The sequence below is a fragment of the Tenrec ecaudatus genome, chromosome 9 (genome assembly GCF_050624435.1).
Source record: "Tenrec ecaudatus isolate mTenEca1 chromosome 9, mTenEca1.hap1, whole genome shotgun sequence".
Lineage (NCBI taxonomy): Eukaryota > Metazoa > Chordata > Mammalia > Afrosoricida > Tenrecidae > Tenrec > Tenrec ecaudatus.
The window spans coordinates 95,868,599-95,940,687 of record NC_134538.1 but is presented as its reverse complement, the minus strand read 5'-3'; the positions used below and the strand labels follow the sequence as shown (position 1 = coordinate 95,940,687).

General features: G+C 39.9%; 1 protein-coding gene, 1 non-coding gene and 3 pseudogenes across 3 annotated transcripts; 4 read left to right on the top strand and 1 right to left on the bottom strand.

Annotated features, from left to right (window-relative positions):
- LOC142456053 (uncharacterized) overlaps nt 1-14,819 on the top strand; it is a 17,204-nt pseudogene extending 2,385 nt beyond the window's left edge.
- Nucleotides 14,820-18,466: 3,647 nt separating this feature from the next.
- LOC142456453 (translocon-associated protein subunit gamma pseudogene) lies at nt 18,467-19,144 on the bottom strand (annotated as a pseudogene).
- Nucleotides 19,145-30,258: 11,114 nt separating this feature from the next.
- Nucleotides 30,259-34,713, top strand: LOC142456052 (uncharacterized; annotated as a pseudogene).
- An 8,112-nt stretch (nt 34,714-42,825) lies between these two features.
- Nucleotides 42,826-52,073, top strand: LOC142456452 (large ribosomal subunit protein eL39). 2 transcript variants are annotated; one of them, XM_075557599.1, is made up of 2 exons: nt 42,826-43,323; nt 51,298-52,073. In XM_075557599.1, exon 1 carries the CDS (start codon nt 43,135-43,137, stop codon nt 43,288-43,290), a length of 156 nt encoding a protein of 51 aa, XP_075413714.1. In that variant the 5' UTR covers nt 42,826-43,134; the 3' UTR covers nt 43,291-43,323; nt 51,298-52,073. The 2 variants fall into 2 exon arrangements, with proteins under 2 accessions (XP_075413714.1, XP_075413713.1); XM_075557598.1 differs by lacking the exon at nt 51,298-52,073 and adding an exon at nt 43,424-43,908.
- Nucleotides 52,074-55,260: 3,187 nt separating this feature from the next.
- TRNAN-GUU (transfer RNA asparagine (anticodon GUU)) lies at nt 55,261-55,334 on the top strand. The gene has a single exon. It is a non-coding gene; the product is annotated as a tRNA-Asn (tRNA).
- Nucleotides 55,335-72,089: the final 16,755 nt, after the last annotated feature.

The window sequence follows — 72,089 nt, the reverse complement described above, 5'->3', positions numbered from 1 at the left end:
GGTTCATTTTTAGTAAAAAAAAATTTTTTTTAGTTTTTTTTAAATCATTTTATTGGGGACTCATACAACTCTTATCACAATCCATATATACATTCATTGTGTCAAGCATATTTATACCTTTGTTGCCATCATAATTCTCAAAACATTTTCTTTCTACTTGAACCCTTGGTAGCAGCTCATTTTCCCCCCACCCTTCCTCCCTCCCTCACCCATGATAATTTATAAATGATAACTTTTTCCATGTCTTACCCTGTCCAATGTCTCCCTGAACCCACATTTCTGTTGTCTGTCCCCCAGGGAGGAGGTTATATGTAGATCATTGTGATTGGTTCCCTCTTTCTCTCCCACCTTCCCCTTACTCTCCTGGTATTGTTACTCTCATTATTGGTCCTGAAGGGTTTATCTGTCCCTGATTTCCTGGGTTTCCAGTTCTTATCTGTACCACTGTGCATCCGCTGGTCTAGCTGGATTTGTAAGGTAAAATTGAGATCATGATATTGGAGGGAGGAAGCATTAAAGAACTAAAAGGAAGCTGTATGTTTCATCGGTGCTATACTGCACTCTGACTGGCTCGTCTGCTCCCTGTGACCCTTCTGTAAGGGGATGTCCAGTTGCCTACAGATGGGCTCTGATCTCCACTCTGCACTCCCTATCATTCACAATGGTATGATTTTTTGTTCTGGGTCTTTAATGCCTGATACCTGATCCCATAGACAACTCATGATCACACAGGCTGGTGTGCTTCTTCCATGTGGGCTTTGTTGTTTTTCAGATAGATGGCTGCTTGTTTATCTTCAAACCTCTAAGACCCCAGCCACTATATCTTTTGATAGCTGGGCACCATCAGCTTTCTTCATGACATTTGCTTATGCACCAGCTTTGTCTTCAGTGATCGTGCAGGGAAGGTGAGCATCATGGAATACCAGGTAAATAGAACAAAGTGTTCTTGCATTGAGGGAGTGCTTGAGTAGAGACCCAATGTTCATCTGCTACCTTAATACTAAACCTATAAATATATACACAAAAACCTATTTCCCTATCGTCATATACAAATATATTTACATATGTGCATGCCTGTATTTAGACCTCTATAAATGCCCTTTGGCTCCTATTTCTTTCCTCTATTTCCTTTTACTTTCCTCTTGTCCCACTATCATGTTCGGCCTTCATTTGGGAGTTCAGTTTTTAACAAATAGTAGACATAAGCACATTATAGATGCGTATGCTGTGAATATTTTTTCCAGGTCTTTCTCTTAATATTGTCTTTTGATTTAAAATATATTTTCTTGTATATGAAACATGTTTATCATTTTCATGGTTAATGGTTTATGTGCCTAAGAAATATTTTATTAACTTTAGATTAAAAATATTAATTCTTCTGTGCTTTCTTCCAGAAATTTATGGCTTACATGTTTACTGTTAGTGCTGTTTGATTGTCTGGTAAAGAGAAAAGGATTGAGATTCTCATACATATGCACATCGAATAATATATTTCAAGAGATTCAATAATTATTTCCTTTCACCATTGACTTGCTTTGATGTCTTGGTTAAAATGCCACCAACTAATTCTGTACTCTAAATTTGTTTTTACTGGTCTATGTTTTATTAATGGATTATTACCATACTTACATAGATGTTGTAGAAAATCTTCCTATTTTGATCTATTTTGAATCTATTGACTATTTTAAAAGTACTTTGCAGTTTTATATAAATGTTAAAATCCATTTTTGAACTGATCAATGTCAGTTGGGGGGATAGTTATGTCGGAATTGAAGGAAAATATCATTATGAGGACAAATATCATCTCACAGGGTAGTTATAATCCAAAAATATGATGTATCTTCCAGTTTGTTAAATTTCAAAGGGAAAATGAAGGATGCCCTTTTCCTTGGGTGTTTCTTGAAAGCGTAAATGGTACCTCTCTTGATAGTCCTGCAATTATCTCGGGAAGCAAGCTTGAGCTTCTTCTTTTACTCATTGCCTCATCTCTGTGATCAGTCCACAAACAAGTTGTCTAAATAAACAGGCCCAAAGAAGATGAGACAATGTCTTATCACCCTCACTTCTAATAAGCATCCTGGCTGGACTTCTCACAAGACAGAAATTTGTTCTGGCAGCCCATGGTACTTTCAATATTCTTAACCAACGTTATAATTCAAGTGCATCAGTTCTTCTCCATTTTACTTATCATTGTCCAACTTTCACCTGCATAGGAGGTGACTGAAAATACCATGGCTTGGGTCAGGCGCACGTTAGTCCTCAAAGTGATAGATGTGCAATGTAATGCTTTAAAGAGGTCTTTCTCAGCAGATTTGTATAATGCAATACATCATTTTATTTCTTGTCTACTGTTTCCGTGGTATTGATTGTGTATCCAAACAAAATGAAATCCTTGACAATGCCTGCCTTCGCTCCATTTATCATGATGTCTGTTGTAAGGATTTTGGTTTTCTTTATATTGAGTTGTAATCCATAATGAAGGCTGTAGTCTTTGATCTTCAGCAGTAAATTCTTCAAATCTTCTTGGCTTTCAGCAAGCAACTCTTGTATTATCTTCAGATCAAAGGTTGTTGATCAAACTTACTCCAATCCTGATGCCGTTTCCTTCACCAAGCCCAATGACTCAGGCTAGTTTCACAGCATACAGATTAAATAGGTGTGGTGACAGGATACAGCCCCAATGCACTTCTTTCCTGTATCTCCATGTTCTGTTTAAATGGCTGCCTAAGATTTTGTCTCATGTGCTTTGGATATGTAATTAGGTGGGATCACGCCCTTGGGAAAGAGCTCGTGCCTGAAAAAACGGAAGACTAATGAAAAAGGTGAATTGATACAATGACTGCAACAATGGGCAGACACATGACAACGAGTGTGAGGATGGTGCAGGTGTGGGTAGTTCTGTTCTTTTATACAAATGGTGGTAAGTGTTGAAACCTACTCAATGACATTTAACCACAAATCTTATGAAATTCCTCTTCAATGCATTCATAAGAAGTCTAGCAAACAATGACTATATTTAAACTGTACAATGTGTAATTTGAAGATGTGTTGAATCTACGTCCCATAACAGTAGTAGGTTCAATGTTTGTTCCACAGATTTCTATCTTCATCATGTCTGTTCTTCACCTTAAAAATGGGGAATTAGCATAGAGTTGAGTTTCGTTATTTTACCCTTTCTAAGACCTGCTACTTTCTAATAATAGTTTGGACGATTATTTTAAATAAAAAATAATAAATAAATAAATGTCTTCCCCTTGATTTATGTAATGGTTACACAGTATGAGGTAGTTCGTTTATTGTGCCAACCTGGCTGATAAACACATGTGGGGTGAATTGAAGGATGGAGAGAGAAATGGCTCAGTGAGCCTCACCTTCAAGTTCTTGGGTCTCTTGCTTGGTGGTGGTCGGACCAGGGTGCAGCTGTCTTATCCAGTTCCATGCTTCAGCTGCCAAGGCTCAAGACATCCCTGAGGAGAAGCCACATGGACCTACTCCAATGCAGCCCTGAGTGCTGGAACAGTGGTATGGAGACCCCTGCCAGCGCTGAGATATTTACACACTCACTGATTCGGCTTTCCTCCTGCAGTCCACATCATTGCGTGTGTTGCGTGAGATAGAGGTGGATTTTGTGGGTTGGTGTTGGATATATGGGTTAATGTTGGACTTGTGGACTTGGGCAGCACTGGGTTGGGATGTTTCTTGATGCGCACTTATCCTTATACATGAGTTTCTGTGGATTTGTTTCTCTAAAGTACCCAGACTATCACACAGTACAATTAAGTGATATGGAAATCCTATTCATCATAATGTGATCCACAATTTGCTATAATCCGCACCATAGAATGACTTTGTACAGTCAGTAAAACAGATGCACATCTTTCTGCAGTGATAGTGGGCTCTGTTTTTAGTCAAGATCCACCTACCCTCAGCAATAATATTTCTCATTCCATATCCTTTTCTGAAAACACCAATTTAAATTCTAGACGTACCCTGTTGATGTATTGCTGCTACCACTTTTTAATTATATTCAGCAAACTTTGTGTGTCCTATTAATGATATTGTTCAATAATGTCCACGATCTGCTGGGTCGCCATTTTTTGAAGTGGCACACATATGCGTTGCTTCTAGTTGGCTGACCAGGTAACTGTCGGACAGTCGTGTTAGTTCTACACCTTTCTTAACTTAGACTAGTGAGTGCTTCCAGTGCTGCGTCACTTCTTGGAAACATTTCTCTTAGTATTATTCTATCAATTGCTGGAGACTTGTTTGTGCTAATGCAGGTTGGACTTTTTCCTCCAATGCTATCTGCTTCCTTCCAAGGGCTCAAATAGAAAGTAAATGTTTAGAAAATGATGATGGCAACAGATGTACAAATATGCTTGATACAATTGATGTATATAATGTTATAAGAGCTAAAAGAGCCCCCAATAAAATGATTTTAAAAATACTATTGGTTCTTGATCATATAATATTTCTTGAAATGGGTAAATGCCAAGCAATTTTTCAACATAGTGACTCTGAGATATATATATATGTTTATTAGGGTTACCAGGATTGTTGGAAGAAAGGGAAACTTACTACTTATTCTTCTATCTTCTTTTAATTCTTCCTGCATCATTCAATATTTTGTCCATGGAATCCTTTAGTATTGCAATTTGATGCTTGAATGTTTTCTTCAGCTTGAGATATATTGAGTTAATGATTGAGATATATTGAGTGTACCCTTTCCTTTTGGTTTTCAAACTCTACGACTTTGCACATTTCATTATAAATCCTAACTTTTGTCTTCTCAAGATGCCTTTTGAAATTTTCTGTTCACCGCTCATATATTTTCACATAGAGCTACTCTGTGTTCAAGAGCAAGTTTCAGAGTCTCTTATGACATCCACTTTGGTCTTTCTTTCTTGCCTTTTTAATGACCTTTATTTTTCTTCATGTATGGTGTTTTTTATGTGTGATGTTCTTCATACCACATCTAGTCTTGTTTTTGGTCATTAGTGTTGAATGTATTAAATTTGTTCTTGAGAAGTCCCTAAATTCATCTGGGATATACTAAGCATTGTATTTTGGCTCTTATAAATTTGTGTTTAATTTTTTTCCATTTCAACCTGAACTTTCATATGAGCAAGTTCAACAGCAATAACATACAAAATGTGCACATTAGAAGAGGAAGTTGACTTCTGAGTCTAATTTTCCTAAACTTGAAATTAAAATACCAATTCAACAGAAATATCCCAATTGGTTAAGTTCTATTTTTTTTAAGTATTCAAAGTGCATTTTACTATTCCAGAGAGTAATTTGAGGTCTTCAAACATTGCCTTGGGTTCCCATTGCTATGTTAACAAATGACCACAAACATACTGTTGACAGTGTGAGTTGCCGTTGAGTTGTGGTGGAGTGAAATTTCTTAATCGGACTCTTCTACACAAGTCTCCACAACTCGCCTTCAGTGACGGGATGGGGCTGTGCAAATGGGCTATGTGCAACCCTATTCGACAGGATTCGTCAACTGTCATCACTGTTTCCCTAGCAATGAAGCACTGGGGGAGTGGGGGAGCACATTTTTGATGGCCCATGTTTGAAGTGGCAGTAGAGCAAGAGAGAAACCCCAAGGCTCTTGAAAGAGCATGCTCAAGCGCCGTCTGAAGTGGTGGCGGCTACTGAGCCCAGCTGCAGCACAGACTGTGTCACCAAGATTCCAAAGAGCAGCACTGAGACTATGGGGCACCTTTTTATCTGGCTCAAGACTTTAGAACAGTGGGACGGAGTGACAAATGGGTTGTCTTCCTGGCTCATGGACGCTAGGGATCATGTGGCTGAGAGACGAAAAAACAGAGAGATACTTGGCTACCACATGGCTGGGAGGCTGAGAACCAGAGACCCTTGACAGCTGGCAGAGGAGATGAATGACAACACCCTACTGCATGCTGATTCTGACTGGTGGAACCCTATCAACTTAACCCTGATAAATCCCCTTAATTGTGAGTGTTACCACTGAGTTATGTGTGTCACTGTAACAAATTATGGAACCCAGATGTACAGTGGTGTGGGTTGAATGGCTTGTGTCAGAATAGTAAGGATGGAGCTACCGTGGAAGCTTGTCTGACCCCTGTCTCATGGCAATAGGAAAGGCAAAAGAGGCCACATATGGCCCACCATTGTCACTCATTGCATGTGTTCATTCAGGCTCATGGTTCCCCCCGCCCCCTGGCACCCCCACTGCGAAGACGAGCAGAATGGAGCAGAAAACTCCAATAGAGTTTTCAGGCTTTAATTTTTCAGAGGATCACGAGTCCTTCCAAGGTGCCTCAGAGTGAGTTGAAACACTCTATTTGGGGGCTAGAGGTCAAGCTCTTAAAGTTTGTGCTGCCCAGGCAATTCAGTAGAAATTGGGCGAGTTATAAAAAATATATAAATACCTTATTGTGTTATAGTTATGGAAGTCAGATGTACAAAATCAATTTCACTGCGCTCAAATTAACTTGTCAGAATCTTTCTGGAGACTCTGGAACAAGGATTTGTTTCTCTGCTTTGTCACCTTCCAGAGATCTTTTCACATTCCTTGGCTCCTAGCTTCTTTCACTTTTAAAGCCAACAGCATTGCATCTTCTCTTTGAATTCTGCATAGGGCTTTGCATTTCTCCCTGAGGCTGATGTGTCTGCCTTCTTTTATGAGGTCCAGTGTCACTGTCCTGGCCCATCGAGATAAACCAGGAAACCCGACACGTCTGAAGATCTTTAACGTCCGCACAGTGGCAAAGTGCCTTCATCATTATCGATTGTAACCTTTTCACAGGGTCCAGGGATTAGGATACTTACACATACTGGGAGGATCATGACCCCGTCTATCTCCAATAGATATAGGAAAGCGCTGACAAACAGCTAGCACAGACGCAGCAGTAAAAATTGCATTTATCAGGAGGAAAAAAAATATCCATAGCTGCCATGAACGCATTGTTTTCAACGGCAGGATGAGAGCATTGTATTACATGGTTGCAGTAGTCTCTCATTTGAATGTGAGAAAAATACTTTTCAAAGACTGATAATTACTTTTGAAAGTTTTATATTATTTTATACACTAAAAAGAACTCTAAAATACTAATATTAATAAAGAGCATAACTTGTTTCTATTTAACATTTTCCATAATGTGGTTTTACAAAGACCTAAAGCAGAGGAGCTACAACCACCAAGAATGAAGGGTCAAGGGCTGAACACATCCTTTGAACCCAGCATCAGTGCACTGGCACCTATCAAGTCCCAGGGGAAGGTAGATTCCGAGTCAAATGAAGAGCACCAAGGAATACAAGGTTGGAAGGAGATAGAGACCTTTCTACAGAGCTGACACAGAGAGAAAGCCTTACCCTACGGTTAGTACTCTGAATTCTGACTCCTAGACACAAGTATCAAGCAACACCGTTTAATGTGAAATAAATTCCTTTCAAATTAGTGTGTCTGGCTGGTAAATAGTGTGTGTATTTGTTCCCACTGCTTATATTTCAAAGGCTTCAATTACGAAATTTCTATTTTATCTTTCCTTTTTTCTAATGACTATCTTTGAATGTTCTATGTAGATGCTTCTCATCTGGTTTTGTTTATATGATTTGTGTTCATTCCATTCTAGATCATAAAGTATTTAAGCTTTGTAATTATAGCGGAAAAGATATCATTAGTAAAAGTCTGTAACTATAGGAGAAATATTTGATAATATTTAAAAAGCAGTATCACTATTTAGGATATTAGCTGTTAAATTTGCAAAATCACCTAATAAATATTAATGAATTTAGATTTTCTCCTTGCTTGCCTCAAGCTGCCAACTTAATTCAATTCGAAGTGACCCAGATATTTTAGAAGATATAAACTCTTTTAAATTATTCTAATGAGATATAATTTACATACCATAAAATCTACTTGTTTCAAGTGTAAATAAATTATTTGGGGTATGTTTACAGTTTGTATAAACATTACCACGATCTGATTTTAGAATATCCCCATCACTCTAAAGAAAACTTCATGCCAACTTACTTTAAATCCCCATTCCAATCTTCAATCATACCAGCAAATAATCTATTTCCAGTCTAAATATTTGCCTTTGGATAGTTCACACTAATAGCATAAAATGCATGTATTGTTTTGTGACTGGCTTCTCTCACTCTTTGAAGTAATTCAGGTTGTATGTATAACAGTATTATATTTCTTTTTATTGCCAAATAACATTCCATTGTGCTCATAAGTCACATTTTACTTATCCATTCATTGCTTGATAGGAATTTTATTTTACTCTATTTTGATTTGTTTTCTACTTTGGGACCATTGTGAATAATGATGCTTTGAACATTTGAGGCTAAGTTTTTAATTTTTTTAAATTGCATTTTTGTTTATTTCTCTAGGTTATACACCAAGGAGAGAAGTTGCTTGGTCATGAATCAAGTTTATGTTTATCTTTTAAAGAAACTGTCATACAATTTTTCAAACAAATTTATTTTAAGAGGAGAAGAAAATTGTGCTATCATATGTGACTTCCACCTTGCATTTATTTTCCTCCAAAGTCAAAAATCTCTCAGAAATGGTTTGATAATTAAATGGATTCATTTGTTTGCTTTTATGATTTAAGTTTGGATCCTTCTTTGCAATAAATTTATAATACCTTTAACTATGATATAAAAACAGCGCAACCAGCCTGACAAATGTCAAGGAATTCCACTTGGTACCAATGAAGTTAAATCATGTAAAACCTCATAAAATGTGCTGTTAGTATAAATCTGGAGTGGAAAATTGTGAAGAGAATCGCAAGACCTCTAAGAGTCTCTTAAATTATCATAAGTATTGCAAGTAAAAGTATACTGCTTATGATGTTTTCTTTTTAAAAATCATTTATTGGTGACTCTTACAGCTCTGGTCACAACCCACACATACATTCATTGTGTCTAGCACATTTGTAAATTGTTGACATCATTTTCAAAAATTTTATTTCTACTTGAGCCCTAGATATCAGCTCATTTCCTCCTCCCCCTCCCACCCTTCCTCTCTCACGAACCCTTGATAATTTATAAATTATTATTTTTTCCTGTCTTACACTGACTGATGTCCCCCTTCACCCACTTTCTGTGTCGGTCCCCCAGGGAGGGGGTTATATGTCAATCATTGTGATTGGTTCCCCCTTTATCTACTCACCTTCCCCTTACCCTCCTGGTATAACTTCTCTCATTATTTGTTCTGAGGGGTTGTTTATGAATGTAATACTTAAGATTTATTGTGCCAACCTGGCCAATGATCACATGTGGGATTAATTGAAGGTTGAGGAGATAAATGGGCCTGGTGATCCTCGCCTTTATTTTTCTCTTTCCCCTGATTAATTGTTTATTATATAAGCTCATTTACTAAAAGTACTATCTAGTTTGCACATATGTAGCCTCAGAAAAAACAAGGGAGATGTGAGGTGTTTGTAATTTCCCCAGTGATACGCAAGCGAAACCATTCACGAAATGTCTAAAAAAGCAAAAGCAAACAACAACAAAACAATAAAACAAAATACTAACTTGCTTGATAATAACTAAGAAAATGAGGATGAAAATAATATAGCCTTCAAAAATATGTATATTTGAAAATAGTCTATCTTTGCTCTTTTTGCCTTTCTGTCTATAATTTGGCTAACCGTAGGGTTACTTACAATAATGATAATCACCTGTAAACACTAAAGGATAAGGACCCAATGCCAAGATGATGAAACACACAACTTTCCTCCAGTTCCTAAAAGCTTCCTCTCCCCACCCACCCACACACCATCATGATCTCAACTCTACCCAACAAATCCGGCTAGACCAGAGGATGTACACTGGTACAGATAGGAACTGGAAACACAGGGAATCCAGGACGGATGATCCCTTCAGGACCAGTGGCGAGAGTGGCAACACCTGGAAGGTAGAGGGAGGGTGGGTTGGAAATAGGGGACTGATTACAGGGATCTCCATGTGACCTCCTCCCTTGGGCACAGACAACAGAAAAGTGGGTGAAGGGAGATGTTGGGGAGTGCAAGATATGACAAAATAACTAATTATAAATTATCCAGAGTTCATGAGGGAGTGGGGAGGAAGGAGGAAAATGCAGAGCTGATGCCAAGGGCTTATGTAGAGAGCAAATGTTCCAAGAATGACGAGGGCAACGAATATACAAATGTGCTCTACACAGTTGATGTATGTATGGATTGTGATAAGAGTTGTATGAGCCCCATTTTATTTTTTATTAAAAAAAATAAATGACAGCTCTCTAACCATGCCTTTAACACCATTTATGTCCCCCACCCCCACCCCTGCTCCAACTACGTCCACACAACTCTGCTTGCCTGAGACTATCAATACAAATTTTGAAATAATCCACCTAGGGAATGACAACCCCAGCACTTTTGTCCTGACTACCCAGCAACTGACAATGTACACACATCATCCAACCCAGAGCAGTGGCCAAAGAACTCACTTCACCAGCAACGCCATCTATAGCCTTAGCTGACCGGCAGCACTAGAAAGTAGAGAGCCATGCTTACACACCCAGCCATCACCCCGCTCACACATGCCCCACCTACTGGGATAAACCAAAAAACAGGATGCAGAAACAAACATACAATAAATGCATATAATAATATGCCTGCAGACAACAAAGGAGAACTTGGCTCCCCATTTAGAAGAAGCTGCCGAAAACCTTACCCAGGCATTGAAGCATTTTCACATACTAAAAGCCTGAAAATGGAAACAGAACATTGTCAGAGATACTGCTGACAAATGGTCCCTCACGTCCATCTGAGGACACTAGAAATGTTCCTAAAGAGGAGCTGATTGCTGGGGGGGAGATGACCCTGATGAGGTGTGTCTGGGAAAGCCTATGGGAAGGGCGTCTCTAAGATCTTCGTTTGCTGATGGGGCATGACTCAAGCAAAGAGAAACAGCTACAAAAACCAAGTAACTGGAACTAAGAATCTGTGAGATATGAATCTAGAAAAGTGGTCAAAAATGAAACAGAACACATGAAGATCAATATCCTAGGCACTATGAGCTGAAATGGTCTGGTATTAGACCTTTGAACCAGAAAATCATATTATTTGCTATGCCAGGAAGAACGAAATCAAGAGAAATGACTTGACATTCGTTGTCAGATCTTGCTAAATCCATTATGAAGTACAATGTGATTTGTGATCAGATTATATCTATCTGCCTTCAAGGAAATTTAATCAATCCAACTATTATTCAAATTTATGCACCAACCGCAAAAGTTAGTGGTGAAAAAATTGAAGATTTTTACCAACAACTTCAGATGGAAATTGATCAAACATGCAATTAAGATGCATTGATAGTTATTGGTGATTGGAATGCAAAAACTGGAAACAAAGAGAAAGGAACGGTAGTTGGAAATATGGGCTTGGTGATAAAGTTCATTTTTATCCAGAGAAACCTAGAGATTTTATGATAGAATTCTGCAAAACAGATGACTTGCTCACTACAAATGCATGTTTTCAACAACACAAAAGGCGACTATACACACAGACTTCCCCAGATGGACTAAGAGAAATAAATTAACTACATCTGTGGGAAGACAGGATGGAGAAGTTCAATATCAGCCACTAAAATCAGACCAGGGACCAGCCTTAGAACAGACCACCTATTGTTCCAGATATGTGAAGAAAATTAAAACAAGTCCACATGTTGCCAAAATACGACCTTGAGTCTATCTCACCTGAATTTCTAAAGCATCTCAAGAACAGATCTGACACATTTGACACTAATGGCAGAAGACCGATGAGCTGTGGGGTGACTTCCAGGGCATGATTCATAAAGAAAGCGAAAGGTCATTAAAAAGACAGGAAAGAAAGAAAAGATCAAAGTGGATGACAGAAGAGACTTTGAAACTTGCTCTTAATCATGGAGTAGCTAAAGCAATGGACAAAAAAATGAAGTCAAGTAACTGAATAGAAAATTTAAAAGGGCATCTCAAGAAGACAAAGACAAATATTATAACAAAAATGTGCCAAAACCTAGACTTAGAAAACCCAAAGGGAAGAACACACTCAGCATATCTGAAACTGAGAGAACTCAAGAAAAATTCAAGCATCAAATTACAGTTTTGAAAGATTCTGTAAGCAAAATATGAAATGATGCAAAAGCATCAAGTGATGATTGAATGAAAACAGGGTGTGTTAGTTACTTAATCTGTTGTCAATTTGAGGATGAAGAGTGAAAGGGTGGAGTTTAGCCTGCCAATCAGGCAGCAGCTTGATCACCTTTTTGGGAGGCACAAAGATAAGCCCCACCTAGTGCTTTGGAGTAATCAGGATATGTGCATTTCAAGAGACCTGCCTAGGGGATTGTTGACCAATTGAAGAAAAAAAAAAAACGGAACCCTGGATTTTTGAAGTTGAAGTCGTTTTTGTCAGAAGCTTGAAAAAATCTGGAACCATGAAGAAAAGATCTGCAGATTAAATCTACCAGTCACTCTGTAGGAGAAAGATGCATCAGTCTGCTTCCTTAAAGATTACAGTCTTACAAACCTTATGAGGCACTTCTACTCTATCCCATAGGGTCATTCTGAGTTGGAATGGGGAGAGGAGATTTTGAACGGTGAGCTCTTATCTTATGAACTTTTGATATGTTATCAGGAAAGGCAAGTCCCTGGAGAAGGAATAATCATGCCTGATAAAGGGGGGTAGGAGGGGGAGAGGGTGAAGCTCATCAAGGAGAGATGAGGTTATGTGTTCCTGTTCCGGTAAAAGTAAAGATTTACAGCCCTGGAAACCCTGCATAGGGTTGATATGAATTGGAATTGACTCAGTGATCATGGTTTTTTTGCTTTACATTTTCCATCTTTAGGCAAGTAGTTGGCCACATAGCTCTCACTCAGAGTAGCTGATGGGTTCAAGGCAACAACCTTTCACTTTTAGACGTAAGTGTAACCTCTATGCTACTAGGGATCCTTAATATTTAGCACGATGCTTGTCAAAAATATAAAAATTTACACAGAGCGTGTGTTAGTCTGAGAGACAAATCCACAGAAATTCATGTATATGAGAGTTTTATATAAAATAAAGGGTCAGTGTACATTAAGAAAGCATCCCAACCCAGTGCTGCCCATGCCCATAAATCCGACATTAGCTCATATGTCCAACACCAATCTATAAAATCCTCCTCAATCCAACAAAACACATGCAATGACGCCGACTGCAGGAGGAAAGCCAAATCAGTGAGCTTGTAAACATCTCAGTGCTGGCAGGGTTCTCCACATGGCTGCTCAAGCACCCAGGGCTGCATCTTTGCAGGAATAGAAAGCCGCATCTATCTCTGTGGAGCAGTTGGTAGTTTCAAACTGCTGACTTTGTGGTTAGAAGCCCAACTTGTAACTCATTACACCACCAGGGCATCTTTTATTGGCAAACACAAATAATTCAATAATTTAAAAGCCACTAAAATATAAGAAAATCTAAAAGTTCAGAGTTTTTCATCATTGCCACTGAAATCCTCATACAGCTTTTCAGTGTTTTTTTGTATCCAAGGCAGCTTCAACTTGTACTTAAGCTATTTTTCAGTAATCCAGTAGGGGCCACACTCGACTCATGTTTCTAGGAAGGCCAGCGTGCGTGAGTAGAAACTGCTTTGTTCGCTCAGGCAACAGAGAGGGCTTGGTGAATGTGATGTAGCAATTTTTTAAGTCTCCTTTTATTTATTTGTTTATTTTTAATCAACCATTTTCCTTCATTTTCTCTATTTAGGTAACTTGAGCTACTCAAACAGTCCTGAAGGATCTGGACAGCATCCCCCTACAAGTGTATTCACAGCAGACAGGTGGTGAGTGGTTCGGGCCCTCCACCAGGGCCCATTCCCCCTATTCCCACTGAGCCCAAGAGGATCGCTGCTCTGCCTCCTCCTGACAGACATCGACTTGCCCTGGCAATGTTGTGCTTTCCAGAAATGAGGCATAAAAAACAACAACAATAAGGACCCTGTGCATGACAGTCTTATGTGCAGTTTTCCCAACTTTCAAAGGTCCTATCATCAAAGTCCAGCCTGACATTAATGAACCAAGAGTCACTTGGCGAATGCAGATATATGAAACCCCTGAGTTGCCGATCCCCGAAGTTCCCGATGATACACAACATAGACTTGGGTTGTAGTACACAACGATGAGCATTCTCATTGCACTGTTCAAGGACGCCATGGACAACAAACAGTCAGATGAGGATGGTCGAAAACGGGTTCAAAGCATTCAAGGCAGCAGTCAATGTAGACATGGACTACGTTCCTTATCCTGCTATTAATGTGTCTGCCTTTGTCATCTACCCGTCTCTTCAGCACTGGTGTCATCCAGTCTTGTGTAGAATCTTAAGTTCCAGATTCACAGGTCCAGCCAAACCGATGATGGGGCAAGTCCATATGGTGGCTCGGTGGGCACAGATGACTACTCTCAAGACTGTGAACAAGTTCATTTGTGAGTGTGATTTTCGCCTCATCTTAATTCCAGAAGTAAGAAAAGAAATTCCCAAGTTCAGAGTAGCCTATCAGCGACTTCATGAAGAAACCGGAAGAATGGTTTCCTACGCCAAGGCAATCAGAAGCCCAGAAGATGACCATGGCAGCATTCCTAAACCAGGTGTCCGCAGCCCCGTACCACGCCGCAGAGACAACACCAACAACATGGAACTATGGAGAAGGGAAACACATTAAGGGAGGGCTCCCTGAGAGCGCACTCGAGTGCTTTTGAGCGCACACTCTCTCTGCAACCTGGTGAGCTGATGAACCAAGAGTCCCCAACAGATGCACAGTCACTCACGGAAGATGGTTAATGAGTTTTTGTGAGGTTCAAAGCTGTGTTAATGTGTATATATACATTATATATATATAATTGTATCCTTCAATATTTTGAGATGCAGTAACACAAAAGGGCTGGTTATGGTGAGATGGAGCTTGTGAATATGTCATCTCTAAGGGCTTCACAGGCAGTCTTTGATGGAATTATAAAGAAACTCTTCAAGTGGTAACACGAGCAAACCCTGACAACATTCCAAGTACAAGATCCAGTCACAAAAGGCCACCTGTTTGAATGTTTGTGTTCATATACAGAATAAACATCTATTAAAGGTTGATTTGGAGAGTAGGGATGGAATAATGGAGAAGTAGGTAAGAGTGTAGGTATATATTTGCAGGAATGAATGTGTTCTGAAATTGGTGGTTGTACATGTGAACGTACTAAAGACATTGTATTATGTACTTCAAATAGGAAGTGAACTACCTCGATAGAAGTGTTTTAAAAACATGAATAAACACTAGGTATTAACCTTGCATTTCTGTTCTATTAAACACAAAGCACTTATCAAAGTTACCATAATAGTAGCTTACGGTCTACTTAAGGAAGGAGTACCATGCTACTCTATAGAAGCAAAAAGAGGGTTATGGGATCTACTAAACCTGGAAGCATTCTTATGAATATTGGCGGGTTGGGGGAGTTTCTAGTAAACATCTTACATATTTTTATAAGTATTTTTGTGAAGCCCTGTTAAATCTGTGAACAACACAATTCAGGGATCAATGATAAGATAATATTTTGGTTTTAATATTTAGCAAATTGTGGGTTAGGGAATGCTTACTCCCCATTTTTAGAAAGTGAACTTCCCTTCTGTAAAATAAAGTCAACAAGATGATGGAAGTACAAAGTCATATCGTGAACAGCAATAAGTGTTTTGCACACATTATCCCTCCAAGGTGAAAACAGTTGTACAAGGACAGGCAATTTGGAAGAACGTGTCACCTTTGAGTATTCATATATATATATATATATATATATATATATATATATATATATATATATATATATATACATATATATATATCCCAAATGTTCCTTATCTATGGAACATTACTAAGTTTAATAGCATATGAGACCCCTGGCTACTCCAGACATGCTTCCACTCTCTTTGCCTATTCTCACACCAACTATTCCTCCCATGACACGTTGCTTTTCTGTTGGGTTTGATAATTCATTGTTATGGCCAGTTAGAATTCACAGACGAAACTCCAATTATGGCTTTTTTAAAAGGAAATAAGTTACCAAAAGTAAGAATCAGTAAACAGTAAGGATATAGTCCATTGGTCCAAAACAGTGCTTTTTCTTAGCCTGCAGTTAAGTGCTTCTCTATGATCTCAGCCATGTGGCTCCTTGGGCCAGTTTGCCAACCTCTGATCTGTCTCAGTCATATAGTCTAGGCCAGCGATTCTTAACCTGTGGGTCACGACCCCTTTGGGGGGGGGTCAAACGACCCTTTCACAGGGGTTACCCAATTCTTAACAGTAGCAAAATTACAGTTATGAAGTAGCAACAAAAACAATTTATGGTTGTGGGGTCACCACAACATGAGGAACTGTATTAAAGGGCCACGGCATTAGGAAGGTTGAGAGCCACTGCTCTAGGCACGGTTCCTCTGCTCTCTGTCATGGTCTCCTTGTCCGCCCCCATTCTGGGTGTGCTTCCTTTATTGAGGTCTTAGCCTCCACCACTGTAAGCAGAAATCATGAACGTGATCGCTGGTAGCTCTTCCTCGATGGTCCTGGAAATGCTCTCTGCTCCTTCTTCTGAAATAGCTTCCTTATGTCCAGGAGAATGGTAACCCAAACTAATAGTTCCCTTGATTAGTGTTTCGCATACCTTGTTGACACGATCCTCAATCTTTTCGTGGGAGTTACAGGATTGCCATGAGTTAGAATCAACCCAAGGACAGTCCGTTTGAGTAAGAAGAGCCATATGAAGAGATTTCACTTCACCACAAAACATTTCAATTACAGGATCAAATATGGGAGAAATTCCAAATATTTTAATAACATATCTTATCAACAACGCCTTGGAAAAAGGTCCATATCAAAACTGATAAAACAATTTGTGGTCAGGAGAGATTTATACAGCATTGTCTTAAACCAGTAAAATCATTAGTGACTGACCCTGAAACATAGCTTTAGCTTGCCTTTGACATCGCTGCTTCTCAGAACTGTCTACAGATAAATAGATGATGATTAAAAAGATGACTATGGAGTCAGCTTAAATGAAATGCAAAGAGTTTTCATTGACAGAGATGAGCTGGAGAAGATATCTCATTTCAGAGCCAAAGGACGACTCTGGGCCATTGAGGAAGAAAACATTTTCGTACTACATTTGGAGCAGGAACTTAAAGTAACAATGTCATAACTGATTGAAAGACAATCAGAGAAATCAAAAGTGGAATATCTGAGATTTGGCAGAAATAGGCGGGTAACACATAAATAGGATTAAGTGATAAACTAAAATAATTCACTGCCATCAAATTGATTCTGACTTTGATTCTGGTTTCTGTAGATTTGTTTCTCTAATTTACCTAGACTAACAGACCCTCCCCTCCTGACCAGCTTAAAACTCGCTTTCCACCATAGATAAGTACGGCTTCTCAGGTCCCCTTTGGGGGTGCCGTGGGTCTCACCCAGTAGTTCAGGACTCCGGTTTCTCTCTCACTCTTTGCTCTCCACTCCCTCCTGGACAGTGCAACTTTGCTGACTCCTTGCTGGAGTCTGTGAATCCCTCCCGGGAAGCGCAGAATAAATTTCCCCTTTCTCTCTGGCCTGGCCTTGGTTTACCTTTGCAGCAAACTTAATAGTGTCCAGAACCTGGGAACATGGGAGTACATTCTAAAATCAGTCACCATCAGGGGAGGTGATTGCCATCAGGGGAGGGAGAATAAGCAGATCAATTAGCCAACTTTTTGAGATGGGAGGAAGGAGAAGGCAAGTTACTTAGCAGCTGACAAAAATTGTTTCTTTTGCTCGTCTGTCTCAGCATAATAATTGAGATTTGCAAAAAATAATCTCTTCTTTAATTATCATTTGTAGACTGAAATTTGTCTCTCATTTCTTTTCTTCTAAGTAATGTAATTTGTGAAAAACACCAAAATTTAGTGTTTCAGGTTATGCTTCATAAAGACAACTAAGAGCAAATGGCCTGAGTATGTCACTCTAACACCTCGAATAGAGAAATTTGGATTCCAGAAAAATTTAAATGGTTTTGTATATTATTTTTTTATCTTAAACTATTTCATCATCCTGGCCTACGATTCATAGCAAGCCAGACAAAGAGGAAGGGTGACCAAGTTTTGGTTCATTAAAATATAGTCACCTAGAAAATCAACTGGTAATTGGAAGACCAGCGTTGTAGATGTCTTTACCCACATGCGGTGCAATGAATTACTCTAGCTGGGTCTTCTAACCAAAGTCTTTCAGACTCCCACCAAACAATTGGCTGGCACCATGCAGATTAAGTATCTTTCTTTCTTGTTGAGTTTGGGTAAGAGAATGTGGAGGGGAGATACTGAGGAGGATTGCATGATTTAGTTGTGAGTGCTTCTTTTTTTTTTTTTCCTTTCAAATCATTTAATGTCAACAATTTGTCAAAAAGGGTCAATACACAGGGAGTTACATTTCGCTGGGTTTTGCAAACTCTCCCAGTCCAGCCCACAGTAACACCTGTGCCTGCTTCTCCATTCACCGTAGGCCACCCATCGAGAGCAAGCCGGGGAGACCTGGGGGACCTACTTGGAGCCAGTGGACAGCAGGGCGATGAGTCCCGATGAAGCACTGATGGACAAGATGTAGCTCACAGTGGGGTTGAAGTTCTTCAGGATGAAGAAGGAGGCAACGATGAGCAGGAACAGGAACAGCGTGTTGTTATAGAAGATAGAAAAGGTGGTCGCTTCATAATCAGCAACTTCATTCTTCTTCCACAGGATTCTTTCGTCTTTCTCCTTCCGGGACATCTTCCTGTTGTCCGCCTCAGAGAGCTTCCGAGTCACCTCTTTGGAAACGGCGTCCTCCCTCTTCTGTGCCACTTTGTGCTTGAGAACAAATTTTACATTCTTGTACCCAAAGGCTACCAGATAAGTGCTTACGAGGGTCATCACACTATATAGAACAGCAGACTGGATAAGGTCCATATGCCATATCCGCCAGTACAGCCAGATGGGGATGGCTGACACGATGAAGGCGTTCCCGAAGAAAAGCGCGGAGGACTTCGCCGACAGGTTTCGGCTGAAATCCTGCAGGAGCAGATCCTCCTCACACGACTGCTGGGAGGCGCCCTTGGGAGCCATGGCGGCGCGGGAGCGGAGTGTGAGTGCTTCTTAAAAGAGTTAGCTGTAGTTATAAAAACCTCAAACTCTAATGTGGAGAGTGTGCAATTTTGCCATCCTACCAGGTATAAAATGAGCCACCTCAGAAGCGGGAAGTGAGCTCACGACCATCAAGAAAAAGAGGAGCCAAGGGTGGAGTCTGTCTTTGGACGCTGAGACCTTTGTACTTGGCACAGAAAGCTGGGGAAAGAAAGAAGTGGCAGAGGTGCGGCAGCAGCAAAACCAATAGACAGAACTTGAGACCAGAACAGTGGGATTCCCAGAGCAAAAGCTGAGTGGCCCTGGCAAGATGCTTGCTTTTTCAGTGGGACGCCTCCAGGCACTTCACTAGTAAACTACATTTCCTGACCCCTGGAGGAGAGCTGAATGCCTTAGGGCTGAACCTGATGAGGGTAGGCATCTACTTTAGGCATTTATCAACAGTATCCAAAGTGCTTCCTAACATTGTCAACACAGAGCAGGCCCACAGGTCCTTGTGGCTGAGAGGTCAAGGACCAGAGAAAAGTCTGCCTGTGGCCATGGCTAGTTAGATGTTATCCTAAGCAAAGAACTTTGTCCTGGACATTTCGGATATTGAATTAGTTAAACAAACAACAACAACAACAAAACCATAGCTGTCATTAATGCATTAGTTTCAAAGGGGAGATTAGAGAATTGTACTATATGATTGTAATAGGTTCATTTAACATCAAATTTGAACATTTAAATGTGGAAAAGTTGCCCAATTCTATAGAATATTTTTCAGAAGGCTGAGAAAACACTTTTCAAATGTTTTTTCTGTCATTCTTATATAACAAAAGCAACTTTTTAAACTAGTTACTTTAATAGAGTATTGCTTGTTTCAATTTAGTATTTCCCACAATGTGATTTGAAAATGAGATTTGAATATTAATGCCCATTTGAATGAAGCTAAACAACAGTTTATATTTTTCCTTTGAGCAGTCATCTCTGTATATAAAGTAACACTGTTTAATGTAAAATATACAGTATGAAATGCCTTTGAATTGAGGCTCCTAGCTGTTAAGCAATTTATGTTCTGTCTCTGTAGTGTATATTTCAAAACCTTTAATCATGAAATGTCTATTTGTTTTTCCTGTTTATCTCGTGGCTATATTTAACTGTCCTATTTAGAATCTTCTAGAAGCTTTAAATAAAATGTTGTAGCAGGTGGTAAAGTTATGTGACATACCTAGTTCTGTGTATATGATTTCCATTACTATTTCTTTCTAAATCACAAAACAGTTGAGCCATGTAATTATACCGAGTAAAGTAGAACTAAAGTCTATAACTATAGAGGGATATTTTATAAGATTTAAACAGTAGTATCCCTTCATAACTTAGGAAATGACTTGTGAAACTTATAAAACAGTCTGAAAAATGTCAGTGAATTTAGTTTTCCTCCTTCCTGGTCACAAGCAGCCATCCTAAATGAATTGAAGTGATCCTATATTTTAGAAGCTACAAACTTAAAAAAACAGCTTTATTACTATATAATTTACATATAACAAAATTTACCAATTTTAAGTTTATAATGCAGTGAATTTTGGTACATTTACAAGGTAGTACAAATAAGACCACAGTCTAATTTGAGATCAAGTCTATCATCATAAAAAAGAAAAAAACTCATGCCAACTTATACTCATTCCCTATTATAATTTCCAGCTAACAGCCAACCTATTTTCAGTCTCTAAATACTTGTCTTTGGATGGCTCATGTAACTAAAATGATAAATATGTATTTAGTTTAGGCTGAGGTTCCTAGTGGGACAAAACAAATGAAACAGATATATGGAGACTTGTTGGCACAGTGGTTACAAGCTGGGATGCTGACTAATAGGTCAGCAGTTCAAAACCACCAGCAGCTCTCCAGAGAAAGATGAGGCTTTCTCCTGTCAAAGAGTTTCTGTCTCAGAAACCCACACAGGTAGCACTACATTGTCCTATAGGGTCACTACGAGTTGGAATTGGGTAACTGAGAGTGGGTTTGGTTTTAGGTTTAGATACACATATATACATGCACATTTATTTTATGGAAATGTTTCATGAAGTTCCAGGAGTTAGTAAATCCAAAAATCTGTAGGCCATGGGGAAAGGTGGTGGCTACTTTCCCAAGAACTGGAGCTAGAGGTTGACGAGTTGAGTATAAGACTAAGAGCAAGTGTACTTTGCCAGAATGTCTTTAGACTTTGGATGTAGGCCATGTCCTAAGTACAGTACCCTTAAACACCCTTACATCAAATCACAAAATAGAGAATAATTACATCTTGTATTTTAAAAGTAATGGGAGAAGGGAAGGAAGAAAACACAAATATTTGAGTTACTTACATAAAGTTTTCAAAAATGCTACAAAATCATAGACTACTTTATGAAATGAAAATATCTCAATGTTAAGCTGTGGTTATTCAACATATTGTTCACCTAGACTGATACACCTCTCTAGCTCTTCCCAGAAGAAAACTGCACTCTTCAATTTATATAATATACATCAGAAGGGCAGTGAGGCATTACCAAAGAACTCAATTAATGTTCCTTTTAATATTTGGGGGTGGGGGGCAAGTCTGAAAGGACAAGAATAAGACTGTAAGATGGATCAGGTAAGATTTCCAAGTGAAATTCTTTTTTTCTTTCTTAAGTCATTTTATTGGGGGCTGTACAACTCATCATAATCCATAAATCCATCCATTGTGTCAAGCACATTTTTACATTTGTTGCCATCATCATTCTCAAAACATTTTCTTTCTACTTGAGCCATTGGTATCAGCTACCTCGTTTTTCCCCCTCCCTCCCCCTTCCTCTCTCCTTCACGAACTCTTGATAATTTACAAATTATTATTATTTTTTCATGTTTGACACTGTCTGATGGCTCCCTTCATCTACTTTCCTATTGCCCCAAGTGTAATTCTTATAAGACAATCCTTACTATCTTCAAAGAATGAGCAGGTGCATTGTTATGGTGGGAAAAACATTTCTCAATCCAATTTTGCTGGCCTTTTTCTAAACTTCTCATGAAAGCAATTTTCTTAAAACTATTTCATAATAAACCCTTGTCTATTTTGTACCCTTTGAGAAAATCTATCAAAATTACCACTTGGAAATTCAGAAAATACACTGGCCATAGTGTCATCTCTACACTCTCTATGGAGTCACTGCCATCGAGCCAATTCTGCCTCCTAGTGACCCTAAGTACAGAGGAGAACTGCCTCTGTCGGTTTCCAAAGCTGTAAATGTTTAGGGGAGGAGAAATTTCCTCTTTCTCAACTCTTTAGAGGTAGACTAAATTTGAAGGAGCATATGTTAAGAAATAAAGTTTGTTTTTAAAACTTTTTATCTTAATTCCATTTATCCACAAACTTTTAAAAGTCCTCTTATAAATATATGTAGGATTTCTAAAAGGTCAAGGCAAATTTTGAATATCTGTGTGTGTGTGTATATATATATACACAAATATAAGTAAACATTATTGCTACTACTATTGGTTTATTCCACACAAATGTGTTTAAACATATCTCTGGAATCAGCCAAAGGCTACATACAAGTGTTCTCAGTAGTATATTTGTCTTGGTCTCAGTAGGACTCCTTAAAAACAATTTTTTTAAAGGTTCCTTTAAAACAGTGACTTGCTTTTGAGGGGCTTTGCTAGACCAATTCAATTCAATGTAGAGATGACACTTATGGCCATTGTATAACTGTGAAAAATTAGATGTGAATTGAAGATTTTTTAAGAGTAGGAGAAAAAAAGAAGTTGGAAGGAGCCAAATAAAGACTGTAAGCTGGATGCCTAATGATTTCTTATAGAAACTCTCATAAAATTGCCCTTATTTCAATGAGAGGAATGAGCAAGACCATTGTCATGGTGGGGAAGGACTCTCTGATGAAACTCTGAATGGCTTTAGTTAACTTTCTCAAAACACTCTCATAAAAAGTAGGTGTTTTCATTGTTTGCACCCTTCAGAAAGTCAACAAGCAAGAGGCCTTGAGTATCATATAGAAACTGTTGCCATGACCATTACTCTGTGCTTTTTATATCAAGATCATGCAGGAAGAGTCATATTTCATCTCCTGTTATGAGTTTTCCAGGAAATGTTTCAGGATCTTGATTCCTCTTGTTTAAAATTTTCAGTGAAAACTCTGTTCTAGTCTGTAAATGATCTGGGCCAACAGTTTGGGCACCTGTCAAGCAGAAAGTTTGCTAAATTTAAATTTCCATCAGAATTGTGTGAGTAGATCCAATTGCGATGCCTGTGGCACTGGCTATTGTTTCTGTTGTTAATTGTTGGTTCTCTTCAATGAGGACATGAACAAGATTGATTTTTTCTCTCACAAATGGAAGTGGACAGTCTTCTACTAAAGGCTTCATCTTTAACATCATCTTATCCCTTCTTTAAACAAATTATCTATTTATAAACCACTAATTTATTTGAAGCCTTCTTCCCATAAACTTTTATAAAGCATCAAGGATGCTTTATAACAGAATAAAAAACTGCCCAGTCCTGCACCATCCTCATACTTGTTCCTGTACTTGAGCCCATATTGTGGCAGCCACTGTGTCAATCCATCTCCATGAGGGCTTTCTCCTTTCACTACTTTTCTACTATAGCGAGCATGATGGCCTTCTCTAGGAACTAGTTTCTCCTGACAACATGTCAAGGTATGTAAGATGAAGTCGCACCATACTTCCCTCTAAGGGGCACCATTTGTCAGTCAGTTTGCTTTTCTATAATGGCTTGTGTGATGCTGGAAGCTATGTCACTGGTATTTCAAATGCCAGCAGAGTCACCCAAAGTGAACAGATGTCAGCAGAACTATCAGTCTAGGAACAGACTATGAAGAAAGAATAAGCTGCCCCTTTGGAGGAAGTAGCCCCTGAAACCTTATGCATTGCTTTGAAAGACTGTCAGATATTGAAGGCCTAATCAAGATAAGCAGAACTCTGCAGGAGATAGAGCTGGAGGATGGCCCCTCGGGTTGGAGGTCACTCAAAATGTGACTGAGAAGAAGCTTCTTTCTCAAATTAGATTCAACCATGGTGACATGAATGGCGGGAAGCCTGCAGCATCTTCATTTACTGATTGGGCACGACTCAAGAGGAGCAGAAACAGCTGCAAAAATCTACTACTAATCAGAACTTGGAATAAACAAAATATGAATCTATGAAAATTAGAAGTCATCAAAAATTAAATGGAATGCATAAATATTGATATCCCAGGTGTCAGTAAGGTGAAATGGACTGGAATTTTTGAATTAGAAAATCATAGGGTTTACTATTCTGGGACAAACATAATCAAGAGGAATGACATTGCATTCACTATCCAAAAGGATATTTCAAGATTTATCTTGAAATACAATATTGTCTGTGATAGAATTTTGTCTATCGGCCTTCAAGGAAATCCAATCAACACAATTACTCTTCAAATTTATGTACCAACCACAAAAGTTAGTAATTCACAAACTAAAGAATGCTACCAACATCTTCAGTCTGAAATTGATCAGACATGCAATCAAGATGCATTGATAAGTATTGGCATTTGGAATATGAACATTGGGAAAAAAGAGCAAGGAATGGTTGGAAAACATGGTCTTGGTGATAGAAACTAAGCTGAAAATCACATGATAGAATTTTATAAGACCAATGACTTGTTCATAGAAAATACTATTTTTCTTTTTTATCACTTCACCACAATCATCTCTTCTCACTATATCACTTATTTTCATATTCTTACAATGTATTAAAAAACTTTCTTAACTTTGCAAGACAGATATTATATTGAGAACTCAACAACATACCTTCTCCAGATTGAAGCCACAGAATCTAATTGACTACACCTGTGGGAAGAAAGGATGAAGAAACTTAATAGCAGCAGCTAAACCCAGGCCAGGGGTGACCACGGAACAGACCGTCAATTGCTGATAGGTAAATTCAGATTGAAACTGAAGAAAATTAAACCAAGTCCACAAGAGCCAAAACTATGACCTTGAATCTATCCCAGCTGAATTTTGAGCCTATCTCAAGAACAGATTTGCTGCATTGAACACTAATGATGGGGGAGAGCTGATGGTCTGTGGGAGGATATCAAGAACATCATTCACGAAAAAAGCAAAAGGTCACTCAAAAGACAGGAGAAAGGAAAGATTTACAAATTATTTACTATACATTTGATTTTTTTTTCTTGCTTCAATGTTAACTGAATTCATGTTGCTCAGCTTGGGGCTCTTTCAAAGTGCTGTCTTGTCCTCACGATGCCTCAAACTAGATTCTGTTCAGACACACAACAAGCTGAGTATATTTTTGTGTAAAACAGCTAAAATCTACACACAACTTTCTCAGAGTACCCATTTTTGTACATACATACACATATGTATGCATGCATGCATGTGAAAGAACATTAGAAAGTCTGTGTAGCATGTAATGAAAAGATAATGGCATGTTTTTCACAGCTCTTTTGAAGCCTACACACACACTTCCTTACACATATAAAAAAGAAGGAAAGTATAGCTCATGTTTCTGCAACTGACCGTGTGACTGTAGTTCTTCTTTACAGCTAACATTCTGCTATCCATTGTGCCTTTCCTGCACTCTCAGCAAATACTTTGGGCATGATTCTTAGCTTGGTGGGATGACGCAAACTTGTGTTCCTGAGGGCTTTGGTCATTAGTAGTCATGTCAGAATAGGTAGCTGTTGTTTTTTCCATGGACCTTAATCACATAGCATAGCAGTATTAAGAGGGAGCCCTGGTGGGATAGTCGTTACACATTAGGCTGCGATCCTCAAAATTAGCAGGTCTTACCCACCAGCCGCTCCTCCGGAGAAAGATCGGGCTTTTTATTCCCAGAAAGAGGCACAGTCTTGGAAACTCACAGGGAGTTATACTCTCTCGTTGGTTTACTATGAGTTGGTGTTGAATTGATGGCATTAAGTTTGTTTTTTTAACTTAAGGGATTTCCAGTATTCCAAATACATTCACTTTTACACCATTTCACAATATCAATCCAATTTCCCCTCGATAATCAGGATCCATCACAGCAGCCAGTACAGTGATTCCTTTCTTTGTTCTCTGACCTAGAAGAGTGAGGAGCCCAATGTGGCCATGTGGCATTCTTAAGTTCCAAATCGGTGGGATTGGTTGTTTCTCCAAGGTGGAAGAATTCTTCATCTTGAAACCAAGATCTCTAGTTCCACAAAACATAAAGCTGTGGGGACAGGAAACAAAAAGTTTGCAAGTGGGTCAATTAGGTGTAACAGTAAGTGGACCACTCCCACTTCCACCCCTTCATTCTTGGTCCTGAGATTTCTGGCTAAGAGAGAAAATGCTAGCTGTTTATATTGGACTCTTACTTAGAGCATACACAGCTCCCAGGAAAGCATTGTCTTAATCCTGCAAAGTATTGTTATCTAGGTCACTCTTTGTCCAGATTAAAAAAGTGATAGAAATGTAAAGACATATGGAAATAATTAGTTCAATGGACTAATGAAGGCTGCAATCGTAAGTTCCATTATCTGAGACCTAGAACTAGATGGTACCTGGCTATTACTATTAACAGCTCTGGCAAGAATCACATCAGAAATTTCTGGATAGAGTGGGAGAAAAATTTAGAACTAAACTCAAAATCATAGATGAGACACGGCTTCCTGGTGGAATAAAGATTAATAGACTCTCTAAGACTATGGCCTTTAGCCACCCTTCAGGTCTAGAATGAACTCACCCTTGTGTTAGAAAAGCCAACTGCTTAACGTCAAACGGGCAGCATGTACCCATTACTAAGTTCAGATGATTAGGAAAGGAAGAGTTAAAACAGGAAATGCATGAAGTAAGTAGAATAAGGAAGTGTGGCAATTTCATAATCTGTCAACTTGCATAGGGGTGAGTATTGCCTGTCAATCAGATGATACCCTCTGAGGCCTCTGTGTGGGCATGGCCTTCTCTTGGGGATTCTGAGAACTCCTCTCTTCCTCCCTGGAGGTGGGACACACTCTCTCTGCTACACATTCCTGTTGGCAAGCCACATGGAGCCAAGCTTATGGATCCAGAGCCCTGGAGCTGGAGAAGCCAAGTAAAGACTCACGCCAGCGCTGAGATGCTTCCACTGCCACTGGAACCTCAAGTCTTTCCACCCACTGGCCTGTGATCTTCCTGCATTCAGCATCATTGCATGGCTTCGTGAGTCTGACGCAGAATTTATAGACTGGTATCTATGGGCTAATAATATCAGACTCATGGACTTGATCTGAACAGGGCTGGGGTGTTTTTTCCATATACAATTGCTTTTTTATATAAAGTTCTCTCTTTCACATGAGTGTCTCTGAATTTGCATCTCTAGTCAACCAGGACTAACACAGGGAGGGTATTTTGGGGGGGACTGCAATGGATCAGTTAAAACAAAATGTGTATTAATTTCTGAATGTAAATTTGATTATTTTGTAAACCACCTATGGGGGAAGAGCCAGCCCCCACAACTAATCATGAGTTCAGTAAGCATAATTATACGGCTAAGATACATATATAAATCTTATTAAAAAGTCATAAAGAAATGGAAGAGAGAGTCAAATAAAGAAGTCAGACACATTTCATGGTAGCATGCTCACCTCCTGGATGGCCATGATCTTACCAGCCAGGTCTTCTCACAGCGTGGGCCGAGGTCAGGAGGGTGAGGTTATTGCTAACCAAGGCTTATATCTACTTAGGGGGCGTGATTACAGGTAACAATACACGTCACAAGAAGGGGCTGTACATTAGGCAACACAAACAATAGGAGGGGGATATACAATGGGCATAGGCGTAACAGGAAGGGGATGAGCTAGGGGTGTACACATGATAGGAAGGGGAGGGACTAGAGGTATACATGTGACAAGAAGGGCAGACACTAGATTCATGATGGTGGCCTAACCTTGGTCATCCTTGAGTGGGCTTGACTTCCCAGGGCTCTCCTTCAGGGAAACAACTTACTACTATCCTTATCAGAAGGGAGTAAACCCTACTTAGGGTGGGATAGACTATACAGTCTGATTGCTCTAGATGGCTGATAACCCTTAGGGAGAATAACCCCTGACCTACTTTTGTTGACCTCCAATTGAATAGTCATTTACCATGTGTAGCAAGCAGCTAAGTTTGACATCTATTTAGGGGAGACCACTTGGGAGAAATCTGTGTTTCCCACAACCACCTAGTTCACAACAACAACAACAACAAAAAAAACCATTGTTATCCCACTGGTGCTATAATTTTGTTTTTAGAAGGCCAGTCCACCATTCTACCAATCCAACTTCTTCAGGATCATGGGGACCATGGTAAGGCTAGTGAATTCATGAATATGGACCCATTGCAATACTTTATTTGGAACAATGCTGTGTGGATAGTTCACAAGGCATTCTGTAAGTCCTAAGATGGTAGTTTAGGCAGATACACTGTATGCAGGGAAGGCAAATGTATACTCAGTATGTCTATCCCAATAAAAACAAAGTTCTAGCCTTTGTATGATGGAAACAGCCCAATATAATATAATTCATCATAGTGCCGGTGAATCACCACTCTGAATGATATCACCTCTGGGACTCAACGTTGGTCACATCTGTTGGCTGATTGGGCACACAGAAGAGGCAATAGCCAAGTTAGCCTCAGTAAGTAGAAGTACACATTGCTGAGGCCATTCATAGTTTCCATCCCTGCCATGCTGGCCGCTTTGTTCATAAACCCACTGGCAATGACATGAGTGACTGAGGAAAGAGGATTACTGTGTTTCACAGATATGTCATTCTCTCCCCTTGGTTGTTTAAATACATAGGGAGCTATCTGTAAAGTAGACCTGATTTTTCTAAGTCAATTGATCATAACAGAACTCCCGAAGAAGTCATAGGTACAGATTGGGAGAGGGACAGTCATGTGATAGGAGTGACATTTGGGCCACCTTTTCCTGTAACTTTTTGTGTGTTGGGTCCCACGTTGAGGCTGATCATATATATATATATATATATATATATATGGTTTATTAATGTAATCTTCAGATACTATGAGGCTTTAAAAATTCGTGGAAAAATGGAATTCAAAGATAAACTAGTTCCAGGAGGAGACCAGCTAGTCAGGGTGCAGTATAGCGCCGATGAAACATAAAAGTTTCCTCTAGTTCTTTAATGCTTCCTCCCTCCAACCATCATGATTCCAATTCTACCTTACAAATCCAGCTAGACCAGAGGAGATACACTGGTACAGATAAAGCTGGAAACACAGGGAATCCAGGACAGGTTAACCCCTCAGGACCAATAATGAGAGTAGCATACCAGGAGGGTAAGGGGAAGATGGGGTAGAAAGGGGAAACAGATCACAAGGATCTACATATAACCCCCTCCCTGGAGGATGAAAAACAGAAAAGTGGGTGAAGGGAGAAGGCAGTGTAAGACATCACAAAATAATAATAATTTATAAATTTATCAAGGATTTGTGAGGGAGGGTGGGGGAGTAAGGGGAAAATGAGAAGCTGATACCAAGGGCTCAAGTACAAAGATGTTTTCGAAATGATAATGGCAACATATGTACAAATGTACTTGACACGATGGATGGATGCATTGTGATAAGAGTTGTATGACCCCCCAGTAAAATGATTAAAAAAGGAAAAAGATAAGGCAGTTTTTACAAGAACTCTATGAAACTCCCTGATAGGGAAGAGAGCCAGCATGAGCCAAACCATCAGGAATCCTGTTTCCTTTTGCTACTGAGATGCTAGGTCATGAGATGTAACTTTTTGTCTGCCACCCTTATACCTGAGATGGGTGTCAGGGACCCTTCTCAGGGGGAGCCCCAGGTGGCTGCTTGGCAGACTGCATGCATGCTGTCCTCTTTAACAAGAGAAAGGGACCGATTAGGAAAGAAAGGAGGAGGGACTCTTCTTAAACATTTTCAGCATTCCAGGATCCCTGGGGTCCCTAATGGGTTTGTGTAGCCCAAGTTCAAACCCATCAGCCTCTCGGTGGGAGGCAGATAGGGCTTTGGCTTCAGGAGATTTACCGCCTCAGAAACCCATGGGGGGCATTTTCCATCCTTAACGGTTTCAGCATTAGAGTGGAGACCATACTTGTCTGTAATATGTATGCATTATGCGTGTCCGTCGAAAAGAAGCTGTGAATGGCAGGAAAGTACTCACTACAACTACAGCGCTCCTTGGTTCCGAAAAGACCGTGAGTCCAGCGCGTGCGTTCTGCGCAGGCGCACACTGCACCCGCGGACGTTTGCGCAGGCGCAGTCCTTCCAGCACTTCCCGCCCTTCAGCCTGCGGCCTAATTCCCCAGAGCGACCCTGGACTCGAAACCCTTAATGGACCCAAGGCGGCGCGGTGGGGATTGAAGAAAGGGGCCACGCCACCTGCCTCGGGGACTCGGGCTCGGCGGTGTCAGACAGGACCCTTAGCCCTGAAGCGCCCCTCTGGATGGCTACTTACTTTGTTAGGTAGCTAGCATCAGGGATGGGAAAGTCCATTAACGCATGCCCAGGAGAGCCAGCATAGGACAAAATGGATTTTCCCGCTGGTGGGCTCGGATGGGCGTTACACCTGGAGCAGCCCGCCTGGGCCAGGTGATTGCAATTAAACCAATGGGATCGACCTGCTGTCATTCACCACGCCTTCCCCGGGAATCCTTGAAAAGACAGGAACCAGGAGGGAGAGGGGGCTTGTCTTGTCTTGTCTGGTCTTCTTCGTGGGAGGAGAGGGATCCTTGAGTGACCCGAAGCAGTCTCTGCCAGGCCAGATGGTCAAAGGAATCCTATGGGTGCGCGTAAAACCTGAAGCTTCTTTAAACTCTCATTAAATTCACTTGGATCACGAGCCCGGCTTCGGCGTGAAATCTTTCTCATGCGGAGCCTAGGACCGAGGCTGAAATGTAGTCCCGGAGAGAGACCTAACAATTTCTTTTTTAAAACTTGAGGAGGCCGTGCACTAGTTTTATTAAGGACGCTCCGAAAGGCTCTGGTTCCCGGTACTTAAATCCATTCAGAACCAAGTCAGTGTTTTGCGCAGGCAGTCTCGAACTTTGTATTTCAACTTCTTTTCCCAGTCTGAATTTGAGATTCGCGTTTATTTTCAGAACATGAAAAGACTATAGTGAAAATATAGAGCATAGGGAAGAAATGAAGGGGTCTGTCATGATTTATGTAATCTGCGAGCTTCCAAGAAAGAACATGAGCCCCAAACTGGGAATCCAAGAAAAATAAACCCCCCCAGGAGTAACAAGAGGATTAGGGGAGGGGGGAAATTGATCACAAGGGTCAACCTATAACCCCCCCTCCCAGGGGGACGAACAGTCGAAAAGTCGGTGGGGGGCGATGGAGGACAATTTAAGATATGAAAATAGTCATCTATAACTTATCAAGGGTTCGAGAGAGAGGGTGGATAGGGGAGGGAGGGGGGAGAAATGGGGAGCTGATATCAGGGACTCAAGTGGGAAGAGAATGCTTTGAAAATGATGATGGTAGCATATGTGCAAATGAGCTTGACACACTGGATGAGTATATGGATTATGATAAGAGATGTAAGAGCCTCCAATAAAAGTATTTAAAAACAAAAAGAGGGGTGTGAGTAAGAGTAATGGAGAAGAGCGACTGTAGCCTCTACCCATGTAAAATGTCCTTTAAGATGTAAGTACTGACACTATGTATATATTGTGATTAGAGCTGTATGAGCCACCAATAAAATGATTAAAAATATATTTATAGCCTCAGAAACCCAAAGGGGTAAGAGTTGTCCTTTGTCCTCCAGTTGGAATGAGTTGGTATAGACTTGCTGGCAGAGTGGGATTGGAGAGAGATTTTTATTATATTAGATGCATACTATCTCGAGTGAAAACTTTTAGTACTATGTGGGATCTATAGAGGGAATGGTATCAGTTCCTTTGCTAAATTTTATTCTAGCTGCTCTAGTAGCGACAAGTGAAAATTATGACGTTCCTTGTGTCCTCATTGGCTGGTTGGCTAACGTTGATATGTGATTCTGAGACATGAATAGACAGGGTCATAGTATACTGTTTATAAAAGCCATTGGGTGCACAGATATTTAATATGGCTATGTCTTCTTTTGCAAGTGCTCTTTAATCATGTAGTTCCCTTTTTCTTATGCTGATTTTTGCATTGAAGAACACTGTATCAGAAATTACAATTTCCATTCTTGCTTCCTCTTTTTTTTGAAAATTGTTATCTTTGTATTTTCCATCATTTAATTTTTAGTATATATTTAAACATTAGTGGGTGATGTCTAAAATTTTCTCATCTGTTTTGTTTCTCTCTGTCTCTTGCCTAATATGCATTTACATTCAGTGTAATTATCAATTATTTACATTTAGTGTTACTGTCATTTTGCAGTGTTTTTCTGAGTGTGGTTTTCTGTTTTTCTTTTTTTGACCCCAGGACGTTAACAATATTGGTTAGATCTATAAATTTTGAGTGCAAAGTAACTTAGAAAAATTTCATATATTCCCAATTAGGGCATCTTTATTGGTGAATGTAAACTTAACTAAACTCACTGCCACCCTGTCAGTTTTGACTCATCAAAACCCTACAGGACAGAGTAGAACTTCCCCTGTGGATTTCTGAAACTGGAAATCCTTTTAGGAGTAGAAAGTCTCATCTCTTTGTGTGAAGCAGTTGGTAGTTTCAAACTGCTGACTTTGTGGTTAGAAGCCCAATATGTAGCCCATTACACCACCAGGCATCTTTTATTGGCAAACATAAATAATTAAATATTTCAAAAGACACTAAGATATAAAAAAAAGCTAAAAGTCCAGAATTTTCTATCAATCATTGAATTCTTCATACAGCCTTTCAGGGGTTTTGTGTACTTGAAGATACCTTCAACATGTACTCAAATAAGCCAGTAGGGACCACACTCTACTCATGTTCTAAGAAAGCCAGCGTGAGTGAGTAGGAACTACTTTGTTTGCTCAGGCAACAGAAAGGGCTTGGTGAATGTCAGTAGCAAAATTTTTAGTCTTATTGCATATATTTACTATAAACCATTTGATTCCCTTTTCTCTATTTATGTAATCTGAGCTACTCAAACCGCCCTAACACATCTGCAGAGCATCCCCCTACAAGTGTATTCACAGCAGACAGATGTGACTATTTCCACTGAGCCCAAGAGGATCGCTGCTCTGTCTCCTCCTGACAGACATTGACTTGCCCTGGCAATGTTGTGCTCTCCAGAAATGAGGCATAAAAAACCTGTAAGGATGACAGTCTTATCTGCAATTTTCCCAACTTTCAAAGGTCAGGCATTTGTCAGGCAGAAGGGGAAGTTAGCAGGGGAGGTAGCTGAGGAGAATAGCTGGTGAAACATTCAAGGACTTTAGGAGAGGCCAGGCCCTCTTCCCCTCTCCTTCTCCCCTTCTCCCCCCTCCTTCTCCCCTTCATGGCCTTCAGACCCGGGTGCAGAAGACTAGCCATTACAAATAACTATAAGCTGCTGCTTAGCTCTAGACCTGCAGACAACAAAGTTACAGTGGAAAATTCCCCAGTTACTCCCTACCCCCAGACCAGGCTATAAAACTCCAGCTCTCGCCTGGACAGTGTGACTTCCCAGGGACCCCAACTGGGGGCCCATGGACCTCACCCGGGAGCTCAGGATGCTCCTGTCCCTTTCCCTGCTCTCCCCAACCCGGGAGGCACAATTTCTCTGGCCCTGATTTAGGGGCCTGTGGATTTTGCCCATAATCTCTGAAATAAACTGAAACTATTTTCTACCCTTGCCTTCATTCTTTCCTACGTCAAATCAACCTCACACTCTTATCAAGGTCAAGCCTGTCATTAATGAACCAAGAGTTACTTGGCGAATGCAGACATGAAACCCCTGAGTTGCCGATCCCCGAAGTTCCCAATGATACACAACATAGACTTGGGTTGTAGTACGCAACGATGAGCATTCTCATTGCACTGTTCAAGGATCCAGCAACAACAGTCAGATGAGGATGGTCGAAAACGGATTCAAAGCATTCAAGGCAGCAGTCAATGTAGACATGGACTACGTTCCTTATCCTGCTATTAATGTGTCTGCCTTTGTCATCTACCTGTCTTCTCAGCACTGGTGTCGAGTCTTGTGTAGAATCATAAGTTCCAGATTCACAGGTCCAGCCGAACCGATGATGGGGCAAGTCCATATGGTATCTCAGTGGTTACAGATGACGACTCTCAAGACTGTGAACAAGTTCATTTGTGAGTGCGATTTGCGCCTGATCTTAATTCCAGAAGTAAGAAAAGAAATTCCCAAGTTCAGAGTAGCCTATCAGCGACTTCATGAAAAAACAGAAGCATGATTTCCGTATGCCAAGGCAATCAGAAGCCCAGAAGATGACTATGACAGCATTCCCAAACCAGGTATCCGCAGCCCCGTACCACGCCACAGAGACAACACCAACAATGTGGAACTATGGAGAAGGGAAACACATTAAGGGAGGACTCCCGGAGAGCGCACTCGAGTGCTTTTGAGCGCACACTCTCTCCGCATCCCCGGTGAGCTGATGAACCAAGAGTCCCCAACAGCTGCACAGTCACCCACGGAAGATGGTTAATGAGTTTTTGTTTAAAAAAACTACAAAACACCCAACTCAGAGACTCCACCTCACAAACATACAAACAAGAAACAAACTCAAGAAAGAATTAAAACTGTAGGAAGTAATTTCATCACCACTGATTACATCTATCCAAAGCTTACATCCATCAACACATTTAGAAAAGAAGTGATTGGGAGGACAGGGTAGAACAAAGGGAAAAAATAGTATTCTGAATGGCTGTCATATGAAGAGGAGATGTAACAGAAATGGAAACCAATGCTGTGGGTTATAGCTCAGCAAAGAGCTTCTTAAAACTATGTGTTTGAGAGTAACCATGAAGATAAGAAATTTCCCTTATAAAAACCGGAATGAAGAAGAGTTAACATTTTAAGAGAGGCACAGTAAAGGCAATGAGTTTTTGTTTAATTATTCCATTAACTTTCCTGATTTAAATAGTACAGCAGTATATTCAAAGTTGAATTAATGTAAATGTTTTAAAAATTGAATCATAATATCCAACTCTTTAATCATAATATCCAACTCTATCTCATTACTGTCAAGGCGATTCTGACTCATAGCAACCCGATAGGATGATAGGATGGGGTAGAAGAGCTGTGTATTTCTGAGACAATCCTTTTTCTTATGGGAGTAGAAAGCCTCATCTCTCTCCCACAGAATGAACAGCTGACCATGGTGGTTAGCATTTAAATACCCAAAGTCTATGCTCCCAGGGTTCCTAATAGAAGAAGGCTCCAAACGGAATGGTCACAGTGAGGTGGAACATGTCATCTCTAAGGGCGTCGTGGGTGCTTCTGGGGATTGCAAGGAAATTTCTTGCAGCAAGAAACCTGAGCAAACCTTGAAAATATGCTAAGTGCAGGAAGACCACCTATTCTATAACTTTTATTAACATCCAGAATCAGCACAATTAAGTGTTTAGTGGTTGATGAGGACAGTGGGGGATGGGATAGGGGAGTTAAGAGTAGGTTATTTTTCAGGTAATATGTTCTAAAATTAATTGCACAATTGAACATTAAAAGCCATTCAATTGTATGGTTGTAAACTATCTTGATAAAGCTGTTATAAGAAATGAACATTTGCCACCCACCTTGTGGCAAGTGTTGTTCTGTTAAGTACAAGGAAGTTCGAACTTCACTGCAAAAGGAGCTGAGCGCCTACCGGAGTAGCTCTCACTGCCATTGAGTTAGTGTTGACTCATTGAGACCCCTGTGCCTTTCCAAGACTGTTAACTAACTGTTACTTGGGGGAGCAACCCTGTCTCTCTCCCGAGGAGCTGCTAGTGGTTTTGAACTGCCAACACATAAGCACTACACGGCCAGGGCTCCGTTACTGAAATAGTGTGCTAAACCAAACCACCGTAACTGCTCTTGAGTCAATTCTGACTCAACGTAGAACTGGCCTTGTTGGTTTCTGAAACTTTACGGGAGAATTTCTATCTCAGAGCAAGCTGGTGGCTTCAAACTGCTGCTTTAGCGGTTCACAGCCCAATGTGTAACCACTGTGCCACCAGTCCTCCACTGAGGGAGTACAGCGCTATTATATGTAAGCAAAAGGGGTGTGCAATCTAGTAAACACGGAAGCACCTTGTGGACATTGTTGGGGTTTTTTCGTAGAATATTTTGTCTAATTAATCTCCAGGTGGTATGTGTATGTCATTTGAAAAGTTCCTTGTGACTACTGTTAAGATTAAACAACATAAGGAAAGCCTGGCTTGATACCATGTTTAGGTATATTTTGGGAACTGGCCTCAGAAATCAGGTTTTAATCATCACATTTTAGGTACTGCAGTCAGTACCAATGACTTCCCCTAACTCATGCTCTGTGGATTCACTAAGTTCCCCACATTCAAAATGGGACATGTTTTCACCGTGCCCTGCAGCACAGGTGTGAGGGCCACTTCTACCTGCTTGGAGACTTGATTAGAGGTATGAATGCCTTCATTAATTACTTTTCCTTTACAGAAATTATAAAATGTAAAACATGTCTTGTGTTTTGCTTTCAAGTTTTTCACGGGAAATATTTAATTCACAGCATCAATGAGTTTCCAAAATAAAACATAATTCATAACAAACCTCTATTTCCTGGTTATTGTTCATCCTTTATCTTTAAAATCACCTACAGTTTCTGATAGACTGTGATTTGGCTGAAAGTGTACAGAGCAAAATGGTTTTCCATTCCATAGTAGGTTTTGTGACAATTGCAATGTCCACCCTTTCCACTTTGCTGTGTTATATCCAATCCTTCCCCGCCCCCCCCCTTCCTACCTCTGAGCTGTATCCGGAGCCAAATGCTGCCCCTTGGTCTATCTTCCTAGTGTTACTTCACAGGCCTGTCTATTGTTTGGCTGAAAGTTGAACCACAGGGATGGCTTAAGGAATGACTTTAAGATCCAGCTTTAGTCTCGTAAGGCTTGTAGAATAAAATGCCACCCTGGATCGTTTCTGCTTCACCTCTTGGAGCCAGGCATTTGAAATCAGGTGCTGGGTTTGTTGAAAGCTCTGCAAGACAGTGTTCCAGGCCTTTCTCCGTGATCCTGGTGATGACCAAGGCTGGATTGTGGCTCCAACCTCTGTCTTCATGTGTCTCTCTTCAGAGTCTGTCTCTGTGTGTCCTTTGATAAACGCACTATTCAAACGACCCCTTGATGAATGATAAATTCAAAGGCCCTATTTTAAAACAGAGCCACGTTTACAGTTACACGGGTTAGGCCTTGACCATATATTTTTTAGAGGATATAATTCAATCCCTAATTCAATTGGTCTCACGTTTCCTGTGAGACCAATAGGCCCAAGGTTACGCTGGCTGTAATTCACCTTTTCCATTTCCCACAATGGACCTCATAACCCTTCCTACACACAATGAACAGACAACATTTAAAGAACACTGGCTTATAAAACCTACTCCCTAGGACTGGTCCCACTGATGGTCTATTATTGTGTCAAGCACTTGTGCTAGAGGTAGAACACTTAAGAGTAATAAGCGTGTCCAGAGGCAGATGACTCTAATATTAGCTCCCATAAGTTATTTATTAGATTACTTATATTAAATATGAGTTAAATGGGTGAAAATTCTTTTTTATATTTACTTATAAATTGTTTAAAAAGCAAACGAGCAAGTTATTTTGCAGGTAGATATTTTTGTTTTTTGAAAAGCTACTATATGTTTTTCCTCACAACTTTTTTCAAGCCTTCTTGAGATGTAGAAAAATATAACATTAATTCTTGTGGTTTCTGTGTTACCCTTTCAAAGTCTCTTGGCCTTCTGACCATTAACAGTGTTCTCAGTTCCTCTCTTTGGCCTATTCATTATTTTCACTGAATATATTAAAAGGGGGGGGGGACTTGAAAAAGTTCCTGAAAAAGTTCCATTATTTCATTTCAGTTTTCTATGAAGATTTTTGAAGCCTCCCATATGCTCTTCATTAATGACTTATTTTCATGGCTTGTTATTTTCACCCATCAACTCATAAATCTGTATCTCTATATTTACTGAGCTTCAGATTGATATACCAACACTTGTGTCTAAGCATGTCCAAGACTTATATCAGAACGAAACCCCTAAAATTCACTGCCACAAAATTGATTCCAAATTAGAGTTTCTGAAGCTGTAAATTAAAAAAAATTAATTGTTTTAATAAATCATTTTATTGGGGCTCATACAACTCTTATAACAATCCATACATACATCAGTTGAGTAAAGCACCCTTATACATTCGTTGCCCCGGGGCTGTAAATTTTATAGGACAGCAGTTCTCAACCTGTGGGTTGCAATCCCTGTGGGGTCGAACGACCCTTTCACAGGGGTCGCCCGATTCAAAACAGTAGCAAAATTAGTTTTGAAGTAGCAATAACAATAATTGTGTGGTTGGGGGTCACCACCACATGAGGAACTGTATTAAAGGTCGCAGCATTAGGAAGGTTGAGAAGCACTGTTCTAGAAGACAGCCTCCTCTTTCTCTTGACACAGTATACCGTTCCGTACACACCCAGTTGTCTGTGATCTGGGTAGTACTTAATTCATCAGCCTCTACATCCTGACTTCCAGCTTCCAGCTTACGTATCATGAGAACAACTCTGCTACTGTCTCAGGATATTTGTTTTCCCCCCTGGTGTTGAAATCGTGTTACTAGGTTTGTCTCACACACTCCACTATGTGCTCGAGCCACCGACCTTCCTTATTCGTCTTTGAATGCCCAATATGTGATCCAATGTTTAAGACTGATAACAAATGAACATTGCTGATGTGAATGCCACTGCTCTAAATTCAATCTAACTCAGTCCTATATTTGATTCCCACAGGGGCTGCGTGAATTACTGGCATTTCTTGCTGACCACTGCACTACTCCATTCTTACCCATAGGTGGAAGCATGCTCTTAAGATGGAACAGAAGGGATAACTTCCATAGCTCATGATAGTTAAAATCTAATTTTAACCCTAATTAATCATAATGGTTAAAATTAGATTTTCTCACTTAAAACTTCGTCCTTAGATGAATAATAAGTGCATATGCACTTAGTTATAGAAATATTGAGGGAAAATGCCATTAATTGAGGACACCTTGAATTGAGGGCTTTTCTACCTTAGCCACTTAGTGTCCTCAGCTGCCTTTTGTTTCAACTTTTTCATTTCAGTATAAACCCCTTGCCAATTTCACCAGAGCCACGGGATGTGAAGCATTTAGCCCAACTTATAAAGGAAATATAGCTACATTTTCCTAAGTGGCACCAGTGGTCTGTAATTGACAGCTTACCTAAAGACTGGTCAGGTGAACCCACCCAGTGGCCCTGTGAACGCCCTGGCCATTCGTGTCTGTAAAGATCAAAGCAAAGAAATTCCTCTGAAGCAGTCTTCTGTAAGGTGGGTTGCAATGAGCTAGACTTGATTCAATGGCAGTAGGTTTTTATATAGAAATAAAATATAGATGGATACGCCATACTATGCATTTTTCTCACATTCTCTGAACAATCTATAACAAGGTTTAAAAGCCAACACATTTGAAAATATGTTTTTTATACTAATATATTATTTGAATAAAGACAACATTCTCCCAGGGATGCCCCTGCCCCTGAGACTCAAGTTGTCATTGTAAACCGGTTTAATGTGCCTATGCATCTGTGACACAAAAGTATTGAGTGGTTTACTAAATAACCACCACCAACATATCTAAGAATACCACTGCTGTCCCCAACGCTGTCAAAAAACAAGGTATTCACTGTGTCTGCATTCCTAGGAGATTAAGGCTTACTGAAAAGATTTGTTTACAGGAACAGCTTCCTATGTGGCTTGAAAACAATGTTCGCTGGTTCTCAAAATTCACAAAGTATTTTTAAATCATCGTACTAGCACATAATTTCTGGGGTGTGTGTCATGACAGGACTTTTCTTTGAAATGCTCCTCTGTAGCTGGCTCTGGGGAGTCCTGGTGGGATAATGGGTTATGTGCTGGGCTGCTCCCTGTACATCAGTAGCTCAAAATCACCAGCTGCTCAGAGGGAGGAAAAATATGAGGCTTCCTAGTCCTGTAAAGATTTCCAGTCTCAGAAACCCAGTATTTTTCCGTTATGAGATCACGAGTCTGATTCCACTCCATAGTGGTTTGTTTTTTGAATACTGATCATGTGCTGACTGACCTTTACATGCTTGTTTGGTGGTCCCTGAACAAAACTGTGAAGGTCATTCATGTTTATTTTCCTTAATAAAGAACTTCCTTCTCTGACTGTTGTTATGTGCCCTGAGAGAGATTAAAGACCACTAAAATGCCACAGACCCAATTTGGAGTCTTTATTAAGCCAGTGGCCATGGGTAGACTAGTGTCACTTAAAACTACCATTGAGGCCTCAATAGTAGTTAGGCCGGATATATATAGGCAAAAACCGTATCCTGTTTTTCAAGCTGCAAGGTACAGGACTCCAGCTTAATCCTGATTTCCGAGCGTCGGAGTACAGACATTCCACTCCAATTAGCCAAGCTGAAAGCGTTAGTCTACATATCATCCTGAAACAGGGTGGGCATACATACATAGTATCTGAGAATAAAATTTACAATAACATCCTAGAACAGGGTGGTGGTAGAGAGTTTCTGAAGGCTACACATTTAGATTTGGAAAATTACCAGGTTAGCTTGACATAGCAAACTGTGAACAGGGCAGTGGGCTATACGGGACATGGCCTTAAGGCTAGATGGCTTTATCTACACTTCTCTGGGTGAGAAAGGGGGATGGAGGAGGTGGGGTAGGCCAGAATATTGGATGTAAATTAGAACACTGTTCCTTACAATTTATCACTCACATTCTTATGCCTTTTCCTCCAGCATTCAGCAACTAATTTTAATAAAATATCGACACTCCAAAGTATTTGTCATAATAATACATGTGATCTCATGAGCAATAACAAAACAAGTTATCAACATCTCTTTTTTCTCTAGTAACCAATTATTCCAACATGATATATATAATCTTTCATACTCAAACTTTCAGGTAACCCACACGTCAACATAACCATTGCTTGCCAGAGGGGCTCTAATTTGTTCTCAGAAATAACGTTGCATTGTGCTCGGTTACATATAATAGTCATCCCTTAAAATTTGTGTTCCAAAGATTAATCATACATAGATATAACTTAATCTCGAACGGCTACCTCATTATCACCATCTATTCAACATTTTCATCTTGATAGAAAATCAAGTTGATAAGGGATTTTTTGTTGCCTATTCACAAAATGCTCCCACGGAGACATGTGAAAAATACCCCTATGGAAAAATTAATAAATAAATAAAAATAAAAAAAGAAAATTACCCTATGGTGAGAGCATTATAGAACTCCCTTGTAAGCCGTTGAACTGCCTTGCATGACGTTGAGCAATATTGCAAAAAGCAACACAGGAAACTGCATTTTTAAGAAGAAATTAAAAAGATATTCAGGCCTGACCTAAAGTTGAGCCACTCTAAAGGGCGCAGGGCGGGGTGGGGAGTGGGGGGGTGCTATCTAGAAACTGAGCCACTCCCACGGGGGGCCTAGAAACTGCCAACAGATGGGCCCAAGAGCCAAGAACCACCTGAGAAAGTCTGAAAGACCCTGATATGGACGTCGAGGTCAACAGCCTGTTTAAAGCCGGGTAAGACACTGACTTTTCAGAGAGCTAGGCACCAAGGAGACATCAACTCTTGCTCTCTCCAACTCTACCCGGGGTGAGTACACCGAAGGCAATGCTTATTGGGACTATGATGCTGGAATAATTGTGTGTGTAGTGTGCTGCCCTGTACTCTTTCTTATATTTTCCCGATACTCTTATACTTAGTAGTCTGAGTTAATTTTAAGATTATGTGTTTGCAGTGAATAAACAAGAGCATTCGAAAATGTCAAAGAGCGTTAAGTAATCGCCACTCATGACAATGGTTTCTAATATAGGCTCCCCTTGGGAGTGAGTGGCTCAACGTTGGGTCAGGCCTGAGTGTCACTTTTGTTTCATCTTTAAAATATTGTTTCTTGTGTTTTCGTAATGTCGCTCAACGTCTTGCGAGGGCGTGCTATATGCGCTCATCACCCCTGCACCGGGCTTGTTTCCGTGGCATTCCTACGCCTCTGAGAGTGCGCCAGGCTCCGAGCTGCGCGCGCAGCGCGACCGTTGCTCTGAAATCTCGCGATACGCGGGGCCCAACCGCTGACGCCACGTCGGCGCCTCCGGCCGCGGGAGCTGCCCTTATTTTCGTGGCAGGAAACCTTAACGTCTCTGCTCGAGCTTTTATTTACACCTTTGAGGGAAACGTTCACAGCCCACGCGTTTCTTCAGTGCCTTCTGCTCGGTAGGCCCGGTTTCGTTCTCTGACTACCCGCGTAGTTCCTGGCGGCGCGGCGGGCCGCACGGCGGGCCGAGGTTCGCCACCACCTGCTGTCCGCGGGCAGAGGGCGGCCCCTTCGCTCCTGTGAGCGCCGCCGAGGGAGGGCCGCACCAACCACGGCTAATTGTCTCCCACCCAGAGCCAGTAAGCGCGCGCCCGGTTCAGCACAGTCCCCTCGGAATTCTACGTTCCCTGTGGGTGTCGAAACTTTTTGTGTGTGTGTCGAAACTTTTATGCGTTTTATTATTTACCCCCTTTTGTTTCTTCAGCTCCGGTACTCTTCTGCTGAGCATCTTCATGAACAGTAGATATTAAGCTGCCCCGAACCGGAAGGCTTTCAACAGTTCCCTCTGCGGATCTCCGTTCCAAGACGGCTTTAAAGTGCTCCATCTTCTGCACCTGAGAGGAAGGAATTTTTGTACCTCCTCCAGTGACGGCCTCTCTCTCCTTGACGGGGTGTCTGCCGTCCTCACTCCACCATAGGACATTTTAGGGAATCCCCTTTCCAGTTCCTTATCGAGAAGGCCTGCTAAATTCCCCATTCTCCGCCATCTTGTGAGTGTGGTGGCCCTTCGTTCTCACCATGTCCTCCCATAAGACTTTCAGGATCAAGAGATTCCTTGCCAGAAAACTGAAGCAGAATCGCCCCATCCCCCAGTGGATTCGGATGAAAACTGGTAATAAGATCAGGTACAACTCCAAGAGAAGACACTGGAGAAGAACCAAGCTGGGTTTGTAAGGCGGCACACGTGCAGTGGCAGGCACCATTTACGTAAGTACATCAGCTTTCTCCACACCTTTTTAAACACTTGACACCACTTGATCAATTGAACGTGCATTTGTAAACACCTGTTTTCTTCTTTGGTTTTTAGGCTTCTGAATTAAGAAGTTGACATCTAGTAAAAATGTGAGACCTTTGGTTTAGGGCAAAAACAACAACAAAAAAGTCTACCCATCTCCTCCAATAAAGGTGGAGCTCTTTATCTACTAGAACTGCTATGAGCGACTTCATTCACAAAATATCTGAGATGAAAAAATCGCCAGCGTTCACGCCACAGAATTTCCAGTAGATTTGAAGGATTAGGCACAATGCTAAGGGCAAGAGATGGCCAATTGGGTATTTCTACTGATTGTTTATAGTTCACTTTGTAATTTGAAGTAGCATTTCCATTTACATTTATAATCTCTGAAAATAAAGGTCTAATTTGTCTTTGAGGAATTGTCTTTGTAATGTTATACCATAAAATTAGCATGTGCACTGGTGGGATTAAAATTAGATACCACGAGGTGGGTAGATGTATAGAAACAGTAATTGGTATATATGGCTATTTAGGGGTTTGGTCAGGGAGGACAGAAGTTGGAGGGAAGTAATATGGGAGGGGGAAGGATGCCCTGGAACCAATGGTGGTTGATGTAGACACAACTTTTTAAATATGACAACTATGCAAGTGATACACCTCAATAAAATTATTGGAAAAATTAGATATCAAGGGGCTTTAAAAAATTCATGGATAAATGGAATGAAAAGATAATGAAAAAATTTCACCCACATTTTGAAAGCCCCTGGTAGTTTTAAAGGAAGGGGGAGCCAGCTGACGATGCTTATTGTAAACCTATGGAAGGAAATTTAATAGGGGCAGGATGAAAGCCCTGATGTTAATGTACTCTTTAATTTTAGCTCACAAAGACCTTTTAAACTGGAACAGAAAGATAAACTTCACTTGCTCAATTTGTGAAATCAGCATTACAATCCGATTGCAATTAAGACTAAGTTATTAAGTAATATATGTAAAAGAAATATTTTCTTGGTTAAAAACTTAATGGTTATGTACTTAGTAACATGCTCTGCATATGATTTCAAGACTATTAGGTCTCTCTTTTTTTTTTTTTTTGGGCCAGTAACTGGCTGTGGTCCAGTAAAACTTTTATTTACTAAAAGAGGCCACAATCCTATTTGTCCTTTTTAGGAAAGCAGAGTTTAAAATTAAACTTGCTCTCCATATTATTTTCTCCTAATATTGCATGTTAGGTAGTGTTTTTCATATTATTGAAACTTAGTGCAATTAAAACATTTTAAGACTTTAAAATTTGATTTAGGTAAATATTTTCACATCAAATTGGTTTTCCATTCATACACTATGTTTTGAAACATTGAATGCAATCCCCACAATGTCAGTACTCTTCCCATTTCTCCCCTGTGTCCACCATATTCCTTTGTCCTTCCAAGGATCCCTGGTTATATATGCATTGGTCTCTCAACCAGAAGGCTAGCAGTTCAAAACCACCAGCTAGTCTTCTGGAGAAAGGTGAAGTTTTTTTACTTCTGTAAAAGAGTTAAAGTCTTAGAAACTCACAGGGGTACTTCCATTCCTGTACGGTTGCTGAGTCAGAATGGCCTAGATGGCAGTGAGTTTGGTTTCCTTTGTCTTAATATCCTTCCATCCTCTCCCTTCAGGCTTTGTGAACCCTTGGACAACTGCTGCCCTTAGATGGCCATGATTGTTTGGTCCAATGTGTAAATACCTCCATAGTATTATTTACCTTATAGACCTGTCTATCCTTTCCCTGAAAGTTCAGCACAGAGTATTCAGTTCCAGCCTTCAAGGGTATATAGGGCTCTTCTCTCAGGTTTCCATCAAGCTACCAGACAATTATGCTTGGACTTTTTTATTATCACGCTCTCAAGGCCCTTCTATTGTGATCCCTTCAGAGTAGTCACGAGTGGTAGATGGGCACTATCTAGTTCTGCTCTCAGAGTTGTATAGGCTGAAGTTCATGTAGTCCATGAGCCCTTTGTGCTGTCTTTTATTTTCTTTGTTCTTTGCGCTGGATGGGTAGAGATTAGTAGTTGTACTTTTTAATATCCCAGTCTCTATACTTACCAAAGTAGGATGTAGGACATTCTCTTTGTGGATGATATACTAGTTGACCTTGGCGTCCCAAAGACTTTGTTCCTGAGATAACCAGGCATGGTGATGTAATTCCCTCAAAATGTGGTTATGGCAAAGAAAATTTTATGACTGTCCCCTGTGTACTCAATTATATTCATGGGCATATTTGCAGCACAAGTAAATACATAATAGAAATACTCTGTCAAACATAAATTGTGGATATAGTGCCATTGCTTTCCTACCTACCCCTGTTCAGGTGGCATATCTATGTATACTCAAAGGGTATGGACAAGTATTTTTTTCTTGGTCTGTTGGCTTATTACCTTAAAAAATTATTACACATCCGTATTTATCCCTTTGGTACATTTTAAGAAAAAACTTTATTCTGCTAAGGGGAAGATTTACAGAGTCAATTTCCAGTCAATGGCTTGTCCATGAAGTGGTCTGCACTTCAGTTTCATCCATCCCAATGCATTAAGACTACATTTCCACCATGGGTTCTGTGTTTCCATACATCTGAACTTTTGGCCCCTTTTCTTCCTTCTCAACTTGGCTTAAGGCAAGTGTTGCTTTTTTGTCTCATCCCTCTTGGTGTTACTGCCCCTTTGCGTGTTACTATTTCATGGATTCTTTTTAGGCTGAAATGTGCTTTCCGGCAATGGCTCCCATTCTAGGTTAGATGTGTGAGGCCCTTTGCTCAGTGCCATGGAGTCAATGCCAACTCAGTAACCCTACAGGACAGTTTAGCCCAACAAGTAGCACAGCACCCCACGAGGGCTCCTTAGGCCCCAGTTTCGGATTTTCTCAGTCTCTGTCTGACCAGTAAGCCTGGTCTTTGATAATCTGTTCTACAGTACACCAAAACCATAGGGGCGGGGGGTTTACAGTGAAGCATAAGTCATCACACTCACCCCTACTTGTTTTGGGCCTTTATTCAAACCAAACTTGCTGCCATCAAGTCAATAGAGACACATAGTGATACCCTGTTGAGTTTCCAAGGCTAACTATTTATGGGTGTAGAAAGCTCACTGTCCCACAGAGCTGCTGCTGATTTTCAACTGCCGATATGTGGATTGCGGCCTGACAGAAGCACCACACCATCAGGGCTTTTCAAAAGTCCATTGTTGGGGTGAGTTCTTATCTACTGTAGAGTAAAACTATATTTTCAGTATATGCTATCCTAACTCCAGGGTAGTAGCCTTCCTAATTTCGTCGTACTGAGTCTCTGAGGCACGAAGTCAGGCGATGAATCCAGGAAATCCCTGACAGTAGACCCTATAGAAAGTTGCAGTGCGATGCAGCCTGCAAAGCTGTCATCTGTCGATGAGACTCGAGTTGGTGGAAGGAAGCAAGTGTTAAGCTCATTTTTCTACCCTTTTCATTAACATAACTCTGACTCCAACGTTGGAACTGTAATTAGGTCTTGTAAAATCCATTATGCTCTGAGGCAATAAGACATTATGCTCTGAAATAAGACATCAAGAGGCCAGGGTTAGGAACTAGGGCAGTGGAGCCTTAGGAAGACCAGGAGGGAATGGAAACGTGGAAAGGAAAGTAGCTAGTTAGAGAATGAGGTGATCAAGAATGTAATACAGATAAAAGCACAAGGAGAAATGTGTTAGTCTAGATACTTTAGAGAAACAAATCCACAGAAATATATGTAAGACTTTTATACAAAGGGTAAGAGCACATCAAGAAAAGATCCCAACCCAGTGCTGCCCAAGCCCACAAGTCCAACATTAGCCCATATGTCTGACACCCATCCACAAACTCCGCCATCTCACAAACCATGTGCAATGATGCTGACTGCAGGAGGAAAGCTGCTTCAGTGAATGTGTAACCATGTCAGTCCGGGCAGGGGTCTCCACACGACTGCTCCTGCACCCAGGGCTGCATGGGGTAGGTCCATGCGGCTTCTTGGAGATGTCTCGCAGGAAGTGAGCTTTGCCAGCTGAAGCGGAACTGGCTAAGACAGCTGCACCTTGGTCTGACCATCACAAAGCAAGAGACCCGAGAACTAAAATGGCAAGGCTCGCTGAGCCATTTATCTCTCCTCCCTTCAGTTAACCCCATGTGTGTAACGGTCAGGTTGGCACAATAAACATCTCAGGAAACAATTTAAACACTGGATGTTGAGATACTAGAAGTTGAATGAAATGTCTCCCTTAGAGGGGAGGGGGCAACTGGTTTAAAGAAAGATGAATCACTAACACGGAAATGGGTACCTGAGTAGAAATTGGTGTTTTAAAATGACAGCTTGAGCTACAGAGGTGAGCCAAGTCTACAGGAACAAGTGGGTAAGGAAACTTCCTGGCATTTTTGTAGCAGATAGCTTGAGGGAATGTTTTCATAACAAATGGAAGCAAATAACTAATGTAAAAATTTGATGTCCTTTACGCCACCTATATGCAATACGATAAAAGTCCTGAAACAGCTCTAAAAGTGAAAGCTCTCACAACACCCTGTGATAAAAATATTATTAAAGAAATGGACAAGTGTCAGATGAGTCAATAGACCCTGAACCAAAGTAGACAGCAGATCATTTATGGTGACTTCTTTGTCAGGCAGCTTGAGAACAGAAGTCTCTGTACTAAATCCTGCCCCATCATTAAATAGGAAAAAGGAGGAGAGGCATCAAACATTACCTTAAGAAAGACTAGCTGCTGACCAGATTATGGAGGTAAATAAAATCACAGTTTATTTTAGCCTCTGTTTCTACACTAACCTAATGTCTAGAAAGCTGCCTGTTGGCACTAGGCCAATATGTCTTCATTTTGTTAAGCATCTCATTTTTCCACAATTGGAGATATATAAGTGGGGAATGTGTGACCCCAGCACAATATTTCTATAGAGCCTTCTCTACAATCTCGATGTATGTGAGCACAGGGCCTCTGTTGGAAGCATTCTCCAAAGCGTTCTCTGGCAGAGGCTTTTTGTACCGATGACTCTCTTGTTGGTGCTGAGCAGTCTCTTCTCCAGAAAACACCACTGTTCACTCATCCTTATAGGTTCCTTTGGATGGGCACAGGGAGTAATTTCCAAGCTGAGAAGTGGGACAGAAGTAATTCCTTTTCCAGTTACCGGAGAGATGGGGTGTCAGACTAGTGGGATCTCTTGCATGTGGTGCTGGTCTATGTTCCCAGGAGAGGAAGCATGGGCTGCTGCACAAGTTCAAGCTGAATGGGGGTTGGGGGGGGCGGGTTTCTACAGCCTATCCCTGATTTTTTACCTGCACACACACTGCCAGGAATCTTAAAGGGGATTTTGCAGTCACCCTTCCTTATGCTCGATGTTTCCTTCAGCTGCTAGCGCCGTGATTTACACCATGTTCTCGTGGTGGCTCTCTCTGCCTGACCACGCACTCTCCATTTCCCACCAATGTCATCTTCATCTTCCAATTTGCTGGAGATACAGCACTTCTCGAACTCATGCACATTGGACTTGAATGAGATGCTATTCCACGCCATCATGACCTATTCCAGGAAGATGCCGAGGGTGCAGCCTCTTGGCATTCCCTGTGGGGCGCTTAGCTGTCACCATTACATGCATTTTGATGCTTGTTTAACCTGAAAGATGAAGGAATTGCAGTTCCAAGTGAGCAAACAAATGTATATTATACACTGCACCAGGAGACGAGAAAATGGAAGCACAGAGGGAAAATATAGTGTCTTGTTAAAAAAAAAAAGTAAGTGAATATAATGATAGACTTCCAGTAAAGTGAAACCTTGAAAGGACATCTTTCCTATGCTTTAATTACAAAAGACAATTGCTAGTCTTGCTTTAGGCCACACATGGATTCTTTAATGTTATTTCTTAAAAACCATGCTGGTGTTTCTGATGATTGAGAGTTCTAGCTCTCAGCAGCAAGGAAAGGACACATACCACTTACGCACTCTAGTAAGTGGATTTTACAGATGGCAGAGCACATCTGAATTAAGTGAAGAAGGTTTCAAAGGCTATCATTCACTAAATCCAGGCTTCATGTCTTAAAATCAAGTGTAGCTCACTCACCCTTAGAAGCAGTATATAAACTAGGTGATACCTTGAAGTCTCTTTCAGAAAGTCTGATTTTTCTGGTTTTCTACCACCTGGCTTCTATATGCAGATGCTCCCTGAACAAGGGGGGAGTTGGAGGAACTGACCCCAACCCACACAGAAAATCCAAGTACACTTTTTGATTCCCCCCCAGCTTAGCTATTAATAACTCCCTGCTGACCAGAAGCTTACCAAAAATAAAAGCACATATATTGTAGGAGTATTTTTAAAATAAAGCAAGCTAGAGAAATATATTAAGAAAATAAAATCATAAAAATTTTGTAATACTATATGGTATTTACTGATACCTTAAGTTTACATAATTGGTTAGAGATGAATTTGTCTTCTCAATGACAGGCTGAGGAGAACTTGGGAGAAGGGGGAGTGGGTGTTGCTATCTCAAGGGTGACAGAATTGTTAAGTGGTAGAGGAAGTAGAAGGGTATACACATAAATTTATGGAAATACCTTGTAATTTCTGATTCCTTTGATTTTTCATTTTCTAAAAATGTTTTTATAGGTACTAATTATTATAGCAATGTCTTATGTACTAGAGTTAATTTTATACAGTTATGATTTGATTCTGCATCTGTAGATCTGTGCATATATATCTTGATTTAGAATGGCATGATGTATTATCTGTGTGTGTAAATGTTAGTGAATATTAACTTTTTATTATTTAAATGTTTTATGGTATTAAATGATGAAATAGACTTGTGTCTACATATATTTCATGAACATGACTTATCTAATGGTTACTTTTTTTCAATATTCCTAGGTTATGTGGTTTGTTTCCAAGTTTTTCAAATCCTAAATTTCCAATATATTTCTTGAATTAAAAAACTCTGCATAAGTGGACGATACAGTTCAAATCTGTGTTGTTGAACGGTCAACTATGTTGATCAATTTTTTCTAATAAATAGGCATAATCTCTTCCTAAAAAGGAATTGTGAAAACCACAGCATAGGGAAAATACAAATTTGGCTGCTCACTCGGGTTTTGGCATCTCCTCAAATTAAAAATCCCTACAGAAATTAAACCTCCGTGGTTATATTTGTTATTTAAATAAATATTTATTTTGGACGGGCACTATGTGTTGATTGAACCACTCTGTAGGTGAAACAAAGAATACATAGATCATAGAAAAAGTTGTGACACTGCTGTATCTAATAAGGTGTAATGCAAAAAAACTCAAAACCCCCAAACCCACTGTGAGATTTGAAGCGGAAATGAATAACACAGGAACTGGATGCTCACACATTCATTAGAAGTCCTCAGGAACAAGCTCTAGTTTGGATCCAAAGAATGTTAGAAAACAAAAGTCTAGCCTGATAGAGGACCTTCCACCTCTGCCATCGTGGGCAAATATTAGGAATCAAGAGTCTAGTGCTGGCAGTACTCAGTCCAAGGCCTCGTTCGCTTAAATATGAGCAGATTATGAGGTAGGTATAACAGGCTGCTGATGTTTTTCAGCCACCAAAACTTTTGGCTGTCAGTGGTCACAACGTTGATGGATGGTCGCCAGAAAATTCTGGTTACTGCCTTCACAAGCGTGATTCTAGATACCTGTGAAGCTGCTAGCTGGCAAGCATAATCCTAGATATCCACAGAGCTGCTGAATGGAGCACCGCTACAAAATGCCTGCTCCCCCCAACATTCTTGACAGCTAGAAGGAAAGGCTACAACATAGCAGGAAGCCAACCACTACTTCACTATGTTTTCCAAGTCAAAACTAGAGCAAGTCTAGAGGTGAGACCATAGCGTATATCAAGAAAACTGCCTCTGCTAGATTTGGAAATAAACTTTTTTTTTTCTTTTCAGCTTGTGTTACAGGATAACAGATGTGGAGGAGATGGAACTGAGAGCCAAATGTCAATTGACAATATCAAATAGCCCTCTCCTGGAATGGTCTGTGTGACAAGGTGGGGAATGATACTGATAAGATTCAGCTATGAGTTATTAAGAATGGGATTTATTGGATTGCCAGTCTGAGCCCTCTGAGAAGCAAGGGGAGGCAATTTCAATACCAGTAAGAGCCAGGAGTGGAGTGCATCTAGACTCCGAGATTGAGCTTCTTTGATACAGAAGACATCAGAGAAGCAGCAGTAGAACCACGAGTGAGACATGAGACAGAGTGGTGCACATCCCAGCCTACAGAACAAGCACAGCTGTGTGCTTTGAGGCTGGCTTGTGGAATGGGATACTTTGGGGCACTTGTTTAGGGGAACTGGGTTCCCTGACCCACAGAACTTGAGCTTAAGACCTTTGGGTGGAGTGGAATGCCCTATCGACATTTATTGGCAGAAGGAACTTAGTAGCCTGTCCCGACTGAGCATCTGTATCCTGAGCATTTCTCACCTGTATTCTAACCTATTCATTTCCTTAATAGACCCTATATCTATGAACTTTGTGAGTTCTGTGTGACTATTGCAATGGATATTAGAACCTAAATTAAATAAGTAGAGAATACTGTTTGCATGATGGAACTCAAGTACATTTGCTTTTATCTCATGGTGCTGAAATCTTTTTCTAGATTATTCTTACCCATGAAGTTATAAGCATCTTGGGGATCAGGGTCTTGCCTCTTAGTTTTGAATGTCCAGAGTCTAACAGAATGTTTAAAATTCGTAATATAGTTTTAGTAGAATTGAACCGAGTGGAATTTTGTCAAACTCAAGCCTACATATACGTAACAGCCATGGACCTAACTGGTCTTATTCTGAATCAGTGTGACTTGAAGAAAATTGTAGTACTGTAATTTTATCCATAGGTGGCAGCAAGTCCCTCATGCTAGGACAGTGGTTCTCAACCTGTGGGTCACGACCCCTTTGGAGGGGTGTCGAACAACCCCTTCACAGGGGTTGCCTGATTCATAACAGTAGCAAAATTACAGTTATGAAGTAGCAGCAGAAATAATTTTATGATTGGGGTCACCACAACATGAACAGTATTAAAGGGTCCCAGCATGAGGAAAGTTGAGAACCACTGCTCTAGGAAAGTCTGAATGTTCTATAGATCTAATTGATCACAGTGGTTAGAATGTCATTTGCTAATTTGATCTTAATATGAATAGGAACTGGGTAAGGTTTAATTCCCCCATAAATATTGAGTAACAGGAAAGGAACACAGTGTACTCCATCTGGAGCACCTTGCGGTAAGGCCTTTCTTGTCGTAATTAATATCCCCAGGGTCACCTACAATACTTTGTTGTCACACTTCTTCCAGCCTGTTCTATGTGTGAGTTCTTGGCCTGTCCTCTAGACCTTTGTTTGGGGGTCTCTAAAAACACTGACGTGGATTAATTTTTTTTTGTAACTTCTCTTTTTCCCTTGACAAAAGAAACCTTAGGTGGTTCATGGTATTTAGAATTCATGCTAGATGATTCTTCCTCAAATAGTCACCAGTTTATATCTAGGAAAATACCAATTTCCTCCACTAGAGCATTTGCTTTAAAATATAAGATAATCCTTTAAAATATTTTTAAAAAGTGCAAGCCTGTCATCCTTCTTTATCCTAGGTTACTAGTTATTGCTACGTGGTACAGATCCTGCTTCATACTTTACTCAGTAAAAGCACACTCGGGTGTGCACGCACAAATACAGACACAGTATTTGGGAAGGTTTGTTTTTCCTTTTATAAAAATGAATCTATATTGTAGTCATTTATATTATCTTTTCTCCCTTAAAACAGACATTGAAATCCTTCAGGTGTCAGGGGAGCCAGCCCCTAAGAAATCATCAGAGGCCCGGCCGGCACAATTGTACTGAGATAATAAAGATTATATTAAAGTCACAGAAAATAAGATAGAAGAGAGCGAAATAAAGGAGTCAGACACATTTCATGGTAGCATGCTCACCTAAGCTCCTCTTGGTGGTACATGTGGAGATGGGAGACAAGAGGGCAGGAGAGAGAGCGCTTTATTGCTAATCAAGGCTTATATATCTTTGGGGGTGTGCATGCCTCCTAATTAGAGGTAAAGACATATGTCACAGGAAGGGGTTGTACAATAGGCAATATGAGCAATAGGAGGGGATAAACAATGGGCATAAGCATAACAGGATGAGCTAGGGGTGTACACAACAGGAAGGGGAGGGACTAAAGGTATATATGTGACAAGATGGGCCAACCCTAGATTCATGATGGCAGCCTAACCTTGGTTACCCATGAGTGGGCTGACCTCCCTGGGCTCTCCTTTAGGGAAACAATCTACTATTATCCTTATCAGAAGGGAGTGGGCCCTGCCTAGGGTGGGACAGACTACACAGTCTGATTGCTCTAGAATAGATGGCTGATAACCCTTAGGGAAAATAACCTGCTTTTGTTGATCTCCAGGTGTATAGTCACTTACCATGTGTAGCAAGCAATTAAGTTTGGCATATATTCGGGGGAGACAACTTGGGAGAAATCTTTCTTTTTCCCACACTTCAGGACCACATGTATAGAGCTAACAGTCCTTTTAATAGGTACAAAGTGCTTCTTACTGTGGACATACCACTGTCTGTCTTCCTGGACAACCAAACTGAAAATACCTTTTGATATTTCCTCTCTCAAAATGTTGTTCAGATACTTCACAAATGCCCTTAGGAATAGTCTGTCTCTGTGGGAATTATATTCAAATGGAGCACACCAGATCCAGCCTATTTTATTTGAAATTTTATTGATATTGCCAAATATAATTTGACAAGTAGCAATAATGACATTTCCAGCCAATAACACTCAAAAATTTCCCTTTTTTTATAACAGATGAAAAGTTTCTTACTGTCTTTAACTAGTTTGATGGAAAAATAATGGTCTTCAATTGTTTTTCTCTAGCCGCTAATGAGATGAAATATTTTGTCATATCTATTAACCAAGTATATTTCCTCATCTGTGATTTTTTTTCTTTATAAAATTTACTCATTTTAACATTAGGTTATGTTTTTTAACAGTTTGTAGCAACTCTTAGAATGTGAAAAAACACCAATTTGGAATTTTCCATGTGTGACATTTAAAAAATAAAATCACTGATTTGTCCTTTGGAATAAACCCTTAGCTAGTTTTCAAATAAGCAGTTATTTAAGTGAGTGTTAACTAAGTCTACATGGAAGAAACATACCTCATGTGTGATCCAAGGATTGTAAATAATAAAATCTAAATCTAAAGAAAGGAATGGTATCAGAGCTTAAATTGTGAATGCCTGGTTTGCAGAAAGCTATGAATGACAGACGGAAGCCCAAAGGTCATTTCCAGGGTCCTCACGTAGAGTAAACCTATGGTGACTTCCCTCTGACCACAGTCCAAGGATTTGAATAGCCTTGTTAGCAAATAGCATTGTAAAGTCAATTATGGAAGATGTAGTTAGGTTAAAAGGTAATATCATTTAACCTTCCTTTTGACCCATTTTAAAGTTGTTTCTGTTAAAAAAAAAAGCGAAGGGGAAATAGATGTGGATTAACCTTCCAGTGAATCCCTTCTAACTAAACCAGGGATGTGACTAGCCTTTCTACCATACAGAATGCATTGCAAAGTTAGGTTAAACTTGAATGTCTTACCATTTGATCTCCCCTTTCACCCATTCTAAATTTGTTCTAATTTTTAAGATTTTCTACTTTCTTTTTGATTGAAGTTTTTCTCTGTTTTACTTTGTTATCATTGTTAGTTTGTTGGTATGTTTTTCTTTATATGAAAACCAGGATAGGTAGATCTATAGAGACAGTAACTGTATTAATGGTTTCTTGGGATGTATGGAAGGAGAGCTTTCAGGGGAAATAGGGAGCTGTTAATGAGTACAAGAAAGAAGAAAATGTCTCTGTGGCGCAATCGGTTAGCGCGTTCGGCTGTTAACTGAAAGGTTGGTGGTTCGAGCCCACCCAGGGACGGAAGTGCTCATTTTAAAAAAAAGAAAGAAAAAATGTACTCAAATTGATTGTAGTAATCATTATACAACTCTTTTTGATTTGACTGAACAATTGATTTATATGATATGTGAAATATATACCAATACAATTGTTTTTAAAAGGAAATATCTTATAACGTTATGTAATGATCAAAACCAGAATATTGACATTAAATTAATATTAACTCTGCCACAGACCTTTGATTTAATCAATTTTTGTATGTACTGGCTTGTGTGTATATGTGTATTTCAATCAAACCATGACAGGCGTAAGTTCATGCAATGATTACTACAATCAGGATACAGTACTCTTATTTTAACCCATTGAAATGACCTCATCCTATCCCATTATAGTACTACCCCGACTCTAACGGTATCAATCATGATCTATACTTCTTCATTTGATTTTGTCACTTCAAGATCATCATATAAGAGGAACCATGTAATATTAAATTACAGTCATCTAATAAATTTAAGATCTGATCAAAAAAGAAATAAACCTTCAAATACCAAAGTGCATGAAAGGTGAGATAGATAATGTCAGGCTAAGATAGGACAGGCTATTTTTACCACAAATTGGTCTGAGTAATTTTTAATAATACTTCATAGATAAAATAACTCAGTGTAATCCAAGAATAGTGTTGCTATGAGCCAGCATCGACTGACTGCTGTGAGTTTGGTTTAGTTTGGGTTCTCTGTCAACATGCATGTAAGATGAGGTATGATGGAGGTTTAAGAGAAAAATTGAATAACCTGGATTTAATGTTTCATACTTGCAAAGAATATTATAGTCCCAAGAGTTCTCTCAAAAATTTGCCCTCCCTAACAATCATGTGAAGGTGACAAAGAAGTATTATTCTCTGATTTTGCTCATCTTCCAGATGATGCTGGGACTAAGAGTAATGACATTATCAACATAGTAACACTAGCACAAGTATTTTGACTCCTAATTCAGAGCATTTTCTACACTACAGCACTGCAGTCTGCCACAACTTAAAGCAATAAAAAAACCCCCCAAAATGTCACAGGTGTCATCTGACAGAGGCTATATTTAAAATCAAGGTACCTATTTTTGTAAACATTTTTTATTGAGGTGTACATACAATAATAAACACAGAGAATCAAAGTCAAATTCACTTCCATTGAGTCCATGCCAACTCATAGCAACCCGATAGGACAATTTAGAACTGCCCGTGTGTTTCTGAGACTGTAACTCTTTATGGAAGTAGAAAAAACTATCTCCCATTGACCAGCTGCTGGTTTTGAACTATTGACTTTGATGTTGGCAGCGCAACACATAACCACTGTGCCACCAGGGTTTCAGTGAGCACAGGAAGTCCAAAGCTTGACAAATTTCCATAAACATGCCTGCATAGCCATTACCTTGTTCAAATTCAGAACATTACATCTCGGAGGAGCCTCCCTTATGCTTCCTCTAGGCGGTTCTCAAGGACCCTTTTGGGGGTCAAACAGCCCTTTCACAGGGGTCGCCTGGTTTATAACAGTAGCAAAATTACAGTTATGAAGAAGCAACGAAAATAATTTTATGGTTGTGGGGGTGTCACCACAACATGAGGAACTGTATTAAAGGGTCGCAGCATTAGGAAGGTTGAGAACCACTCATCTAAGTCATTACCCTAGCAAAGTAACCTACTCTTTTTTATTTATTTCACCATAACTTATTCAGTACCGTTTTATTGCATCTTTTAAAACATTTGATTTATTTGGTATGTCCACTCTTTTATATTGCTCTTTTACTTAACACATTGCTGGATATATCCACATTACTGTATTTAACAATAGTTCATTGAAGTGTGAGAGTTGGTGCTCAATGAACTGCCTTGATTTTCTGATTCTATAAAGTGTTCTGCCTTTGACAGAGTTCAGTTCGCTTTTCTGTAGGTTGTTTTAAGTGATAAATAGCTGCATTCTCCTTTTCTGACAGGTTTCAGCTTCACATAGTTATCAGTTTCTGAAGGTTTTATTTTATATAGTATTTCTTTGTATGAACATAACACATTTTAATTACCCATTCTATCATTGATTTATATATAGGTTGTCTTCTGAAAAATCTTTGTCTTTTACTTGGTGATATTGTGCCATGTAGGTTAAATAATTTTCTGAAATCTTGTTTACATTTCCCAAATGACATTTAATATTCTATTTATATTTAACTCTCCTTCCTTGCATTCTTTTGTAGTAATTCATTATTTATTATTACTATTACAGGCATCATCAATATCCCCCTTATTTATTTACTGAGGTTACATCTATTTTAATTCCACTTAATAGAAGGAGCACTGGTGGTACAGTGGTTAAGTGATCAGCTGCCAACAAAAAGGTCAGTAGTTCAAACCCATTATGCAGGAGAAAGATGGGAGTAGTACAGTCTGATTCATTGACTTAGTAAATTCAACATTAATTGGCAACTTATACCACACTGTGGACTAATTGCTTATAATACTCCAAGAACTACATTACTGTATTTTGTGCTTTTAGATGTATTTTAAGTCTACTTATAATAACTAGGAAAATTGGAAGTCATTAAAATGAAACAATGCATAAAGCTATATTCTCGGTGTAGTGAGCTAAAATGGCCTGACATGGACTATTTTGAATAAAACAAATCATATGATTTACTTTGCCTGTAATGACAGATTTATGGTGTTGCATTCATCATTATAAAAGGCATTTCAAGGTGTCTCGATGTACCATGCTATTTATGGCATGATAATTTTTGTTTGCATACAAGGAAATCCAATCAATATAACTATTATTCAAACATATGCACCAACCACTAAATCTAGTGATGCAGAAATTGAAGAATTCTACCAATGGCTTCCATTACCCAGAAAACACAGCTCCAGGAATTGATGGAGTACCCATTGAAATGCTGAAGCATCTCTGGAAACGCTCACTCATCTATGCCAGGAATTTGGAAGACAGCTATTGGCCAACTGATGGGATCATATTTGTGCCTATTCCAAAGAAAGGTAACTCAACAGAATGCTCCAACTATAGAATAATGTCATATGCAAGTAAAATGTTGCTTATGATCATCTAACAATGGTTGCAGAAGTACATTGGGAGGGAACTGCCAAAAGTTTAGGCTGGGTTCAGAAGAAGATATGGAACAAGGGATGTCATTGCTGGTGTGAGATGGATTTTGGCTCAAAGCAGAGACTAACAGAAAGAAGTTTATGTGTGTTTTATTGACCGTGAAAAGGCATTTGACTACATGGACCATAATATACCATGGATAGCTTTGAGAAGAATGGGAATTCCAGAACACTTCCTTGTGCTCATCAGGATCTTTTAGATGGATCAAGAGGAAATTTCGCGTACAAAACCAAGGGAATACAGCATGGTTTAGAATCAGGAAAGGTGTATGATAGGGTTCTGTTCTCTCACCATACTTGGTCAATCTATATACTGAGCAGGTCATCACAGAAGCTGGATTGTATGAAGAAGAGTGCAGCATGAGGATTGAAGGAAGGTTTATAAGCAACCTACAGTATGCAGATGACATAAATTTGCTTGCTAAGAGTCAGGAGAAATTGAAGCACTTGCTGATGAAGAGCGAAAGATTGTAGCCTCCAGTATGAATTGCTACTCAAATGTAAAGACCCAAATCTTCAGAACGGGACTAATCAGTATCATGATATATGGAGAAAAGAAAGAAGTTGTCACGATTTTTGTCTTACTTGGATCCACCACTCATGTTCAACCACTGCCAATCGATGCTTAGGGAAGCAGCAATTAAGAGGTCAAAAGACATTTTGCATTAGGTAAACCTGCTACACAAGATCTCTTCACAGTATTGAAGAGCAAGATGTTACGTTGAGATCTAAGGTGTGCCTGACCCTAGCCATGGTATCGCTATAGCCTCGTATCTATATGAAAGTTGGACTTTAAATAAGGAAGACTGTCGAAGAATAGATGCATTTGAATTGTGCTGGAGAAGAACATTGAAAGTACCATGGACTGTTAACAGGACAAACTGATCTGTGTTGGAAGAGTTGAGGTCAGAGTGTTCCTACAGGAAAGAATGGCACGGCTTCTTCTTACATACTTTAGAATAGACCAGTCCCTGCACAAGGACATCATGCTTGGTAAAGTGGAGGGGCAGCAAAGGAGGGGGAAGCCCTCCAGATGGATTGACACAGTGGCTGCATCAAAGGATTCAAGCATAGGAACAATTGTGAGGATGGCACAGGACTAGGCAGTGTTGAATTCTGTTGTGCAGAGGGTGGCTATGGGTCATTGCCGACTCAGTGGCACCGAAGAACAGCAACATCCAATGTCTTTGGTAGAAAATTGATCAAACATGCAATCAAGATGCATTGATAATTACTGGCCAATGGAATGCAAAAGTTGGAAACAAAAAGGAACTAGACTCAGACTCACTGCCATCAGTATATGCCAATTCAGATTGACCCAGTAAGACAGGGGACAACTCTCCCTGTGGGTTTCTGAGACTCTTTATTTTTTAATTGAAAGATTATTTTATTGGGAGCACTTATAGCTCTTATAACAATCCATACATCAACTATGTCAAGTGTATTAGTACAGATGCTGCCATCATTCTTTTCTAGACATATACTTTCTTTTTTTAATTAATAAATATTTTTATTAGGGCTCATACAACTTTTATCACAATCCATACATACATCAATTGAGCAAAGCACCCTTATACATTTGTTGCCCTCGTCATTCTTTTTTTTCTTTTCTTTTTTTACATTTTATTAGGGACTCACACAACTCTTATCACAATCCATACATATACATACATCAATTGTATAAAGCACATCCATACATTCCCCACCCCAATCATTCTCAAAGCATTTGCTCTCCACTTAAGCCCTTTGCATCAGGTCCTCTTTTTTTTTTCTTTTTTCCTCCCCCTCCCAATGTGCCCTTGGTAATTTATACATCGTTATTTTGTCATATCTTGCCCTATCCAGAGTCTCCCTCCCCCACTTTTCTGACATCCCTCTCCCAGTGAGGACGTCACACGTGGACCCCTGTAATCAGTTCCCCCTTTCCAACCCACTCGCCCTCTGCTCTCCCAGCATCACCCCTCACACCCCTGGTCCTGAAGGTATCATCCACCCTGGATTCCCTGTGCCTCCAGCCCCCATATGCACCACTGTACAACCTCTGCCCTATCCAGCCCTGCAAGGTAGAATTTGGATCATGGTAGTTGGGGGGAGGAAGCATCCAGGACCCGGGGGAAAGCTGTGTTCTTCATCGGTGCTACCTCGCACCCTCATTGACCCATCTCCTTTCCTGAACCCCTCTGTGAGGGGATCTCCATTGGCCGACACTTGGGCCTTGGGTCTCCACTCTGTACTTCCCCCTTCATTCAATATGGTATATATATATATATATATATATACACATATATATATACATATATACACACACACACACATATACATATAGACACATATATATACATATACACACATATATCATTTTTGTGTGTGTGCATGATGCCTTTATACCTGGTCCCTATGGCATCTCTTGATCGCACTGGCCAGTGTGCTTCTCCCATGTGGGCTTTTTTGCTTCTGAGCTAGATGGTCGCTTGTTCACCTTCAAGCCTTTTTAAGACCCCAGACACTATCTCTTTTGATAGCCGGCACCATCAGCTTTCTTCACCACATTTGCTTATGCACCCATTTGTCTTCAGCGATCCCATCATGGAGGTGTGCAGCCAATGATATGATTTCTTGTTCTCTGATGCCTGATAACTGATCCCTTCGGGACCACTCGATCACACAGGCTGGTGTGTTCTTCCATGTGGACTTTGTTGCTTCTGAGCTAGATGGCCGCTTATTTATCTTCAAGCTTTTTTTTTTTAATCTTTTTATTGGGCTCATAAGGCTCTTATCACAATCTGTACATACATCAAATGAGCAAAGCACCCTTATACATTCGTTGCACTCATCACTCTCATAATTATCTTCAAGCTTTTAAGACCCCAGTCACTATCTCTTTTGATAGCTGGGCACCATCAGCTTTCTTCACCATATTTACTTGTTCACCCACTTTGGCTCCAGCCGTTGTGTCGGGAGAGTGAGCATCATAGAGTTCCAATTTAATAAAAGAAAGTATTCATGCATTGAGGGAGTGTTTTAATAGAGGCCCAATGTCCTTCCACCACCTTAATACTTAACCTATAAATATAGACACATCGATCTACTTCCCCATCCTCCTACATATATTTGCATGTACATGTCTTTGTCTAGACCTCCATAAATGCCCTTTGACTCCTAGCTCTTTCCTCCATCTCACTTGACTTTCCTCCTGCCCTACTACCATGCTTCGTTGCCACCTGGGCTAGAGTATACCTCTTCTCTAAGCAACCTTACCCTTGATCATTCCCCACCAGACCTGCCACTCCCCCCTCTCTACCATTTGGGGTCCCATGTTGTTCCTTTGTCCCTGTGTTTGTTAACACCACTTCCTTACCCCCCCTTACCCCCCACACCAAGTCCTCCTGGAACTGTCGGTCCCGTTGTTTTTCCTCCAGATAGTTCATCCAGCCTGTCCTATTCAGACAGACCTGTGGAGACACTAACATGCACAAAAACAAGACAGAGGAAAACAAAGCAACAGTATCTAGACATATACTTTCTATCGAGTCCTTGGTATCAGCTCCTGTTTTTCCCTCCCCCCACCCTTGTGACCACTTGATTAATTATAAATTATTATTATTTTCATATCTTACACTGACCGCTGTCTCCCCATGGTTTCTGTTGTTCGCTCCTCTGGAGGTGTGTGTGTATGGTTCCGTGTCAATCATTGCAATCAGTTTCCCCTTCCTCCCCTCCTCTCCCCACCTTCCCCCTACACTTCTGGTATTACTACCCTATTTCTGTTCTTGGACTCTATGTGTCGTGAGCTCATCTCTTTATGTGTACCTGTGCACATGCTCTGGTCTAGCCTGCAGTAAAAGGCAGCACTTGGGTCATGAGAGTGTTGAGTGAGGAAGCCTCAAGGAACCAGAGGAATATTGTGTATTTCATCAGTGCTGCACTGTGCTGTGGTTGACCCCTCCCTTCCCTGTGACCCCTCTGTGAAGGGATGTCCCCTTGTCTACAGATGGGCTTTGGTCTCTGCTCCAACCCCCCTCATTCTCAACACTATGTTGTTTTTTGTTTGGTTGTTTGTTTGGTACAGGCATTCTGATGCCTGTTACCTGGTCCCGATGATGCCTCATGATCACAAAGGCTGGTGTACTTCTTCCTTGTGTTGAGACTTAACTCTTTACAGGAGTAGAAAGCCCTGTCTTTGGAAAATATGTTCTTGGTGATAGAAATGAAGCTTGCAATTACAAGTTAGGATTTTTCAAGACCAATGAATACTACATAGAACATACCATTTTTCAACAATACAAAAAGTGACTATACCCACAGACTTCTCCAGATGGAATATAGAGATATCAAATTGACTACACTTGTGTGATAAGATACTCTAGAACAGTGGTTCTCAACCTGTGGGCCATGACTCCTTTAGCGGTTGAACCACCCTTTCACAGGGGTCATCCGATTCATAACTGTTTCAAAATTACAGTTATGAAGTAGCAAAAAAATAATTTTATGGTTGGGGGTCACTACAACATGAGGAACTATATTAAACGGTCATCATGGCATTAGGAAGATCAAGAACCACTGCTCTAGAAGCTCAATATCAGCGGCTAAAACCAGGCCAGAGACTGATTGTGGAACAGATCATCAATTGCTCATATGCGAATTCATGTTGAAGCTGAAGAAAAAACAGGTCCACAAGAGCCAAAGTATGACCTTGAGTATATTCCACTTGGATTTCAAGAACATGCCAAAAATAGATTGGACACGCTGAACACTAATGAGCGCAGACCTAATGAACTGTGGGAGGACATCAAGACCATCATTCGTGAAGTACGCAAAAGGTCGTGAAAAAGACAAGAAAGAAATCATCAAAATGGATGTCAGAAGAGACTCGGAACCCTGCTATTAATTGTAGAGTACTTAAATAGAAGAAAAGATGAAGTCAAGGAGTTGAATAAAAAGAATTTCAAGGGCAGTTTGAGAAGACAGTAATGCATTATGAGGACATGTGCAAGTAGCTAGAGTTAGGAAGCCAAAATGAAGAACACGCTCAGTATAATTTAAACTGAAAGAACTCAAGAAAAAAAATCAAGCCTCAAATTGCAATTTTGAAAGATTCTACAGGCAAAATATTGCATGACTCAGGAAGCATCAAGAGAAGATGGAAACAATACACAGTCACTACCAGAATGAACTAATTGACCATCTGCCAACTCAGGAGAGAGCATCTGAGCAAGACCAATGGTGCTGAAGGAAGAAGTTCAAGCTGCACTGCATGCACTAGCCCAAACCAAGCCTCCAGGAACTGAAGGAACACCCATTGAAGTGTTTCAGTAAGCTGAAGAAGCACTGGAAGCACTGACTCATCAATACCAGGAAATTTGGAAGCCAGCTACCTAGCCAACTGACAGAAAGAGATCCCTATTTGTGCCCATCCCACAGAAAGGTGACCAAAAAGAATGTTCAAACTATAGAGTGATATCATTGGTATCAATAACAAGTAACATTTTACTTCAGATCAATCAAAAATGGTAGCAATAGCTCATTGAGGTAGAACTCCCAGAAGTTCAGGCTGGGTTCAGAAGAGGGCACGGAACAAGGGATACCATTGCTGATGTCAGATGGAATTTGGCTCAAAACAGAGAATATCAAAAAGGTGTTTACTTGTGTTTCATTGGCTATGCAAAGGCATTCAACTGTGTGGATCATAATAAACTGTGGATAACGTCGAGAAGAATCAGCGTTCCGGAACACTTCACTGTGTTCATCAGGAACTTGCACATGGGACAAAAGATGTTTTGCGAACAGAACAAGGGAATACTGCATGGTCTAAAATCAGAAAAGGTGTGTAACAGGCTTGTATCCTCATCATACTTGTTCAGTCTATATGCTGAGCAAGTCATCAGGGAAACTGTTATATGAAGAAGACTGCAGCATCGGTATTGGAGGAAAGCTTACTACGAACCTACGATAGGCAGATGACACAACCTTGTTTGCTGAAAGTGAGGAGGAATTTAATCATTTGTTGATGAAGAACCAAGGACTGTAATCTTCAGTATGGATGTAGGAAGACCAAAATCCTCACACTACACCAGTAGGTAGCATCATGATAAATGGAGAAATGGTAGAAATTGTCAAAAATTTTGTCTTATTTGGATCTATAATCAATACTCATAGAAGCAAGAGATCAAAAGACATACTGCATCAGGTAAATCTGCATAAGACTTCTTTAGTGTATTGAAGAGCAAGGATGTTTCTTTGATGACTACAGTTAGCTTTACAGAGGCCATGGGCTTCTCGTTGCCTCATATGCATGTGAAAATTGGACATTGAACAAAAAAGACTGTAGAAGAATAGATGCATTTGAATTGTGATTCTGGAGAAGAATATTGAAAGTACAATTGTGATTCTAGAAAAGAATATTGAAAGGACAAACATCTGTACTGGAAGAAATAAGGCCAGAGTGCTCTTTAGAGGCAAGGATGGCAAGACTTTGTCCCACATACTTTGAACATATTATCAGGAGAGATCAGTCCCTGGAGAAAGACATCATGTTTGGTGAAGTGAAGGGGCGAGGACAAAGAGGAAAGTCCTCAAGAAGATGGATTGACACCATGGCCACATCCATGGGCTTACACATCGGAACCGCGGTGAGGTTGACCCAGGCCTGGGCAGAGTTTCGTGGGGGTGAGGGCTGCTATGATTTGATGGCACTTGACAGCAGCAACCGCTGCTTATGAGTCCTGCCTTTTGCCATGTTTAATCTGCTGTCAATATTTCTAGTATAGTCTTAATTTCAGTCATTTTAATCCTATAATTTCCACAATTCTTTCAAAGTCCATTTCCTATGACTTTTATGGCTGGATCCTTTAAGAGGATATTCTTTGACCTTGTGGTTTTCCATTTTTGGGACTTGTTCCTGGGCATTCCTGTTTTTCTTTTCCAGAATATGATGTAATGCTTTGGAAATTTTTGATGGTGAGACTCTGAGTGATGCTATTTTGCTCAGAAAAGAGTTTACTTGAAAAAACAAAAGCAAAAAACCCTGGGAAATGGTGTGCAGACAAATATGCTTTCGTCCAAGGGCACTATCCTTCCGTTTGTGGCCATGGAGCTTCCTAGAAAGGGTCCACCCTTTGCCAGGCATGCTGCTGGTGCAGTGGCGATGTGTTTCTTGGATTCCTAAGCGTAAGGAAAGCAGTTTAAAACCACAGGCACTCCACTGGGGGAAGAAGAGACTTTCTACTCTCATAAAAAGTTATAGTTGTATCACAACTCATATATTCATCCATTGTGCCAAGCACATTTGTACCTATGTCACCATCAGTCTTTTAAAGAATTTTCTTTCTACTTGAGCCCTTTGTATTAGCTCCTCATTTTTCCCTCTCCCTCATGAATCCTTGACAAATTAGATTGTTATTATTTGCATATCTTACATGGATTGTGATAAGAACTGTAAGAGCCCCAATAAAAATACTTAATAAATAAAAAAACATAAAACAACTAAAAAAAAGTTATAGCTTTGGAAACTCACGTGGGCAGCTTTACCCTGTGTTAATTTAGGGTCTATCTGAGTCAGAATCAACTCCAGGACACTACACTGAGTTTATTCTCCTTGCCATATTCTGAAATTCAGTTGTCAGAGTTAGTCTCCATAGATTCTTTCTTTAGGGTTTAATTTCATAGCTGTGAATCTCTGATTATTTGTCTATGCAAAATTTGAAAACACACTGCCCTCTAGTCAATTCTGACTCAGCAACCCTGTGAGACAGAGTAAAAAGGCTGTCTTCACCCCCACAGCACAGCTGATGATTTTGAACTGCTGATCCTGAGCTTAGCAGCCTAGTACTTACCCACCATGCCACCAGAGCTCCTCTGCAAAGCTTATGGAATGGCAAATAACTCAGGGGAAATTAAAGGTGAATTCTAGCCTTATTAATGTGAAATTCTCGTTTTTCTGGGATCTTGGCCTTTAAATCTTGTTGCTGGCAGCCTTCAGTGTGCGTTCCCTCACACAATCTTCCTTCGTCTTCATCTTCTCCATGGCACACAGATCATTAGCAAATACTCCACATATTAGAAGCAGTTGAAAATGCAGGGTTCATTCATTTCGATGCATTTTCCTTCTCTTTGAGAGATTTGCCTTTCAAGTACTCGCTACAGCAGCCATTCTTTCAGCTCTTGTTCCTGGTGGGACGGTTGCTTTGATAGAAGGTTCTCCATATATTCTAAGAAAGAAGTCAAACGAGTTCTTAATACTTGGCCCCAAAAGGAAAAGAAATTCAAGACAGCAGATGTCGGTGTGCTTCGGATGCGATGAGAAAGAAGGCGCTTACAGCATTATCATCCCATTATCCTTATTTTTTGTTCGTTTGTTCATTTAGGAAGTCAGAACACTCTGTGGGCAAGGCAACACTTTCCTACTAGAGTTGATGTGCGACGATGCACTGTTATTGCACTCTCTGGACCGTGCCTTGAATATTTCAGGTGCTTTGCCCTAGTTATAAGTCTAGAGGGAAAACCAAATATTTGAGTGAAGTCTTTAGGCTTATTCCAAATGTATGTTATACTTTTTCTAGCTGTGCCCACTTAGTTTCTAAAGATCTCGGGGCCTCTTCCCGCATCCCCAAGTCTGCTCAGACTATCTGAAGCAGGAAGTTACTCTCCCCTGAGGCAGGTACTTTTCCTAACTTTCCGAGTACAAAAAGTCTGGTCTTAATTCTCAATTCTTCCATGTTGTTGTTGGGCGCTCTCAAGCGGGCTGCAACACATCATGACCCTGAGCACCACACAGGGACAATACTGCCTGCTCTAAGACTGCCGCATGACTAGGCTTTTGAACCCATTGCTTCAGCGACAGTGTCAGTCCATCTTGGTCAAAGATCTTCTTTTTTGCTGACCTTCTATGTCACCAAGGAAGATGTCCTTTTCCAAGAACTGGTCTCTTCTGGTACCATGTCCAAATGACATGAGATGAAGGTTCACCACCCTTGTTTCTAAGGACTGTTCTGCCTCGACTTCCTTAAAGACAGATCCCCCCCCCGCCCTCTCCCACCTCCTCCAGGAGAGCATAGTCCTTTCAGTATTCTTTTCCAACATCATCATTTAAATGTGTCAATTCCTCTCCCATCTTCCTTTTTCACTTCCTTTAGCTTTATCATACCTATGAGGCAATTGAAAATACTGACTTCAGTCAGGTGCACCTTAGTCCTTAAAGTGACATCATACTCCAGTTATTTGTACTTGGGATAGAATTGTCATTGGTTAATCGGTTTTATCCTGCTTTCAATTCTAGAACTTAAATGTGAACCTGGTCACAAATAACCATTTTTTTACATTTAATTTGTTTTCATTTAAATTATAGTGTATGTGTAAACAGTCATGCTTACTATTATAGCGTGTATGTAAAAAGTCATCCTTAAAAGAAATCACAAACAATTGAAAAAAAATCCAAGTATAAAAAAATCTACACAACACAGTGAGGCAACCAGGTAGAAAAACGATATAGCTCACAAAGGTGAGGATCAAGAATAATTATGGAGTTTGAACATGGCAGTAATAAGATGGTGTTGGATTTTTTTTTCTTCTGAAGGAAGAAACAGACATAATTTTTTTTGGTTACACAACAGTATAAACAACCACGCAGCAGCAACAAATGAATTCTTATTCAGGAGTTTTTCTTCTCTTCACAACATTTGGAGGAGCCAAACAATACCAAAGACACTGCCATTGAGTTGATTTTGACTTGTACCGACTCTACAAGATAGACTAGAACTTCTCCAGAGGGTTTCTGAAGCAAAAATCTTCCCGGAAGCAGACTGCTTCAACTTTCTCCTGAGATGTGACTGGAGGCTTTGAGTAGTTGACCTGCTTTTCCTGCCCGATGCTTAACTGATTGCACTACCAGGGCACCTATTTGGAAGAACAATGTAATAATGTTTTATTAAATCAGTATTCGACTCTTGCCTCTGAGGTACATCTTAGCGATGCCACACATTTTACTAAGAAATACCTAATGTGGTAATAGCATCTCCACTAGTTTACATACAGGATTTGAATAATCATAATTTGATTTCATTATTTAATAGCAATATTCTATCAGTATAGTTTATAATATAAAATAAAAATTAATTCTTCCTGAAGTATAAATACAATGAGGTTTGAAAACATAACTCATTAAGAATAAAATAGTAGGTGTATGTGTGAGTACCTTTGTATGTGCATGCATGTGCCAGTTCACATCTGTAAATATATATCTTTTAAGTCAAAATATGGTAACATGTAGATCCTGTATCTTATTTTTTGTATCCTATTCTGAATAATGCTGCATAGCTTATTTTAATATTCTTCTAATTCTGATTTGCTATAAAACATTAAAAATATCGTACCATTTTTAGGCTACCAATCCTTCATTCATTTTGTAATATTGAATTTGAGCAATAGGCCTCAAAGTGAAAAGATACTATTTCTACACAAATTTTAATCTCCCCCAATCTTTTGGTAGGAATAAAAACCATACTTACTATAGGAATGACTCTACTGACTTTTTAATCCCTAGCCTTCTAAATTTTGTTTTCTTATTAGATAAAAACTGTATATTTAACTGAAACTATATTTAGAAAGTAGTCATGGATGACATTCTAAATAACCAAATACTATTATATTTAAGTTTACCTAGAATCTAGTTTAAAATCTAATATGTAATTTTACCTGGGATTGGATCTGTGGACAGATTTGAGCATATTGGCAATTGTGACCTGTATGTTATTCTACTGTATGTGAGGCTCCTGTCAATCAGTGTCAATCGTACAGCAGCAGGATGATAGGACTTATTCTTTCTTTTTGTTGTTGGCATATTTGGTTTGATTATAATAGTGGTACTTTGGATAAATGTTTTGGAACTTCCAATACAATATTAAAACTGCAAACTATGACTCATAGCTTCAACAGTATTATTTGGCACTATTAATATTTTGTTTTTTATTTACTTCCTTTTGGAAAAAACAAAGCAGTGTCTTGGTGAAGGTTTACATAGCAAAATAGATTCTCATTTAAAAGCTTCTATAAAAATTGCTCTGTGACATTGACCATCTACGTTTTTTATATCCTCTTCTTGGATCGCACTTGAGCCCTAGCCATATATACAATTTTGTATAATGTTCAGTTGTTCAAACATAATAGATGCAGAGTCAAAGTCGGCTGATTTCTTATGTGGTGGTTGTTTCAGCCCAGAGCAAACCTCCCAAGAGAACCAGCTGGAGTAGTTGATGTGAGAATTGGTGGTAGATTTTGTGGAGTGAGGGAGACCTACATGTAATTCCTGGCCAGCGCTCTTCAAGCGCAGTCACCAACTCATGTCAGTAAAGAACTGAGTGCTGTTGTGATATTGATCTGGTTTTCATGGAGTTTCAGGGTGACTACAGACTAAGAGGAAAGGCCTGGCGATCTGTTTCTGAAAAACTGGCCCATGGGAACCTCATACATCACTTACATAGAACATTATTGTACATGAGGTTGCCATGAATTGAAGGCCAACTTGAAGACAGTCACCACCACCACCACCCTTCCATGGTATTTAAAGTTTTCAGTGGATGTTTTCATAAAGCATGGTGGCAATTACCTTGATTCACTGTCAACAGTATAAATTCAGATAATATATGTAAATATGGATTAGTAAAAAGACCCATCATCTCACTTATTTTCATAGTGTAAAACCTGCATTTACCTACCATGGGGTGGTTTAATATGTAAGCAGATACAGCAGGAACTGCAGTCCCTTCCTCATGTAAATAAATATATGTCATTCTGTATATACAAGCTACCTCTAACAAAATGGATTTTAGGTAAATTGCCTTGAACACTACATTATTTTATGTTTATAAGAATACTATTTAAGTACTTTCAAGTACCGTCTTGAAACTTGAGCCTTAGTAATCAATTTAATTACATCAGACTTAGAAAATGATTTTACAACCCCGTATTAATGACATAAAGCGACATATGAAAGAATTACAAGAAAATAATGAAAGTATCTGTATCTTGATGATGCATTATAACAAAAAAAGATTCAAATTGTATGAATGAATATTTCCCTTTCTTTCTATAATTCATGAAGTATTATAATTGGAACATTTTATTTTAAATATAATATGCAAGAAAATGGGAAGTAATAACACTTACACTCACAGACACAAAAATAAACCTGTTTTCTGGGAACTGATTTGGATTCTTAGCAGCCCTCTGAGAGTAGACCTGTCCCCTCTCTCACTGTCCTCACCCCACCCTACACTGTACCCCAGAATTCAAGGCTGTACAGCTTCACAGAAGCAGACAGTCACATGGTTCTCCTGTGGAGCAGCTGGTGAATTCAGACTGAGCACTGTGCCACTGTGCCACCAGGCTTCCCTGGGCATTCTGTTTGGTTTCAGCTTCAATGGATCAACTGTGAATTCACTGGGGGAGGAGGCAGGGAACTCAGAATACCACCTGGATTTTAACTGGAGAAGCAATAAATCAACTGTCAGGCTGCTTATTGAAGACAGATAGATCTTCTGAACCCAGGCTGATGTGACACCTAAAAGTTGTCTTTTCTAATCAATCAAATGGCTAACAAGCTGATATCTAGATGACTTCCTGTAGAAAAAAAACTTTATTTGCAAAGTTATTCCACGAGAAGCAGTATTTTTATGCACAATTGATCTCTTGTGAAAACAAAAACACCAGTGATGATATTTAACTGCACTCCAGTTACCTAAAAATAAATTAAGTTTCACCAGTTTAAAATTAAAACTAAGCTATGGGGGTGGGGGATGCTGATAAAACAACAACAAACACGAAGCTTGAGAAATAAGTAAAAGGAGTTTTGACTTTAGTTTGGGGCTGACGCATCCCTGAGAAAGCTCATAGGGAAATAACTGAGGGACTCTTTCTCACTATGCCCAACATAAGGAAATCACAAGAGTTTTAAATCTTAGCTGTTACGAAGTCTTATATATAGCTAAAAGAATTGTAAAATGGCACAATAACTGTGAAAAATGGTTCAGCATTTTCTTTAAAAGTTGGAAATATAAATATCACTTGATTCAGCAACCCTATCAGGATTACTGGTAGGGTTACTGAATAAGTAAATAAGTAAAAAAGAGATAGGACACACAAAATAAGTCAAAAAGATATGGGACACACAAAATAAGTGAAAAAGAGATGGGACACACAAGACTATATGTGCACCCATGTTCTTCACAGCATTACAATAACACAAATATGGAAGTAGCCATCCTGCCCAGCTCTTTGACATCATCATTTCTTTCATTTACCTTCACTACTTTACTATTAAGGGCAACTTTCAGAGTTTCTTCTGACACCCACTTTGATCTTTTCTTTCTTTCTTGTCTTTTTAATCTTTTGCTTTTCTCATGTATAAATATTCTTGGTATCATCCCTCAGCGGGTCTTCTGTCATGAATGTTCAGTGCATCAACTATGTTCTTGAGATGTCCTCAGATTTCAGGTGGGATATCTTCCAGGAAGCTGGGTTATGTGAAGAAGAATGTAGCAGCAGGATGGGAGGAAGGGTTACCGACAACAGCCATATGCAGACAACAACCTCACTTGCTGATGAAGATCAAGGACTGCAGCCTTCAG

What these genes read in the sequence shown, in the direction of transcription:
- LOC142456452 (XM_075557599.1), top strand. Translation starts at nt 43,135, where the DNA reads ATGTCCTCCCATAAGACTTTCAGGATCAAGAGATTCCTTGCCAGAAAA.